General features: G+C 46.2%; 1 long non-coding RNA gene across 1 annotated transcript; it reads left to right on the forward strand.

The window, feature by feature from the left end:
• The first annotated feature begins 33,683 nt into the window (after positions 1 to 33,683).
• Positions 33,684 to 54,833, forward strand: LOC129543850 (uncharacterized). Its single transcript, XR_008683345.2, has 3 exons — positions 33,684 to 33,779; positions 52,931 to 53,025; positions 54,300 to 54,833. It is a non-coding gene; the product is annotated as an uncharacterized LOC129543850 (long non-coding RNA).
• The last annotated feature ends 5,267 nt before the right edge of the window (positions 54,834 to 60,100 follow it).

The following is a 60,100-nucleotide window of genomic DNA, read 5'->3' on the forward strand; positions in this document are numbered from 1 at the left end:
GGCCAGTGCACACTGAATTTGGATGAGCCCCATACCCTCTTCTGCTGACACACCCATCAAAGCTCTCACCCTTTTCTCTGGCTGCTTCTCTAAGGATGTATCTTATACTCAACATTTTTTCTAGGTCTCAGGTGCAATGCTGTGTTTCCTATCTCTGCAACTCAATCAGGTCCTGCAGTGTTTCAAATTCCGATAGGACTATTGAAACAGTCAATCAAAGTAATAAGAAAGGGAGAAAGTGTTAGATGGGAGCCAAAGGTAGAGAGACATGCCTACAGAAGTGAGCTCCCTAGAAGTAGGTGGTTTTGCCTCATGTCGTGTTCCTCAAATATTCTCTTTCAATGGCCTTCCCAAGTTGTTTACACAAAAGACCTTCCCGTCCATCAGAGAGAGGTCCCTGAACCCAGATCCTTGATTTTCTAGCTTCCTGACTTAGTCAAATTATTTTTAACCTCTATGTTTTTTTTTCTTTTGAACTTTTTACTTTGTATTGGGGTATAGCTGATTAACAATGTTGTGATGGTTTCAGGTGAACAGTGAAGGGACTCAGCCATACATATCCATGTGTCCATTCTCCCCTCCCATCCAGGCTGCCGCATAACATTGAGCAGAGTTCCATGTGCTGTACAATAAGTCCTTGTTGATTATCCATTATAAATATAGCAGTGACCTCTCGAGTCTCAGTGTCTTCGTCTTCAATCTTAACTTTCAACTTTAACCTCAACCTTGAAGTGGACAAAACCCATCCACCGCAAAGTGAAAAAATAAACTGGCAGATTCATATAATGGGGTATTCTGAAGCTATGGAAAATCTGAGCAAACTCTGAGAGATAGTGAAGGACAGAGGAGCCTGGCACGCTGCAGTCCATGGGGTAGTAAAGAGTCAGACATGACTTTGCAACTGAACGACAATGTCCATGAGAAATCTACAACCACACACAATGCCCAATACAATTACACAACACAGCTACACAAAACAATAAGGATGAATCTCACAAACATAATGTTGAAGGTAAGAAGTCAGAAAGAAAAGGGTATGACACCACTTAGATAAAGTTCAAAGCTTGATGAAGCTAATTTATGCTATTCAAGGTTGGACTGGTGGTTACACTTGAGGGGGTGTGACCGGACAGGAGTAGGATTCGTATTCCAGGGAATCTTCCTGACCCAGGGATCAAACCCACGTCTCTTATGTCTCTGCATTGGCAGGTGGGTTTTGTACCACTAGCACCACCTGGGAATGTTAGCAATTGGTTAGGGTTGTTATTCTTCTTTTCCTGATGAAGGTGTTGGTGACAAAGTTAGTTCTTTCGTCATATCTGGGTATGCCTGTGACACTCCAGAGTTTTTAAATAGGAAGGCAAATAAAGTGCCCAGTTCTTCATCAGAGGCAAGCCCTTTTACATCGTGTCTCATCCAGAATTGCACATCCCAGTGGAAGAAAAAATAAAAGAGAAAAAGTCAGCCCAAGTACTCTGACTCGGGATATGATTTGCCAACTATTTTTTTTAACGTTGATCAAAAACACAATACACAACAAAAACCTACCCTGTGTCCTCCTGAGTGTGCAAAATAACTTGGCAGAAAGAAGAGGCGGGTTTCTGCTGTTCTTAAACTGGTTACTTCCTCTCATTTCCCCCTGGGATAAAAATAGCAGTTTAATCTATTGACACATAAAAGCGTTTCAAAGTACCAACCCCATTTGGAGCTGTTACCCTTCATTGTTGATTTTCTGTAGTACAGATGTTTTTGGCATAATGTATGTTCCACAATGTCCTCTGTCAGCTCAGTAAAGAAGACAGACTGTGGCCTGATCTTGAAAACAGGGCCTCTCCAGAAGCCAGCTGACATAAGCTCAATTGGGCTTCACCCCACATAAAGATTTTAATAAACAAACCTCGCTGGTCAGCATCTTACTTCGGCATATTGAAACATATCACGTGCTTTCTGCTCCTCTTCATAGTTTGCAGCTTTTGCACAAAACAGGTCCTGAGTTAACAGAAGGCAATGAGTCTGAACGGGGGTGGGGAGGGGAGGAAAATGCCTCTTCTCTACAGGCCATGAGAGAGTCACGGCGTGAGAACATTAAACAGTGGGCCTGCAGTGTGACCCCAAGTTCAAGTCTGACGGCTCAGAACTGCAACTTCTGCAGCCAAGTCAGCACCAAGAACCGTGTGGGCACACATGGATCTCTTCCTGCAAGCTCTCCCCATGTGTGTCTCTCCCTGGATCCCCATCTCCTCCTTCCTATCCATGCTGCCTGGAAGACTCTCCTGCCTTTTTGGCTTTTCCTGCATCCACCAAGCCTGTTCCTCTGGCGGGTGAGTCAGGCTCCTTGTATTCCAGTCCTGGCTCAGCACTTGAGACCTCTGTGACTTCAAACATCTCGCTTAACCTTTCTTAGACTTTGATGTCTCATCTGTAAAATGAGGATCATAGTGGACCTCACTCACAGGGCTCATGTGAGGGTTGAATGTGGTTGTGGAGGCAAAGCTCTTAGAACGGAGCGTGGCCAGCACACAGTGTGTGCTCAGTAAGTGATGGGTGTTATTCAGTTCCGTTCCAACCCCGTCTCCACCCACATTCACACAGTCTCTTCTCACACACAGATTAGAGAGGAAAACCCCTCATCTAGAGAGGTTGCAGGCATAACCTCATTTTATTTCATGCTGCTTTATTATGCTTCATAGGTATTTCGGTTTTTACATACGGAAGATTTGTGGCAACTTCGCATTGTCAGATGATGGTTAATATTTTTTTAGCAATAAATTATTTTAAAGTTAAGGTAGGTACACTGGGTTTTTTTTTTTTTTTTTTTGTAAGATGTAAGGCGATTGTACACTTCGACTCCAGTATAGTGTAAACATAACTTTTATGTGTATCAGGAAACCAAAAAATTTGTGTTTGCTTTACTGTGGTAGTCTGGAACCAAACCCACAATATCTCCCAAGATCTGCCTGTAGTTAATTGGATTCAGGGAGTTTTAAAACAGGAACATTAATTCTCAAAATCAAGAGCAGAGTTGAGAAGCTAGTGATTTTCTCAACTTTGGCCGCACTATTTGAAAGTTTGGGCCAAACGATCAGTGTTGGGGGGAGCTGTCCTGTGCAGGACGCTTAGCGGCATTCCTGAGCTCTGCCCACTACCTGCCCGTAGCACTACATCCCCACCCTCCCCCAAGACAGTCAAAAATATCTCCACGCTCTGTCAGGTGTCTCACTGGGGCAAGAGTCTCGTTCCTGGTCGAGAATCACTGGCTAGATCAGGACTCCAGTTGTGAGCTATGGCAGCAAGGCATAATGAATGAACTGGGCAAAGAAGACGAAGAGTTGAGTTAGCCTAAGACAAATGCCTGCCTTCTATTTCCCATAGAGCTTCTTAGAATTTCCACCAAGAGGAGTGGAAGTCAGATTCAAGGCCCTACTGACCTATGTTGGCCCCCAGGCATTTTTTCCTGTCTTTATCAGCAATGCCTTCCTGAAAACTTCCGTCCTACAGGGATGTGTGAAAGTCAAACAAAAGAAGAGGAAGGGATTCCATTCCCAACAGGCTGTGAAAAGGATCAAGTCTCTAGTCATCCCTCTGCTTCAGATCCACTCTTTGAAGACATGTTTACAGCATTTCATAAAAGCTCCTTCATTTTGTTATTTTTCTTCACCAGTTTAAATCTAGCGAGTGTTTAGTCACATTGGACTGCCCCATTTCCAGCTTTGTCTTGATCGTGTTAAGTTTACGAGAATGACGCTTAAGTGCTTTCATTTTTCCATTTCCCCACTTATTTTTATAAAACCATAGGGGCAAAATGCAATAAAAATTTCAAATAATTGCAGAAACATTGCTGTGCAGATAAAAATGGCAACACTTGCCAAAACTCAACTTTTGGCTGACAGCACTGCTGTGCAGTAAGCTCAAAATGTTCATTTTTCCGCTGATTTATAAAGATCTGAATTTGGCATGCAAAAACTGGTGGAGAGGTGTCAGTGTAAAATGTGTGAATGGATGGGGTAGAGCATTTCGATTTATAATAGTTGAAAACTACTCGTAGTAATGACAAGGTGATATACGGGCACTGGGTCACAGTGTATATTTTATATTCTTAATTAGATCATAAGTGCTTCAAGGGGAAGAAAGGACTTTCAAAAAATCTCTGCAGAATCCTCTTTGGTATGCATTGAATAAACACTTATTAAATTCTAATTTAATGAGTAATGGGAGGAATGGAATTAATAGTTTCTTTAAGATAAGGGTGCAATGCTTAAGGACTTCTTACATTTTTAGATCCGAAAGTACTTTGTGCCTGGTTAAGGGATGCTGTATGTGTTGTACATAGATAAACGTATATGGCTTCCCTGTTGGCTCAGACGGTAAAGAATCTGCCTGCAATGCAGGAGACCTGAGTTCCATCCCTGGGTTGGGAAGATATCCTGGAGAAGAGAATGTCAACCCACTCCAGTATTCTTGCCTGGAGAATTCCATGGACAGAGGAACCTGGTGGGCTACAGTCCATGGACTCTCAAAGAGTTGGACATGACTGAGAGACTTTCATTTTTCTCACATATAGATATCTATAAATAGGCCAATCAATTGATCTATCTCTACATGGTTCCATTGTGAAATGTAAATTTTTATTCACTAATTTTATTTGTTGGTGCTCATTTCCATGTTAATCAAGTCTCTCCTGGAAATTAATACCAGAAATCAGCTTGAACTGGTTTAAACAAAAAAGAAATTATAGGGAGGAGGTTGAACATTGCACAGAATCCAGGGGCTGAGAGGTTCCTTGAAAGAATATCATGAGGTCTCAGGAAGCCAGGAGGAACCCAGAGAGGCCCCTCTTTGTATCTCTTATCTATGTTCTCGGGCATCTGTCCCATTTTCCCCTCTTCAGACTGACTTTCTCCATTTGTAAAAACCCAGGAAGATGACTTCCTTGTAGCTGTTGAGTTTATTCCTCCTCTAGCACCCAACCAGCCCAGTTAACCTGGCCACCTTCATCTCAGTTTCAAATTGCCAGGAGAGACAGCGTGATTGGTCACGGCTAAAGTCAAGGTCCATCCCTGGGCCAGTGACTTATGACTAGTCTAAAGGTGGGTGGAAAGGAGTCATATGATTCAAACATGTCTTGGAGCTCAAGTCTGTGGTAGTGGGGTGTGATTTTCAGAGAAAGAAGATTAAATTCCTGAGGACAGACAGCCTCAAAGATGTATCACATGTATGTTTATAAAGTATTGTAGTGAAAATCTTAGGCACATGTCTAACAATGTTTTCTGGTTCACTTGTCTTTTTCTTTCTACAACACATTAGTAAATTTGAAGTGTATTTATTGACTAATTGATCAGTCTGAGAGCTATGACCAACTGTAAAGTGAAAGAAATTTGTGAAATTTCAAATTTGTGAGTTTGGTGATCATATGACCTTGGCTTCCGGATTATAAGAATGTCCTTTGGCCATGAAAATGAAGTAAGGTGTGTGAGTTTCCTTGGGGTGCATTAACAAATCACCACAGTCTTGGGTGGCTTTCAGTCACAGAAATGTGTTCTCTCGCAGCTCTGGGCAGGGGCTAGAGCTCCCTCGGAAGGCCCTGAGGGAGAATCCTTCCTCCTCTCTTCCAGCTTCTGGTGGCCTCAGGCGTTCTTTGGCTGTAGCGACATCATTCCAGTCTCTCCCTCCATCTTCCCGTGGCCTTCTGTTTTTCTCCACGCGTCTCTCCTCTTTGTGTCTCTTAGAAGGACACTCATCCTTGGATTGAGAATCCACTTGGAGTTTGAGTGAATTCCGGGAATTGGTGATGGACAGGGAGGCCTGGCGTGCTGTGATTCATGGGGTCGCAAAGAGTCGGACACGACTGAGCAACTGAACTGAACTGAACTGGACAATCTAGGATGATCTCATCTCCAGATTCCTAACTTAATCACATCTGCAAAAGCCCTTTCTTCAAATAAAATCCCACTCACAGGGCTCATGAGTTTGAACAACCTCTGGGAGACAGAGGTGGACAGGGGAGCCTGGCGTTTTTCAGTCTATGGGATTGCAGAGCATCGGACATGACTGAGCAACTGAACAACACAGGGCTCAGGGCATGGACGGACCTACCATTATGAAGACCTCCATTTAACCTGCTGCATAAAGTGAGAACAGACCAACCGACAGATCCTCTTGCACTTCGGTCTTATTTTGCTCAAGTCTTGCTAAGGGCAATGCTGTCTAAGAGGTGGCAGTCGCACTGGTGAGTCTTGAGATTCAGAACCCTAGTCCTTGGGCAGGATTAAGAGGACACAGTGGACACAGTCTGGGGCAGAAGGAGCCTGTGCAGTGGTCACCCTAGGCTGACAAACAGGAGGTCAAGCTGATTTCCTCAATGGGATCTGTAGACATCATTCACCCCTGCTTTTCTCTCGGTTCTTTGAAGGATAGAATCTCTTGCATTTTCTGGTAGGCTGAATTAGGAAGGAGAAATGGGTTCGGACCAATATTTGTGGCAAACTCACTTGCATAATGGAAACCAGTGTCTGGTTGAGGTCACCCTGATCTCTAAGAGCTGGAGAAGGTCAGCATAAATCACCTTCTTTTAGCTGAAGTATAAACTGGGGAAACTAGGAGTCACCCAGGTCAACCCCCTTCGTAATATTTCTCAGCTGTATGAGCGTGTGTGTGGAGGTATTCTCCTTTGTAGTATTGAGGATATTATAACAATTATTTTTATTTGTCAAAATATTATACTCAGGACTTAACATGAGTCATGTTTTAGAGCAAAGATTGGCATCTGTGAGTGTTTTCTAACTGCCACTTATCTCGGGCAGAAAAAGTTCTTTACTGGGAAGAGTCACCAAAGCATAACTTTCTAGAAAATTTTGCTGTTATGCTTTCAACTTTCTCTGGACAGCTGGTGGATCATGGCCAATTTTCTTAGAAACCCTCTTCCCGGACATAATCCTTTTTTTCAAAGATAATAACAGAGGACCATAGATAAGGGCTGATTTGGGATGATTATCTATGTTTTATTCATTGAGTCTCAACTTTAAAAAAAATCAGAAGAAAAATCATTTTACTATAAGACACTACACGTTTTTTTTTTTTAAGAAATACAGAGCAAAGGAGTCATTCTAACAAAATTGAGTTTTATTTCTAAATTGCAGTATTCCAGTTAATTTGCACATGGCCTACTTGTCTGTCTCCTTTGTATCTGTATGTTTCAGTTTTCAAGGATAGATACTATCCACCATTAGCATCCTAAATTATGGAAGGTTTTGCTACTGAAGAAAATCTCTGCTGTGAAGAAGGAATCTTCTAGAATCATTTAACAAGGTGTGTGTTTGATTTATCTCCAATTGGCTTCCTTATCATCCCAAATCATCTTCTACCTGCCTCCTCCCCTGCGCCCCCACTCCCCCACCACCCCTCAGGAAATTTAGGAGCAGGCTTTAGGATTCTCTGTTCACAAGTGGAGGAAAGCACTTGCTTTGCTTCCCCGTCTCCTATATAGAGTGCTAAATGTAGGGGGCTTCACATGGGAGCTCAGATATGGCCCCGCATAACTAAAATATTAAAATGCTTAAACAACTCAACAGTGAAAGAGTGAGTTGCTTCTTGGCACCCATCCAGGTTGTTGATTTGTGCACAAATATGTAGAAGCCTTTTCAGGGAGCCATCACTTCTGTCCACGGGTGAGCCATTTCTGACTCTGAGATGCTCTCTGCTCAGACTTCAGAAACGTTACGCCTCCAGTGCACTGTTTTACCAGATGTCTGCCCTTATTTTTAATATTCAGACAGACATATTTGTGGCTGAGCGAAATTTCTCCAGGGAAGACATCTCCCTTGTTCCCCTTGACACTCCCCTTCTTCCATCAGTTTTCATTTTTCTGGTTAAGCAGATTCAGTGGCAGATGAGCACAAAGAGAGTGACACTGCTTAGAATATGGGAATTATCAGGCAAACGTGCCATGGAATTCTTGAGCAATGGGGCTTTTCTGATTTTTTTCATGTTGTGTTAGAATGACCTATTTGCTTTTCTACCTGATTTATAAGATTAAGAACATCTAGGGGGCAGGAGCCATTCATCTTGTATATATAGTGACAAACTAGGATCTAGCATCCAGTGCCTGAGCAACACTTAAGACTTCCTGGATGAATCATCCAATAACCCCGAAGCCGTCATCATTGTTGTCTTTCAGTAGCTCAGCTGCGTCTGAGTCTTTGCGACCCCGTGGACTGTGCCCGCTAGCTCCTTTGCCCTTCACTGTCTTCAGGAGTTTGCTCAGACTGATGTCCACTGAGTTGGTGATGTTATCCAGCCATCTCATTCTCTGCCACTCCTCCTTTTGCCTTTAATCTTGCCCAACATCAGGGTCTTTTCCAGTGAATCAGCTCTGGGCATCTGGTGTCCAAAGTATTGAAGCTTCAGCCTCAGCAACTCCGAAGCAGTGTTTCAAGTTTGATTTTGGGTGAACTACATCATTAGAAAAGGGTGTAGTGGGTTGAACGATGGCCTCCAGAAAAATATGTCCATATAGTAAACCTAAGAACCTGGGAATGTGGGCTGACTTGGGAAAAGGATCTTTGCAGAGGTAATTATGTCAAAGGTCTCAGGATGAGATCGCCCTGATCATCCAGGTGACAAGTGTCCACAGATGAAGAATGTTAGGAGCCCTAACATCTGAGTAGCCAGGATAGGCCTGAGACCTTGCTTAGGCCTAAGTTTTGATTTCCTGGAGAGAGGGTGGAGGCTAAGTCCACAGAAACTCCTCCCTAAGAAGATCCCGCCGGCGCCAAAAATTAAGAAACTCCTCCCTAGAAAAGTCCCGCCGGCACCAAAAGTCGAGCCAATCAGAGTAAAAAGGGAAATCCCCCAGAAAAACCCCGCGCGGGTATAAACTGGCCAATGAGCTTCCTTGCATGCATGAACTGGCCAATGAGCTTCTGCCAGCTTGATCTTTTGAACAGAAATAGGTGCTTATGTAACCTGAGATTATAAAAACCGCTGTGACCTGGGCTCCGGGCTCTTGTCCCACTCCACTGCGCTGGAGGAGGCATGAGCCCTAGCTCGAGCTAGAAATAAACCCCATTCTTGCTTTTGCATTGTTGCGAGTGTCTTATTCTACCAGTCTGGGGGGACCGGACTCAGGGCATAACAAGAAGAGGAGACACAGAGAAGAGGAGGTGGCTATGACAGGCGGGAGGCAAAAATTGGGATCATTCAGCCATGGCCATGGAGCGCGTGGGACCACCTGGAGCTGGAAGAGGTGCGGAAGGATCCTATCCTGGAGCCTTCGGCAGGGAGCATGGGTGACATCTTGGTTCTGGATTTCTGGCTTCCGGAACTGTGAGAGAGGACATTTCTGTTGTTTTTTTTTTAAAGCGTCTGGTTTGTGGTCATTTTTTGTTATGGAAGTTCTAGGAAACTAACCTAGAGAGTAACCTGCCTTCAGGAAAAGCCATTAAAACCAGCACATGATGCTGGGCTTATATATTGGAAAGAAGAGGCAGAGAGGAGGACAGCTGAAGAACTCCTAGTGGCAAAATCTTGGCAAAGGGACGAGATTGTCAAGAGAGGCTGGGAGGGAGGATCTTAATTTCTAGAGGACTCGAGGAACTGAAAGAAATCTCAGCCTTGGCTAAAGAGTTGGAACAGCAGGAGCTTATCACATACGTGTGATTGTGTCATTAAGACCCAAAGCGCGCGCTGTAATACAAACTTAAATAGACCAGAAAAATGCTTCTAGGCTTTGCCCGTAAGGAGGGAGAAGGCTCAGTGAGAAGCAGAGTGTAGGTCTGGGAAGGGCTGCTGTTTCTCTAAGCCAGGCTTTTGAGAAAGCATCTTTTGCTTCTACCAGGGGTTGAAAGAAAAGGACGCAGGCAGAGAGGGTTTAGTCATCCCAAGGAAGCAAGGGTAACTGTGTGGCTTGGCCCATCTGTCCCCAGGAGTGGCCTCTGCTGCCCAGCCTGGGTCACTCTGCACACAGGTGGGGGCCCTGCATGGCACTTTGAAGAGCCAAGCATCCTTCTTCAGAGACCAGAGAGGCACACGGCCGGGAAATGTCAAAATGTGCTGGGACCAGGGCCAGATCAGAGAGAGCAGCCTGTGTCTCCTGTTACTGAAGACAAATGCGAGGCATTTGAATTTTATGCAGTTGGGGAGTGGGCGAGGGGGGATGTGTGCGTGACTGACTCTCAGCAGACCTGGGCTGTTGCTCCAGTTCACCTCCCAGTGGCGGCAGATACTCTGCAGAAGGAGCTCAACTTCCTGGAGGCTGGCTCGATTCCCTCCATCATCGATAACCCTAAGAGTCTGTGATTGCTGCCTGGATGTTGAATGAACCACCTTCATCCGTGGAAAGGTTTTTCTTACTGAGATATTCAAACCAATATGAAATGTTTTCTGATATAACCCCCTTCCTACCCAAAATGTAATGTAATAGAATAGAATGAAAATGGAACATTTTTTCCTAAGAAAAGGGCTACACAGTCATAGCTGCTGTTCAGTGGCAAAGTCACGTTTGACTCTTTGCGACCCCATGGGCACTGTAGCATGCCAGGCTCCCCTGTCCTTCACTATCTCCCGGAGTTTACTCACACTCACATCCATTGAGTCAGTGATGCTCTCCAACCATCTCATCCTCTGTCACCACCTCCTCTTCCTGCCTTCAGTCTTTCCCAGCATCAGGGTCTTTTCCAAAGAGTCAGCTCTTCGCATCAGGTGGCCAAAGTCTTGGAGCCTCCGCTTCAGCATCAGTCCCTCCAATGAATATTCAGGGTTGATTTCCTTTAGGATTGACTGGTTTGGCCTCCTCATCAATGAATGGATGTCGAAGAAATGAATGAGTGAGGGTTGTAAAAGGATCTTAAATATTTTTAGTAATACCCCAAATCTCATTTCCATCGTTTATCTGTACAATAGCAAAATTTTATTTTATCTGTCCTCTTTAAGTCAGGAGTTCCTTGTAGATGAGGCTCATGTAACTTCTTTTTTTGTCCCCCAAATCTGCTAAGGCAGTCCCTTGCCCAAGGAAATGGTCAGCTAGCATTGATGACTCACTTACCGAGTATCGAGTTCTATCATCTGTGCTCCATCCTCTCCAGAAAACCAAAGGGGAAGAGCGGCTAGAACCTACTTAGGGGGTCACTGTGCTGTGCCCTTCAGTGTTTTTCACTTTCTTCCTTTCGATTCAGCTACCACCTAACTATTCACGTCTTGTTTCTTTACTTCATGGAAAGAGATGAGAGTGACAAATTGTTTCCAAACTCTCCTTATTTCTGGTGTAAAAGATCTTTATTTCACTTGCAGGAACAGGCAAAAATTATGACCCTATGTATCTTCTAGGGGGAGGTTGCTAGTCTTTTCTTAAAAAGAAACAGATTACAAGACAGAGAAAGCTCAAAATGACAGCAGGAGGCCAGGCCAGGTAGCAGCAAAACCCTCCATCCACCTGGCCTGAAGTGGTGACAATAGCTAATAGAAACTGACTTGAAGCCAGGCCTGCCTTGCTTTGATTGTAGCTAGTGTCATTTCTGTGTAAAATTCTCAACAATCACATTAACGAGCCATTTAGCAGACGCTGTAACCACCCTGACATGCGAGCGTTTGTCAGATTCCTCCTTCTGGGGCAGGCCCTGAACGAGCATTAAGATTTAATGTGATTGGTTTTGGCAGGCGGCGTCTCCCCATCTTCCTGGCACACCCCTCCATGCCCTCCGTCACCACTGAGACCTATGGGAGGGACACCTGTTATTGAGGATGCCACCAGGTTATGTGCAGGACCGACGCACACCCACACTCACCCTTGCTCACACATACTATAGTTATGTGCCTGGAAAAGCCCAAAGAAAACAAAATGGTGCTGCTGGCTAAGAAGAGGCTTTCACTTCTTCAGATTCTGCGGGTTTGTGTAATGAACTGGAAATCAACACACTCTAAATATCAAGGAACCATTAGAAAATTTACTCCTTGTTTGAATCGGTGGACACTCATTTGTGTCAAGGAAATCCAGAGGACAGGAGAGCCTGGCAACGAATTAATTCATTCATCTGTTTACCCATTCATTCATTCATCTGACAAGTCCCAGATATTGTGGTGTTTGGAGATGGTAAAAAACATTTTCTGCCTGCATCCTCCACCCTCCCCCTTTCACACGCAAGCCAAGGAATGAAGTAGATATACATAGAGATAATTTTAACCATATGAGGAATGCTAGTGTCAAGAGACAATCCAAATGATAATATCTGTGCCTGATAACAGGCACATCGCTGCCTGTGGACGACCAGGAGGCCTTTTGAAGAGGGTGGCATCTGATTTGAGTCTTAAGGAGGAAAGAGGCGCTTGTCAATCTGGGTATAAATTAACCTGTCATTTGTACCTTTTTCTCTGATTGTCACACCAGTTGTCAAGAGCAAGAACTGTGTCCAGTTTCTTTATATACCAAGAGTCTGGCCCAGTGCCTGGTTCACAGTATTTTAGCTGAATAAAGGAACAAATCTTTAAATGACTAGTCCTGAGATCCTTTATGTGGCATACATTGGCAAGTCAGGGTCAGGATTTTATTTTGGTTTTAGGTGACGGCAGGCAGGGCAGTGTGGCATATGTATGAGTACACAGTGACTGGGGGCCCAGGATGCTGTCTGCATGGAACCAGATGGAAGGTGACCCCAGATCCAACCACGAGTAGAGTCAACTGCTGATTACCATCTGTGATAATAGAAGACCACCACCAAGTCATCCCTCTGGCTTGGGAGGTGGACTGCCACAGGGCAAGTCTGCCTTGAGGGCATTCCCTCGGGAAGTTCCTTGGTGACCCTGCCTCTCTCTCCCTAGGTCCTGAACAGCGTGTGGAGGACCAGGGGTCAGCCACAGCTACATGGATCAGAATGACGAAAAAGGCAACGATGACCAAGGATTATTTCTTCCTAAGTTTCCCTTTCTTTTGCATCGCCCATTGATCTGCAGAGCGTGATCTGATCTGTAGAGAAGGCTCAGGAGGGTCAGAAATGTGACGTTTGCTCATTCAGCCACATTTCTTAGCCTACTTGCCAAGAATTCCCCCAAAGGGAGAGAGAGAGCATTAGGAGGGTCGTCCCCTCAGCATGAAGTCGTCAGGTTTGTCTGGGATTTTATTTCAGTGGGTTGAAAGATGATGTGCTGAAACAAGAAGAGCCGAGGCTAGGACTTAGAAACCTTTTCTTGTTCAAGCCCAACCTTGACCAGTGAATGACCTTGAACAAGTTATTTAACTCTGGGGGGATACAGTTTCCTCACCTGTTTCCAAAATTTAGCACACAAAACATTACTCATTTTCCTTGACCAGACACTCAATATGCATGCTCGACATATAAGTTTGGCAAATATAATTTTCTAAGTAAGAATAAAGAATATATTTTTTCAAAAGCCTGGAGCCTGTGACTGTTTTCCAGACTGCACATTATTTCAACCATTCCCACGTTTATCAGTATCTCTGGAGTGTGTGCTATTTCAAAAGGGATAGAGATATTAAATGGGTGACATTCTATAGCCATAGTGGAAGCATTAATTGCAGTCAGCTCTCTGATTGTTCCCAGCACCTGCCTTTCCCACAGAGGAACCAGGAGCCTATATGTCTGATTTCAGAGATGCAGGGAGGTGCTGAGCTCTCTCATGTATTAGTCAATACCTTTCATGGTACAACTGAATTTAGAATTGAAATGCAAATATGCCCTTATAACATTGTAATGACATCCGTCCGTCCGTCTGTCCGTCCCGTCACTCAGTCGTGTCCGACTCTTTGCGACCCCGTGGACTGTAGCCTACCAGGCTTCTCCGTCCATGGGATTCTCCAGGCAAGAATACTAGAGTGGGTTACCGTTTCCTTCGCCAGGGGATCTTCCCGACCCAGGGATCGAATCCGGGTCTCCCGCATTGGAGGCAGACGCTTTAACCTCTGAGCCACCAGGGAAGCCCTGTAACAACATCAGTGATGGTTATTTTTAATTCATTTATTGTTGTCTCTGACTGTTTTGTAACCCCATGGACCATAGTCCACCAGTCTCCTCTGTCCATGGGGTTCTCCTGGCAAGAATACTGGAGTGGGTTGCCATTTTCTTTGACCCAGGGATCGAACCCGTGTCTCCTGCATTTACCACTGCACCACCAGGGAAGCCCATTTTAATTCATCACCGACTCAATGGACATGGGTTTGAGCGAACTCTGGGAAATAGTGAAGGACAGGGAAGCCTGGCATGCTGCAGTCCACGGGGTCGCAGAGTTGGACACAGCTGAGCGACCGAACAACAACAAATATACAAATGACTGATACTAGACCCTATCCTCATATGACCAACCTTGACAGTATATTTAAAAGCAGAGACATTACTTTGCCAACCAAGGTCCATCTAGTCAAGGCTATGGTTTTTCCCGTGGTCATGTATGGATGTGAGAGTTGGACTGTGAAGAAGGCTGATCGCCGAAGAATCGATGCTTTTGAACTGTGGTGTTGGAGAAGACTCTTGAGAGTCCCTTATACTGCAAGGAGATCCAACCAGTCCATTCTAAAGGAGATCAATCCTGGATGTTCATTGGAGGGACTGATGCTAAAGCTGAAACTGCAATACTTTGGCCACCTCATGCAACGAGTTGACTCACTGGAAAAGACTCTGATGCTGGGAAAGGTTGGGGGCGGGAGGAGAAGGGGACGACGGAGAATGAGATGGCTGGATGGCATCACCGACTCTGTGGACATGAGTTTGAGTGAACTCCGGGAGTTGGTGATGGACAGGGAGGCCTGGCGTGCTGTGATTCATGGGGTCGCGGAGACTCGGACACGACTGAGCGACTGAACTGAACTGAACTGAAAGGAAAAGTCCAAAGGAAAAGAGGGAAAGTGATGGGAACTGCCAGGGTGACAAAGGCAATGGGAAGAGGGATAAGACCATGGAAAAGGGAGAATGAAGTTTCCAAAGATAAATTCTCCATTACTTCTTTCTCACTAAGGTTGGGCAGAAACCAGTGGTGTAAGATCCACTTTCAGAGAATGTCATACTCTCCGTGCTTTATGACCCAGGCTAGTTTTTAAGACCTGAACACTACTTTCACAAAAATCGGATAAAGCTGCCAAAGAAAACCTAAAGATCTTGAGAGATTTTACGAACCTAAAATAATTCTTTTATATCATGCATTTTATTTTCTTGGATATGAAGCATATACCCTCACCATTGATCATTTAAATATCACAACAAAGCATAAAGGAGAAAAAAAACTTTCTTGATTATGTTAGCATCGAGGCACTTTCTCTTTTTTTAAATTTAAAGGACGTTTTCAGGATGGCATCCACGGCAATTTAGACGGAGGAGACTATAAAGCCACCATGGCAAAAACAGACGTGGGGCCTGCACATGCTCCGTCAGCAGAACTGGGGATTTTTCTGGGAGGAAAATATAAACCGTCCACCCCATGTGTATTCAATGAGGTATGCATGTATCAGGCAGAGAGCTTGTTATGTTCAGTCACCACTTCCTTTTTCCCTCCTGTATTCCTAAGAAGTGGGTTAACCTGAAGAGTCCATTTGCTTCATTCAAACTGGAGCTGATTTTTAAGTTAGGTGAAGCGTAGGAGTAATGCACATCAGAGGTACTCTGGGGCTGTGTATGTTTCCAGCTCGAATGTGTGCCTAAGTTTTTGTACTCGCACAGACCTCAAGTAACCAAATTAGTGACACAGTAGGTTGAGAAAAGCTTTTTAATCATCTTGCATTCCCGTTCCCATCCTTACAACTTGCAAACGAAGCCTTTCTTCAAAAACTAAGTCAGAGAATCCGGAAGACTGGCGAGGGGGGAGTTTTTCCAATACCGTGTGCTCAGCCCCCAAGAAGTAGGAGGATGTTTGGCTATGCCCACCTTTCTCCCAGCAAGCCCTCCTTCTCCTGGTGGTTTCAGAAAGCAGCTGACGGCAATAATAAATATCATTTGCTGACACAGAGGCCTGGGGCTGCGTTGACCACAGGAGTCGCGGTCCCCGGGACGCCAGGACTGCTCACAAAGCGGGCATTTATGAAGTGGTTGGCTCTGCATTAATTAATTCCCCAGCCATTCAGCAACAGTAACAATCCCTTCAATTAGAGTCCAGGCTCGGGAAAGCCCTGGTGTTTATTGGAAGTGACATCTGCATAGCAAAGTGTGACTGTGTTAATACGGACTGCACAAAGGGACCCAAAGCCCTGGTCCTGCCTGGCGCCTTCCTTCTTGTGTCACTTGTGAGGAAGAAAGAAAGCTCTTGTAGGAATGTTCAGTTTGTGCTTTTCCTCTTTGGTGCTTAGCTTGTCAGCTGATAATTTTCTCATCTGCTTCTCCTCCAGGGACGGTTAGTCCTGATGCAGTGGGTTCTCTCATGTGTCCACGGAGTATTAAGGGGACCTCAAATCACCCAGGGCCCTGGCAGGCTTCGAGGGGCCCATAGGCCAGGGCTGACATGCACACGGATGTGGAAGCCACAGGGAAGCCCGGCAAAGCTTGGCATGTTTTCTCGTCGTAAAGACAAGAATTTGGGGGCCAACCAGAGAATTGGGGTTCCCTGGGTCTTAGTATTATAAAAGCTTAAGAGGTGGGGGGAAATGTAGAAAGTAGAGCTGATTGTTAATTCCAGACATCTAGTCTTTCAGAAAATGGAAACATCTAGTCTTTCTTTAATCCTGTTTTATCGAAGTATTCATGCCTAGAGAATCCCATAGACAGAGGAGCCTGGTGGGCTATGGTCCATAGAGTTGCAAAGAGTCAGACACAACAGAAACGAAGGAGCACACATACCTCAAAGTATAACTGACATACGGAACTGTGTAAGTTTAAGGTGTACAGCATAATGATTCGACTTAGATACAGCAGGAAATGTGTAGATTTTGACCTTCATCCAGTACCCTCTCTGGTGACTACAGATAGGATTTCCTTTTCTATGAGTCTGTTTATTTGAAAAGATCTATTCTTTAAGGTGGAGAAGGCAATGGCATCCCACTCCAGTACTCTTGCCTGGAAAAATCCCATGGACGGAGGAGCCTGGTGGGCTGCCATCCATGGGGTCGCTACGAGTCAGACACAACTGAAGTGATTTAGTAGCAGCAGCAGCAGCATTCTCTAAGGGTAATTCTATGTTACGTACACCACGTGCAGGCAGCTTCTAAATAAATGTTTGAGGGCAGCTGACTGATGAGTTGATGAGACACGTATCCGCTTTCTCCCCGAGCTTGTTTACCTGCTGAATTTCCCAGTTACTTGGGCTTTTTCAGCTCCAGTTCTCTCGGTACCTTGCCTCGGTATTTGCCTCTGCCAATAGCACCAAGGATGCGCCGGTTCACAGGTGACCATCCCTCGTGGATCTTCCCTGGCTCACTGTAAGGTTTTTGCTGCTTACACATCTCAGCACATATTCAGCAGTTGGTAACGTTCTTTATCACTTTCAAAGTCTTTTTTGTTTCTGCTTGCACTTCTGTAAGTAGAATTTTTAAAAGTTTTACCCCTTCCTAATTATACACCAGGCTAGATACCAAAATGATGAAGGAGTTCCCCTTACTGCTAGGAGAGAGGATTGAACCTAAACACGTGCACGGTAACTAGAAGCCAGGATTAAAGACAGGCTGTGGCTGAAAGGGACACACAAGTAAGGGTGATGGGGCTCCCAGGGAAAGGGTGGTCACTGCTGCCTGATCCGTCAGCAAAGCCTCCCTTAGTCTTGAAAGAAGGTCAGGGTCTTGAGATGTAGAGGAAGGGGCTTCCTTGTCAAAGGCAACGGGGAATTATCTCAGGGGGTGTGTTCTAGGAGGAGCGAGGCATTCACTTTGGGCTAACACAGAGAACTGGACTGGAGAAGCGGGTGGGACCTGAAACGGAGGACGCGGTCAGCCAGCATGAGAAAAGAAGTCTGTAGGTATTTAGGCAGACACGGAACCAACCAGAACCGGAACCAGTGGCTGGGTTTGTGTTCTGGAGGAGGAGAAAACAAGGCTGAGGCTAGGGTGAGGGAAGTGAGGCACCTGAGGTTAGAGGTTTGAGGAGCTGCTCTCACAGATGCAGACCGAGCACTTGGGACTGGAGGACAGGGGCACCTCCCTGTCGTATTTCCAGCCTGGCCAGGAGATGGGGGACCGGGTGGATGACAGATTTACTACTAGGGCTGTATATTTAATAGATTGCTCTGAAAGCTCTATTTAGGACAGACTGGCAAAAATAGGGGTGAGGAGTGAGCTTGCGTACCTGTTATAATTAAGAGTTAAATCAGACAGGAAGACATGGGACAGGAAAGATGAGGAGCAGCGTAAGAGTTCTTTTTAAAAAGTTAATGCATAGAGGCCAACAGTTGGAAGAACTGGCTGATGCTCACCGCTCCCATAATTGCTAGCACTCAGGAAGTGCTCACTGAGGGCCAGGAATGGTTCCAACACTTTACTTGTATTAATTAATTTAATGATGATGGGAGAAGCCCCCAGCCTGGAGGCCAGAGAGCTGAGTTCTAGTCTGCTGCTGCTGCTAAGGTGCTTCAGTCATGTCCGACTCTGTGCGACCCCATAGATGGCAGCCCACCAGGCTCCCCCGTCCCTGGGATTCTCCAGGCAAGAACACTGGAGTGGGTTGCCATTTCCTTCTCCAATGCATGAAAGTGAAAGTGAAGTCGCTCACTTGTGTCTGACTCTTAGCGACCCCACGGACTGCAGCCTACCAGGCTCCTCCGTCCATGGGATTTTCCAGGCAAGAGTACTGGAGTGGGGTGCCATTGCCTTCTCCGGAGTCTAGTTCTGCACTAACTAGCTGTGGGAGTTTCTTTGGCTCAACTCAATGACTTGTAAAATGACTGAGTTCCACTAGACAATCTCAAAGTTCCCCTAGAACTCTGAAATCCCATGTGACTCCTGATACACATCACGGTCTGTTCCCCTAGAGAGAGCACCCAAGCCTTGGGGACTCCAGTCTAGGACTATTCAAAGTCCCTCAGATCAGGGGTTGTGGGAGGTCAATTCCTCCATCCAGACTCTTGTTTTCTATTGATCAACTTCTGGCGTTTGCAGGTTTCCAGGTCTCCCTTGCAGACGGATTCCAACAATCCCACATTCAGATCAGTCTTTCCGTTCCAACCCCTTCCCCACCTTTACCCCTTGCCGGGCCTCGTCCACATTCCCCTCCCCCTCTCTGTCACCACTGTGTTATTAACAAAACTCCCCAGACCCCTGCAAAGCCCCTCTAGCAGAACTATCCCGGGAGAGAAGCCATGGGTTTAATAAGCTTCCCCTTCAATGGCCCCAAATCCCTTCCAGTGATTAAGGGGGAAAAACAGCTACCACAGAAGACAGTCTCCCTAGTGCAGGAGGTGAGGGAGGGAAACAATAAAGAAAGTTCCTGAGACCTGGCCCTTAGGGACCAAATTAAAAAAAAACAGCACGGTTATTCAAAATCAGATGAATGTCAGTGGGATGTTTGTCAAACAAACTTGTCAGTATTTGTCACAGTTTGAGGAAGTGTAGGCCAGGGGCCACACTTGAGCCTGGAACAGATTTATTTATAGCTGCCCAGTTACAATTTTAACTAATGCAGGGCCAGGGTCCGAGGGTATAAACAGCTTTATTTATAATGATTGTGTGGCTATAAATAGTTTGGTTCCATGGGTGGGGCAAGGCAGCTTCCTGCACTACAGCCAGAGCCCTGTGCCTGGAGGAATGTAACAGCAGGGGATGAATCCTGTTTTTTTCCCCCTCTTCCTGAAGTACACTGTGTGTGAGTCCTTGGTCAGGGTATTTCAGCTTTGTCCTTAGTGTCCCTCATGGAATGAGGTGCTGTGATCAACCCTGTTCCCAGGAGATGGGGGAAGTTAATTAATTAACATCTGCCCCGATCTCCCTGGAAAGGTTGAAAGGGAGCGTGTCTTCGGCCCCGCCCCCTTTGTGAGGATTCCGGACAATGAGCTAATTACAGTCTCTTTCTAGGCTGGGCTGGAGGGTGGAGGGTGATATCCTGTTATTCTCCAGATCAGGCAAAGCTCTAAAGGTTTGTTTATAGCTTAAGATTTAATTTGACCGACAGCAGTAGTCTTTTCTAAAAATAAGCAGTTGTCAGAAATTTAGAAATTCGCTAGTTTCTTGTGTCAGCAGAACCCCATCTTGGGAGTGGGGAGGTGGGTTGGGGGGAGAAAAAGAGAGGAAGGGGAATATGTATACATAAATTTTACATGTAAAATACATAGGTGCGTCAACTCAAAGACTGATCATTATGCCGTTTGGCACATGGTCCAGACAACCTCCACTCAGACCCTCCCAAATGCCAATCTGTTTGTCATATTGAAATGTCTGGTTCTATACGCATTCTTATCCCACCCCAACCCCGATACAGTCGGTTTTCATACTGTTAGGCTCAATCTTGTTTTGCTAATTTTTTTTGTTGTAAAGAAAAGGTGTGGCTGTGAAAAAAAATTTATTGGATCTTAATTTGCAAAATTAGTTCTGGCTCATTTTATTGCTGTAATTTAATACTCATAATGATTTTCTGACACGTATATTTCAGCAGCAAGATCTCCTTCCTGTTCATTTTTCATGCCGATATAGCTGAAGTACGTTAGTCAGGATGTACAGGTCAGAGAGCAGTGCCCCGCGAGAAACGGACATCATATGGGCGTTTTGACGTCCTGTCAAACTCCCCAGAAGTGAGCAAGTCGGCACATCCAGGGATTTGGGGCAGAAGGAGGTAGGGAAGCAGTCCTTCTCCTTTTCTAGAAAAGGGGATTGCATTTTTTTTTATTATGTCATCAATGTCTTCATTATCGCCATCATCGTTATTCCAATTCTTTGTCCAAAGATGTGGTGAGATGTGTCCTCTTTAAAACTTTCCCACTGGATCGGCAGCAAGGAGAGCTTGCCTTGCCTTCCAGGGGTTGCTGGTCATGGACATGAGGGACCCACTGACCCGGGACCCTTAGGAAGTGCTTCTGCTACACAGGCACTGTTGAAGGGGTCCTGGAGTGGGTGGTCCCCGGGTTGACTCGGGCAAAGTGGTTCCTTAAGGCAGCAACCGTGTCTTTTTTTGTCTCTGTACAGACACCTCCTGACATAGGAGGCGCATGGTAAATGTTTGTAGAGTGAACAAATGGTTTATTCTCTTTTGGAATTTGACTGCCCCTGTGGGAACACTTTCTGTTGTGTGTTGGTGATACATAAATAAATACATGAATGAATTAAAGATGGCAGAAGATGAAAAACGGAAGAGAAATTTCTGGAGTGAGGGCACCAGAGGGGATGTGGCAGACTTCTGATGGATACTCTTGGCATTCCTAATCAAAATGATAAACTCCTTATTGAGTTAGGGCAAAGGGCAGAGTTCCGGGTGTAGGGAATAAAATGGAATAATGCATGTGTTGAGGTATATTGGTCTCAGTGGCCTGGCAGGCATCCCCAACATTTCCTCCCTGGTAATATCGGGAAGTCTTAGCCTTTACCCAGCCATGACGGCTGAGACTTCGTCTGCCCTGGGTTCCAATTCTGTGCTGTAGGAGGTGGCATTACACCAAAAGGAACAGGGTAAGTACAGGAGACAATGTCACAGCGAGTGTTTCTCCCATTCTTCTATTTCTTTTCCAAGACTTTTTTGGTTATACTTACCTCCGTGATTGTTTTCTCCATTTTAAAAAGAGAGAGTCTCAATGTTTATTGTGAAATAAAAAAGACAAATGTTTTTCCATACTGCTTACTGGGTGAAGGGGGGAATCTTCATGTTGACATTATCAAGCTTGTAATTTCAGAGAAGGTTCTTAGAACTGAGAATGTGTTTGGCCAGTCAGTCTGAGCTCAGCAACATTATGACTGTGTATCCTAGACCTCGATGTTCCCATTCAAAGGAAAAATAGAGCACAGTAAATTTTGCAACATAATTTGTAAATCTAATAGATGGCTTATACTTAATATTTTTGTTTATTTCTGTTTCTAAGAATTTTCCCTAATGCTGAGTACCAGTTGAGGACAGCATGGTATAAATGTATTAGTTTAGGCTCTCTGGCCATTAATTCTTAGAACTGTAAATTCTAGATTGTAAATTCGGAGAAGGCAATGGCAACCCACTCCAGTACTCTTGCCTGGAAAATCCCATGGACGGAGGAGCCTGGTGGGCTGCAGTCCATGGGGTCGCTGAGGGTTGGACACGACTGAACGACTTCACTTTCACCTTTCACTTTCAGGCATTGGAGAAGGAAATGGCAACCCACTCCAGTGTTCTTGCCTGGAGAATCTCAGGGATGGGGGAGCCTGGTGGGCTGCCGTCTATGGGGTCACATAGAGTTGGACACGACTGAAGTGACTTAGCAGCAGCAGCAGATTGTAAATTTAGAACTTCAAGAGACCATTTGCTTCTGCTGTTCCATTTCTCTCCATTTATTGATGAGGAAACAACCTGAAGGACCGAGTGACTTGTTCAAGTCACTTGACTTCTACGAGACAGAGCTGGGATTGAAGTGGTGTCTCTTGCCTCCCAAAAAGTTACTAATATTTGTTGGAGGTAGACAGATAGACATAACCATTATGAAGGTGCTGCATAGTGTTAAAGATGAGGGTTCTGGAGCCAGACAAGCCTAGGATCGGACCCTATCTGTGAGGCAGAGGTGTGTTCATTCTCTCCTTTGAGCCTCAGCTTTCTCATCTGTAAAATGGGAACAATAATGGCACAACAGAGGTGTCAGGAGGATATGAGAAAATGCAGATGAATAATTTTGCCGTGGAATGTCTCTGAACACATAAGGAAGCAAAAAAGGAAACAAAACAAAAGCAAACAAGCACAGCAAAACATCTACCCCCAACCTGCACCCTCCCCCCCACCACCCGCCTCAGACTTGGCTCCTCACTCTTTTTGGCAGGACTGGATCTGTCCCAGAGATGTCAGGGGCAAAGTTCCCTCTACCTATAGCTTCTTCTGAATATGCGTGTCTGCCCTGAGAGGGGAACGCACAAGCTCTGTTCACTGTTAGGCTCCAGGCTTGCAGAGACAGACAGGATAGACTGGTGGGTAGGGATGGGGACCAGGAGGGAAGGTGAGCGGTGCCCACAAGCAGGACGAGTCTGATATGTACAGCAGGCCCAGGAGGAAGGTGAGTGAGAAGCTAGGACCGTTGACTCCACTTTGGAACTCAGCCTGGGCCTGCGGTCGGTGAAGCTGTGCTCCCAATTGCAGATGCTTAGATCAGAGCTAGTAACTCAAGGTGGGGTGACCTCCACTGGTGGGAACCCTGCCCTGAGATGGACACACGGCAGGGCCCTCGACGAACTGAAACACTTGAGAGAGAGAGAGTTAATTAAAGAAGACTGCATCTCCCATAAGTCAGCAAGGGCGGGCTTAGAACACTTGAGTCTGGAGCCACTGTCTAATCATACAATCTATGTGCTTTCACTCATATGGTAGAAATATTGTTTATTATCCCATTTAATCCCTCAATAACCTTGAGAAGTTTTCATGGCACTTTGTAGATCAGGAAAATGGATGCCTTGAGAGATTTCCATCCCATGCTCAAAGTCGCAGACATCAAAATCCTGGAGAAGTTTTCATGGCAATTTGCAGATCAGGAAAATGGATGCCTTGAGAGATTTCCATCCCACGCTCAAAGCCACAGACATCAAAATGAAGCCTAGATTGAAGACAAATCTCACTGATTTCAAAATCTGTCCTGGCCATGTCCACTGACCCAGCTACGTTGTACTTGAATGCATTTCCCACTACATTTCCGTCCCCATGTTAGTTTGCTGACGGAGATGTGGCTGTCACTTCCTGTCGCTGAGAGAAGCAGCAGTCTGGGGGCAAGTGAACAGATTCTGGAGCCAAGCCAGATGCATTCCTGTCCTGGCTGCTCCATGGGTCTCCATGAGACCTTGGGCAAGGGGACTAACTTCCATGTCCGAGTTTCCACATCTGTAAAGTGGAGTGTGTTAGTCAGTGGTCTCCAGTAAAACAGAACCAATAGGATGTGTGTATGTATATGTGTGTATGAGAGAGAGAGGGAAGGAAGAATTAATTAAGGAATTGGCTCAAGTGTTTGTGGTGGCTGACACATCTGAAATCTGCAGAGCAGCCTAGCAGACTGGAGACCCAGGGAAGACCTGATACTGCAGTTTGAGTCCTAAGGCCGTCTGGAGGCAGAATTCTCTTTTTCTGTGGGGACCTCAAGGCTTTTTCCTCTTAAGACCTTCAACTGATTGAACGAGGCCCACCCACATGATGGAGAGTAATCTGCTTTACGCAAAGTTTTACTGACTTCAACGTTCAGTTCAGTCCAGTTCAGTCGCTTAGTCGTGTCCCACTCTCCGTGACCCCATGAATCACAGCACGCCAGGCCTCCCTGTCCATCACCAACTCCCGGAGTTCACTCAAACTCATGTCCACAGAGTCGGTGATGCCATCCAGCCATCTCATTCTCTGTCATCCCCTTCTCCTCCAGCCCCCAACCTTTCCTAGCATCAGAGTCTTTTCCAGTGAGTCAACTCGTCATATGAGGTGGCCAAAGTATTGCAGTTTCAGCTTTAGCATCAGTCCTTCCAATGAACACCCAGGATTGATCTTTAGAATGGACTGGTTGGATCTCCTTGCAGTACAAGGGACTCTCAAGAGTCTTCTCCAACACCACAGTTCAAAAGCATCAATTCTTCGGCGACGTTAACCTTATCTAAAAAGTACCTTCCCAGCAATATCTAGTCTGGCGTCTGACCAGATACCCCGCGACCCTGCTCTAGCTGAATTAACTCCTGGAATTAACCATCACATGAGGCTAGTGAGATCTGACCTATAAAGTGGATTCTGAGGAGTGGATGAGCTGATGCAGAGCTTAGAACTTGCTCGGCACACATATGCTCTGGCAAAGTGTTACCTAGCCCTCCTCCCCAGAAGTGGACATACTGTCTTTCATTTTGGCTGGGACATGTCACTTCTGTTGCTGGGCCAAGGCTCCTGAAGCCGCAGCTTTTGCTTCTCTTCCATTTACTTCTCCTGGGGCCGCAATAAAGTCCGTGGGCCTTCTCTGTGGCTGTGGAGTCTGGGAGGAAGTTGATCCTTCCTGGCCCCCAGGATCAAGGAGGATACGAGGTGTAGACACCCTCGGCAGAGGCCCAAGAGGAGAAACAACTGTGGGAGGGGGCGGCTGAGGACAGCTCACTGAAATCGCAAGGCACAAATTCCACTGAGAGATCTTTGTTGTTGTTTATCCTTGTGGCAAGAAGCAAACACACTGCTCTTTAATTTTCCTTGGCAGGGTCCACGGTGCCGGGTGGCTGCCAGCCCGTCTGCTGGGCCTGAGCTGTGCCCCCACCTGCGCCAGCCTCAGGTGGGTGCCCCCCACCAATCCACATACACACACACTCACCAGCCTATGCCTTTCCTGTAAAAAGGAAACAGCCGCAGCCCCCACCACCCGGCTCAGATCAGCTCAAAGCCCTGCTCTATCTCGGCTGCCCAGCCGCACCTTCCGTGGCCCTGCCCCACCTGACAAAGGGAGATACCTTTTATAGTGCAGCAGCACACGCTCCCATTTGGAAGCAGGAGAATTCTTCCTTTCGCTTTGGCTTCTGCAGGGAGGTGGGATTAAAACTGCGATCAATGCAGAAGATCCTGGAGGACAGTGAGCACTCCAGGAGGAAGAAGTGGAGAGAGAGGGGGGATATGGTGGGAAAGGGGAGGGGGCCCACAGGACCAGGGAAGGAATAAACTCAGCTTTCATCTTGGAGTCTGATCCGTTTCTGAACCCTGGTGGGAAAGGTCATGAATTTTAAAACGTGTCTCTCTGGCCGACAGCTCCAGTCATAAAACCAACACCCTGGAAGCTCTCCACGGCTGCGGGGGAGCCCAGGCCGGGGAGCAGCCAGGGACTGGGGGAGGTGGCGCTGTCAGGAAGCGGTGATCAGGAGGGGTCTGAACAGGCTGCCCGGGGCCCGCGCCCCCTCCCTGCCAGCTCTGGGAGGTCCACAGGAGGCCGGGCATCAGTGGGTCACTTTCTGCATGGGCCCCTGAGCCCTGCTGGCTGCTCCTGTCACAGGCCACCTGCTGGGATCCTTGTTGGGGAGGTCGGTGCCTTTCTCCCCAGAACTTTCAGAGTGGTACCAGAGCAGAGGTCCAGTAGCTCTAAATGTCTCTGAGGAAGGTTAGAGCCTGCTGGGTGCAAGTTGGGTTCTAGCTGGGGGCACCATCTGGCAGTGAGAGGGATGTGGAGTTGTGTGTGTGTGTGTTTAATTACTCAGTCATGTCTGACTCTGTGCAACCCCATGGACTGTTGCCCACCAGGCTCCTCTGTCCATGGGACTCTCCAGGCAAGAATACTGAAGTGGGTTGCCATTTCCTTCTCCAGAGGATCTTCCCAGCCCGGGGGTTGAACCTGTGTCTCCTGCATGGGCAGGCAGATTCTTTACTGCTGAGCCACTGGGGAAGCCCCATGTGGAGGTGGCTGCCGCCTTTTCAGGGCTGGGAGAAGTGACAGTGGCTGACATCCTGGAGCTCTGGGAGAGTGGTCGGTGTGTCTTACTTTACGAGAAGCACATGATCTTGAGAATGGCGTCTGGGTGTTCTAAAGAATTTATTGTTGCAGCTTAAATAGAAGATAGGCTCATTTTCAGGGAAAGAACCCTGAAGAATTGCAATCAGGGTTTATCTGTTTGTAAATTGAGGGTTGGGAATATTGAGTTTTCTGAGAGCAGGGATAGTGGTAATGGAAACAAGATGGCAGAGATTTCTGGAGCTGTAAAGTTGCCAAGAACAGGTCCCTGACAATCTCCAAGAACACAGCTCCTTAGCCAGACACTTGAACCAGGGAGCCAGAGGCTCGTGGCCCAGAAAGCGGGGAGTCATGAACTGTCAGTGGTGCAGAGATGCTGGATAGCCCCTCCCAGGGTGTGGAGGCGATGGAGGGGCATCGCCTTTATTGCAGCACTAGGACCCCCAGGCCTCTCAGCGATGGGGAGACGCCTTTAGAGGGTGTGCGGACTAAGCAGCCTCCTCCTTGTTTAAGAAAAACAATTTTGTATCATGATAAAATAGATGTAACACAGAGTTTCCCATTTTCACCATTTGAAACGTACAGTTCAAGGGTATTAAGTCCACGCACAGTGTTGTGCAGCTGTTAGCACCTTTTGTCTCCAAACCTTATCTTCCCCACCTGAAACTCTGTCCCATGAGCAATAGCTCCCCACCTCCCGCTCCTCCCAGCCCCTGGCAACCACTATTCTATTTCTGCCTTTGTGAGTTTTGACCCCTTTAGGTACTTCATGTAAATAGAGTATTTGTTCTCTTGTGTCTGGCTTATTGCACTTCACATAATGTCTACAAGGTTCATCCCTGTTAACCATGTGTTAGAATTTTCTTTCCTTTTTATTGTGGTGAAACATACATAATATTGATCATTTTAACCATTTGCAAGTGTGCAATTCAGTGATATTGAATACATCCCAATATTGTGTAACCATCACCATTATCTGTACTCCAAACCTGTCATCAGCCTCAACCTAAACTCTGTGCCCATTAAACACTAAGTTCCCCCACCCCCGGTGACCACTACTCCATTTTCTGTCTGTGAATTTGCCCATCATGGTACCTCATAGGAGTGGAATCATGCACTATCTCTCCTGTTCTTTGCACAGAACATAGATTTGCAAAGTCTCCTTAGAGAGACAGAAGACTATCAAAAGATAGGATTAAAGCCTGCACATGGCTATGTTGGCAGTCAGTCCCTCAGAAAGTGAAAGTCAAAATTGCTCAGTTGTGTTTCGTGTCTCTCTGACCCCACGGACTATACAGTCCATGGAATTCTCCAGGCCAGAATACTAGAATGGGTAGCCTTTCCCTTCTCCAGGGGATCTTCACAACCCACGGATCAAACCCAGGTCTCCCACATTGCAGGCGGATTCTTTACCAGCTGAGCCACAAGGGAAGCCCAAGAATATTGGAGTGGTAGCCTATCCCTTCTCCACTGGATCTTCCCGACCCAGGAATCGAACCAGGGTCTCCTGCATTGCAGGCGGATGCAGTCCCTCAGAAGCAGGTGGCAACTTTCAGTGGAGAAACAGAAAAGGGAGCCTCATGAGGCAGCGTGGACAGCCCCACCTGAGCCCAAGAGGGTGGTGCTGTGTTGGGGATGGCTTTTCAGGTACCCCCAGTGTGGAAAGGGCTGCAAAAATGGAGGAAGGCTTGCAACTGTCAAATCACAGTGCTTCCCATCTGAATTTCATTGACAGTGAGCAGCCTTCTGAGAATCTGACTCTTCACCAAACCTGCCTGCAGGTGGGAAACACGGAACACAGTGGCCGGCGTATTTCTTGGGACTGGCACTTATACTTATCTTGGCCATAGGGAGGAGTGGACAAAACTTGAATACAGGAGTGATTCTTGAGTTTGAAGACCAATTCTTCCATCTACAGTAGGTGAGGCCTGGAGCAACTTCATGTATTCTGGGGAGTTCAGTATCCACTTGGGAAAGATGGGGGTGAGAAGAGTCCCACATCACAGCGTGAACATGAAGAGTAAAGAGAATGACGCACCGTACAGAAGACAGCTCCGCCGGGTGCCTCCCCCAAGTCAGGGTCCTGGAGTCATAGCGATGGCAACCACAATTCGTGCCGATGCTACGTCTCAGCTTCTTGTAGGTTTTGTTAGTATGACTCACCCTCCTTAAGTCCAGAAAACTTTAAGACATTTGGACTTGAGTTTGGGAGCATGCCTGCCCAAGGGCTGGACATTCCTGTGAAATTACTGGGATGAATAATAACTGCGTGAATCTTGAGAAATCAGCAGTTTCTCTTTCTTGTCACTATTTCAGTCTCAACATTCATCATCCTTTCTAAACATTGGTGGAAATACAGAATTTGAAAGTGTGAGCTCACATGTGGTAAATATGTACCTTAGGCTGATACCTTACTGTATCACAGGGACTGCACAGCGGGAGACCTGATAAAAAGGTGAAGACAGAGCAGTCTAGAATCACCCCCAGATATGCAGATTCCCCCATGGCAGGCTCCACAGCAGAGGGGTGGAGTGGGCCTGGCAGCCCCTGCAGTTCAAACACAGGGCTTCCCAGGTGGCGCTCGTGGTAAAGCACTTGCCTGCCCGTGCAGAAGACACAGAGATGCAGGTTCAATCCCTGGGTCAGGAAGACCCTCTGGAGGAGGGCACGGCAACCCACTCCAATATTCTTGCCTGGAGAATCCCATGAACAGAAGGGCCCGGTGGGCTACAGTCCATGGGGTCCCAAAGAGTCAGACACGACTGAAGCGACTGAGCACGCACGTGTCTGTCTGGGGCATCTTCTGGGTGTCTCCCACAGTTCTGCTCAAGGTGGCGCCGGCTGCTGTTAAGGCTGCTGTTAAGGCTGCTGGTGGGACCCATCAGCGGTCCTTATGGTTTCAGGACTCTGCTTCCTCAGGGAGACGCCAGATGCACTCTCGTGAGGGTAGCCTCTGTGCAGACTCAAGGCGATTACCTCCTTGACTTTTGAAGCCTGTGGAGTGGAAGCCCACCCACTGGTTCTATTTCCCCCAGCCTTAGGGTGAATTCTCTCTCAAAAGCCTCCTGGCGCCTGTTGCTGCCTCATTTGGGTTATCCAGAGATTGTTATTAGCAGCAAATCTGGAACTGAAGCCTTGCGGTCTTGATCTCCTGTGTTAGGTGCATTGCCGGCTCCTGCGTGCGTTTGCTCAGCCCTCAGGCTGTGTTTAGCAATGGGTATGTCAGGGCGATAGGGGATCGGTCCATCTGCCTGCAGATCTCGGTTGGGTGGATTAATGAACGATTATAGAGTACTTTGAAGGTCGGAGGGCTAATTATTTAGCCAGTTCCCTCCCTTCCCCCAGGTCCCCTCAATGGCCTTTTGTCTCTCTGCCTCCTGGGGCATTCTTTGAAGTGAATAGGAGAGGATGAATCAGGGGTCAGTAAATAGAACCGGCCATTCCAGATGGCCAGACCAGAGAGCCCCGTCTGGACGCTGCTCCACAGCAGGAGGAGATCTGAGTACCAGGTAGGGTAGCTTTCTATCAGGGCTGGCCAAGCTTGCAGAAAGACTCTGGGTTCCTGGACTCTCAAAGTGAAAGTGAAAGTCGCTCAGTCGTGTCCGACTCTTTGCGACCCCGTGGACTATACAGTCCATGGAATTCTGCAGGCCAGAATACTGGAGTGGGTAGCCTTTCCCTTCTCCAGGGGATCGTCCCAACCCAGGGATCAAACCCAGGTCTCCCTCATTGCAGGCGGATTCTTTACCAACTAAGCCACAAGGGAAACCCAAGAATACTGGAGTGGGTAGCCATTCCCTTCTCCAGGGGATCTTCCCAACCCAGCAATCAAATAGGGGTCTCATGCATTGCAGGCGAATTCCTTACCAAATGAGCTATCAGGACCCTCAAAGGGGATGAATCTGCTAACCGGATGCCCTGGTGCGTCCAGGGTTCGCTCCCAGTTTTGACATAAAATCCTTTATCTATGAATCCATTCCTTTTTCTCCATCCTGTTGCTTTTTTCCAGAGCAAGACCCCACAGGAAGAATGGATATGGGGCATTCCATTCCTGGGTTAGGTCTGGGGGCAGACAAGTGGTTTGCGCTGTGCTGTGGGGGAGGGTGTTTGTACTCCCTGTAGAGTGAGGACCTCCTTGTTTCTCTGCCTGCCCTCTCTCCCAGTGACCCAGATTTTTAAATAAAATATTTTTCTATTTAAAAAAAAACTTGAAATGTGCACACTTTTAAAGTTGAGGAAACCCAAGGAAAAAATAAATATTATCGGTAGTAGGATTACACTTGTCTATCCCCTACCTGAGCCCAAGAGTGCGTCTCTGGTACATGTCTGTTCATACTAAAGGTAGAGAAGTTCGGGGCGGTAATCCTGAGTTACCTTCACTCCTCTGTTTGTTGAGAGCTACTCTGGTTTCTGAGAAATTAGAGAGACAAAGAGACGACACCCAGTTCCGAAGGTGTGTCCAGTCTAGTAGGGAGAAAAGTACGAAAACATATAAATGTGGCAAAAGAGACTCTGAGTGATTGTTTTATATTTTGCTCTATTTTGACGTTCCCTCAGATCAACAGGTAGACGGGCCCTTTGCCTGTCCTTGCCTCGGGATATTTTGAGGGCAGGAAACAGAAGCCGCTTGAAGTCAAAGGCTTTTGTAAAACTCCCAGGCTCTTTGAAGAAGGGATGCCAGGGATCCCAAGGGGAGAGGGGAGAGAGAGGAGGCCTTTGAGGGCATCAGGAGGAAAGAGAAATGACTCCGCAGGCAAGAGGCTGGCTCTGAGGGTGCTGAAGGAGACGTTGGAAGGAAGAGAGGTAGGGAAATGGGGAAAGATCACACAAGCGCTGGTGTAGCAGACCGAGAGGGGTGGGCGAGGCACAGGGGATCCCAGGCTCACCCCAGACTCCCCAGATGAGACCCTGAGGCAGGGGAGCCTCTGGCCCTGGATGCTGGGTGGGCTGGACAATGGGGACCAGGAAGGACTGAGCAGTGAGGGGAAGGGACTCCCCAGTGCTCTGGATGGATGTTGATGGACCTCAGTGTCCATCAACAGATCTAATGGATAAAGAAGAGGTGATACATATGTATTATGTGTATATCACACATCTATATGAAATTCAGCCTTAAAAGGGGGGAATCTTGACATTTGCAACACGAATGAAGCTGGAGGATGCTGTGATAAGTGAAATAAATCAGACACAGGGAAAAAAACTGCACGATCTTGTACATGAAAGCTAAGAAAGTTAAATTCATAGAGGTTGAAAGTAGAATGGTGGTTACCAGGAGTGAGGAGGTGAGAGAAATGAGGGAGATGGTCAAAGGGTACAAAGTGGGAGTTCTTGTAAGGTGAACTATCAAGCTTGTCAGCCTGGTGTTTGAGGTCCGTTCTAGTTTCCAAACACACACAGAGTATTTTAGCCGCGTACTATGCTATCAGACTGTTTGTAATTCAGCAAACAAAAATGACTGAATTACTTGTCACAGGAAGAAATTATTTGATATTTGTAATTATCCCTCCCGATCCGCCAAGAGCCTAATAATACCGAGAGCTCCTTTCTGTCTGTGGGGTGTCTGTCCCGCAGAATACAGTCGCGGCGAGGCAGTGAGAAGATGCAGGAGAGCCACACAGTGGGTGTCTCTGGTTGTGAAAGGGAGTGTGTGACAGGCCTGGGGAAATTTGCAAGGCAGGGGACTTGGGCCTTGGAGGCTGTGTGATCTGGGGAAAGAACAACCTGGGTTGGTTGTCGAGGGGAGATTTTGGGAGAGAGATGCTGCGTGATATGAACCGTCCCTGCTCTCTCTCCCTATAAAATCCTCCCTAAAACCGCTGCCTGCTCCAAGCTTGTGACATTCAATTCCTACTCCCTCCCTTCTCCTCGCCACCCCTCCCCCACCTGTCCTCCTCTTCATTCAGTGGGTGACAGAGGAGGAGCGGCCTACAGAAGGCCCAAGGTGAAATCAGAGGCTGGGTTATCCAAGCCCTGTTACTCAGAGGCTGAGCAATCCAAGGCCACGCCTGCATTCCACTCTTCACTGGTCCCAACGCCTGCGATGCCCTTTGCCTCTTTTTCCTGCCAGGCAAGTATCAACCCACTCATCTTTCAAGTGTCCTGACTTCTGCGAAGACCTCTGTGATCCCTCCTGTCTTCCTCAGCGAGGATCACCATCAATCACCACCTGTGAACTCCCACAGCTCTTCTCAAGGCCTCCTATTGCCCTGCTTATCTCATCTTCCTTGAGGGGGGAGCCCGGGTTCTAATTTTATCTTTGTTACCTCCTCCCCACCAACCCCTGCCCCCTACTCCATCACAGAACCTAGCCTGTAGCAGGCACTCAAGGACCAGCATGGAATAGGCGAAGGATAAAGGCCTCGGCTGAGGGGTGACAGGATTAGACAGGCAAGAGGCACCAGGAAGAAGATGAGATTAAAGACAGGAGGGATAGGAGCAGAGAGAGAGGAGTTAAATGTTAGCCTTCCTTGAAGCACCCCTCAGAGAAGACTAATCTACGTAATTAAAATCCAGATAACTAGGAGAATGGATGGTGAGCCAAGTGGTAGACAGAACTGCAGCGCCTGAAGGAAGCACAGAGCTTAAGGATGGAGATGAGAGAGCCCCGTTTGTGCTGGAATCGTAAAAAGAGATGGAGCTGGAGTCGGGGTGGGATGCCGCCGGACCAGGACAGAAGGCAGGCGGGCTGGGGCAGAGAGAGGTGGGAACTGAGTCAAGCAGAGGTGCTGGGAGTGGCAGTCTTGGGCCTGGAGAGAAACAAATACAATCCGAGGCCCCAACTCCCACACAGACAAGCAGAGCGGTGCTTTGTAGCGAAGCAAGCCCAAGAGGGGTGTGCAGGCCAGCCGGCACTCAGAGGCGCGTTGCTGCAGAGCATCGTTGCTGAGACTGGAAGACGGAAGTAGGAAACTGGGAGGGTTGGCCCAGAATAGACAAGAAGAAACGCAGCGCACAAGCTTACCGGCTTCGGCGGGGAGGGAGGAAACGGCAGATAATAATACACTGAAGAGATAAATTAATAACACTAAGCTACCTCGCCAGGGTGTTACGAGTGTTAATTAATTAATTATTGTTTGCCAAGCACTTTGAAGGTGGAAAGGCTCTGTAATTATTATGAATAAAATGTCAGAGATAATAATCGGGCAGAAGGCAGTGACCTCCCCGGCACCTCATTTGCATGGCACGAAGGATTCAGGGATGCTCTGCCAAGGCGAGACCTGCCGAGACGACAGATGCCCGTCCCGACACCCAGCCTCCTCCTCCCGCGTCTTTCTGGCGCCCCCCGGGGTCTGCGGCCTCTGTTCCCCTGGCAGCGGATGCCCGAGAAGCCGGGTGAGGTGAGGTGTTTACGAGTCGGCAAGCGGGAGCACGCTGATGGCTGGGGGTGTGGCCCGAGGGACGCCCCTCCCACCCGGCAGCTTTCCACTGAGCCGGCTGTTTTGTTTCCGAGGAGATCACTATTAATAATAGGTGTGGGTTTGGGTCTGTCTCTTCCAGAGTGGGGTGGGAGGGGCCTGTTTGGGGCGGGGGGCGAGGGGGTGAGTGTGTGGCAGAACAAGTGCGCCTGGGAAGATGGGGTGCCAGCTTAGGTTTGGGGGAAATGGCCACCAGCAAGCCAGGTCACTGGCTCATGTAGTGGCTATCATCTTAAGTGATGGAGACTGCAGTAAACCACAGCCTGCACCCCATTTATATATGGAAACGGTCCCGTGGCCCAAAAGGCAAAGAGGAAAATTATAATCCAGCCAGGCAGAGAGTAGCATCGCCAACTCATTGGACATGAGTTTGAGCCAACTCTGGGAGGTGGTGAAGGACAGGGAAGCCTGGTGCCCTGCAGTGCATGGGTTCCCAAAGAGCCACTGCACAGGGACTAAGCAGCAACCACGGCAGGCAGAGAGTGGGAGCGCCCAGTGGAGACCCGTGCTGCGCCAGGCTGCATGACCCCGGGTGTCAGCTCTTCGAGGTTTTGGTCCTGGAGGAAAGATGTCTGAGGACTCTTGTCTTCAGCAGATGCTCCTGCCTCCCTCCCGCCTCCTTGGTTGACGAGGCAAAAGAACTACAGAATATTTACCAACTCTGGCCCATGTGTTTGGGAAACAGTCCTGCCAACGGATTCCTCTTCCTACTGACCAGCGGAGAAGAGAGAGGAACACCTCCCTAAGGCTGGGCGAGTTTGGGGCGGGGGAGGGACAGCAAAGTGGCTATTGGGTCTGGACAGAATTTTGCACAGTTTATACCAGAAAAATAGAAGAATAAACAATCAAAACCTCCTCTATCTCCTAGAGAGAAGAGGACTCCCCTTGTTTGTCTCCTGTGTTCCTGGTGGGAGACCCTGATTAAGCGTCGCCAGTGCAGGGGTCTTAGGACCCATGACCTTGCTTATAAAATCAGAAAAGCAAACATTTTTATTAGGTCTAGGGCTTCCCAGGTGGTCAAGTATTTGCCTGCGATTGCAGGAGATGCAGGAGACACAGGTTTGATCCCCGGGTCTAGAAGATCCCCTGGAGGAGGAAATGGTAACCACTCCAGTATTCTTGCCTGGAAAATCCCATGGACAGAGGAGGCTGGTGGGTCCATGGGGTCCACGGGGTCACAAAAGAGTTGGACATGACTGAGCGACTGAGCACGCAGGCCAGGGCTGGGAGGTGATTCGCTCCTAGGGCGTCACAAGGCACCACCATCTGAGTGGCTTAAACACTCTTCCGTTCTCCCCGTCTGTCTGCAGGCTGGAAGTCCAAATCACAGGGTCAGCAGGGTTGGTTCCTTCTGTGGCTGTGGGGAACAGTCTGCCCAGCCCTTTCTCCCAGTTTCTGGAGGCTGCAGGCGTCTGCAGGTGGCTTTCTTCCTGTGTCTTCACTTCATCTCCCCTCTCTGCCTGTGTGCTTCTGTGTTCCAGTTTCCCTTGGACTAAGAACAGCGGCCCCATTGGACCAGAGCCCACCCTACTGACCTCAGCTTGATCAGGCACAGACCCTACTTCCAAATTAAGCCACATCCCTAGGTCCTGGGGGTTCAACTGCTTGGGCGGGGGGTAGGGGGTGGAAAGCCCTTCCACTGACAACGTGAGGTTTTCCTTTTTCCACTGTGCCCTTAGTGGCCTGATTCCCACCTGGGTGTGGGGAAATTGAGGCAGGGACCCTCTCTCGGTGTCCTTAGGGCCAGCGTAGAAGTCCCGTCTTAAGCAGAGAGGTTGCTGGGAGACAGAACCTGCACTGACCTTTGCTTTCCACCCTGACTTCCTGGTGCTGTTAATGCAGCACAACTGGCCATCAGGGTCCGCGTGGCACCGTAGCCCACATGTAGGGAGGAAAGGCCGGGCTTCCATGGACTGGACGATAGGCCTGGTTTGGAGTCAGCCTGAGAGCTGGGGCCTCGGCTCTCGTTTCGTCACCTCTCAGGTGGGAAGTGGCAGTGTCTACCTCCCAGGGCTGAATGAGATCACCGGCAGAACACGCCTGGTGTCTGGGGGTGGGTGTTATCAATCCTTAGGCACCCAACGGGAAGTCTAACCAAAAACTTGTCCCGGAGCACCAAGTGCAGATTTGTGCCGAAGAGTTTGCTAAGTTCCTCTGACTCCTGTTTTCCCGGCCGCCCCCACGGGGGCCAGGAACCCCGCAAGTCAATGGCTTTGAGGCTTTGAACTGGGACTTCAAAGAGAAGCCAGCTCTGTTCTTCAAACAGGTTTATAAAGAGATTTTGATACAAGACAACAATACTTGTCAGCAGTGCCCAGTTACCATCCTTCCCTTTGTAGTTTTATTAGGAAATAATTTCCCAGCCGGCGAGGCTCCTGCTGGCACGCCTTGTTTCTCTGTTTGCGATCGGAGCTGCCCACCGGAGGGGCTGCCCCTCGCGCTGAAGCGGTCTTGCCAGCTGGACGCCCAGAGAAAGACATCACTGAAGGGTCTCCGGAGCCGATTTACCATCTGCCCTTGCCTCCCTTCCCCCCTCTCTGTAGCAAAAATGCAATTTGTTTGACCTCTGGGGAGGTTTAAAACCTCAGCTCCTTAATTGCCCCCCTGCCCCCATTATTATAATTTTTTTTAAAGAGGGAGAAACGGCCAGAAAAGAACCATTTAAGCCATCCTTGCTAGCCTGCCCTGCATTCTCGGCTGGCAGTAAGGATTCCCAATAGGTGAAAACTAAGGAGCCCAGCTCACTGCAGGTCCCTAGTTTTCATCTGTTGGGGATAAGTGGGTCCTTTTTGCAGGGGCCAGCTTTCCCACGCAGAAGAGAGGCATGGTTTTCCAGAAGTGACTATTGGTTTTTCCTTCCGGGGTACAGTTATTTCCTTATAACTTGAAACATGTGATGAGTCTACTCTATGCCAAGCGGCGGGCTGGTTCTGAGATCCGGAAACGGGGAACACAGGGTTCCCCGCCAAGACATGTTTCTCAGTAGGGCTGGGGTGAGCCGGTTGAGAAGCAGACTTTTCAGGGCCCTTCCTTACAGGGCTCTGTGTGCGTCTGCTTCAGGAGCCCTGGCCAGAACTGATGGTGGGGGTGCTCGACCAACCGGCTCCAGGGGGAGGCTGGTTCATGGGGGGTTTTGTGGTGAGAGCTTGAAAATGGGGCCACTGGGATGCATTTCCACAAGGAAAGGGGACGGAGAGAGAGAGAGTGAGTGGAGATGCACTGGGAGGCGTACGATCCTGAGATGGGTGGGACAGAGGGGAAGCGGGCCGACGGGGACTCTTATCCCCAGAGGAAAAGACGCCTTCCTTCCTTTTTAGGAAACTGGGGAGGAAACATGAGAGAGGATGTCAGTCATTTAGAGGGTGGGAGAGAAAAGGGTATGGGCAGGTTCAGCTTTCTTGATCTTTTTTGTTGGGAAGTAGGAACTTTTTTAGGAAGCAGGAATTAATGGCATTTACTGGGGAGAGGGGAAGCAGTTGGCTTAGTGGGACTTAGAAAGTTAAAGGCAGATGTTTCTTCAGTCAGTTCAGTTCAGTTCAGTCGCTCAGTCGTGTCCGACTCTTTGTGACCCCGTGAATCGCAGCCTGCCAGGCCTCCCTGTCCATCACCAACTCCCGGAGTTCACTCAAACTCATGTCCATCGAGTCGGTGATACCATCAAGCCATCTCATCCTCTGTCGTCCCCTTCTCCTCCTGCCCCCAATCCCTCCCAGCTTCAGGGTCTTTTCCAGTGAGTCAACTATTCGCCTGAGGTGGCCAAAGTATTGGAGTTTCTTAGAGACCATTTAGTTCCAGGCCCTCATTTTATCCAGTGTAAGGCCAGTGCAGTGGACCAAGAGATGCGGATTTGATTCCTGGGTTGGGAAGATCCCCTGGAGGAGGAAATGGCAACCCACTCCAATATTGTTACCTGGAAAATCCCATGGACAGAGGAGCCTGGTGGACTACAAAATACAAAATACTCTTTATGGGGTTGCAAAAAGTCGGATACAGCCAAGCACACACACACGGAGACACACACAGAAGGGTGGAGCTGAGACTCAGATGCAGGTCTGCTGTCTCTTAGGTCAGGGGCCACTGCTCTGCAGGATGCTCCCTGCATCCCCAAGGGTATGTCACTGTTCTGCATCCACCTAGAAGGATGGAGTTGCGATGGCAGACTTGGGTAAGACCTCCTGGGATTCTTGACCAACTGGACGATGAGGTTGGTTCCAGTGTCTTTGGTCCATTTAGAGGTGCGGAATCAGTGCAGAACCTCGTGTGGTTAAAGGTCATCCAGGGTCACCCCCGGTCATTGCACCATGAGCAAAGCTGTTCTGCAATGGGAGTTCCGCAGGCTCTAAAGTATTTTTGCTGACCCCGGATTATTCACCTTCCCATCAACAAGTTCCTACTCTTGCCAAAGGAAACAGTAAATGCTTCCACTGAAAAGCCACAGAGTAGGAACTGACCTAAAAACTTGTAGTTTCTGAGCAAAAATGTGCCAGACCACAGGAACACAAATAACCTGTTGGTTACTGCCCAGGATCTGTGCCAGTGTTATTACACTCATTGTACAGATGGGGAAACCTAAGTGGAAAGATGGATGATTTCCAAAGATTCATCCAAAGGCAATAATAAAACTCACAGTTTAATGTTTGCTATGCTTATTCCTAAATCTTCCTCTCGCTGATTACCTCATATTTCCATGGAATGTGCAAGAAGCATTGACTAGGACGTTAAGAATAGACTATAGACTTTTTCCACGAGGTCTGGCTGGAGTCTGGTGAACCTCAACTCCAGCCACTTACTTATATAATTTTTTGAGGCATCTAGTTAAAAAAAAAAAAGAAGGTATAATAAAATGGTTGTAATATATTTTATATGTTTGAATTTAGGGGATGGCAAACTATGGCTTGCAGACCAGATCTGGCCTGCAGCCTGTTTTTGAACAGCCCATGAGCTAAGAATGGATTTTACATTTTAAAAGGGTCATTAAAAACAAAACAAAAAAAAGCTCAAAACAAAGAATATACTACAGAAACTGTATGTGCCTAGAAAGCCTGACATGTTTACTAACTGGTCCTACAGAATAGATTGGGTGCTCCCTGTAGTAAATGAAGGTTCTATCATTAGCCCCCAAAGCCAATGATATGTGCTTGCATTATAACAAGATAACTATAAATTTATTGCAACTATTCATTTACTGTATACTAGAAGTAGTGTGGCCTTGTAAGGAGAGCTCAGTTCCAAGTTGTTGGACCACTGCTGCTTACTCCAGTCATCCTGGCTAATTTCATTATATTCATTTGGACATAAGGCCAAAGGCGAGCCTTAGGCTTGACCCCACAGTCCTCATGACCCTTGATCCAGGGTAACATGTTCTGGGTTTTCTTTGAGCTGGAGAGGAGAAGCAATCAGTTCTCCTCTTAGCAAGGATTTGGCATCTTAGTTTGCCTGCCTTGCCTTAGGAAGGTCATCCATCCGTGGGGCAAGAGTCCTTCGTTCATCCTGGGGCAGCTGAGCCCTGGATGGCAGGACACGTGCCACCAATGGACACTGGCTCCCTAACCAGCGTGTGCACCCGCAGCTTCACGATGCCCGTTGTAAATTAACCGGAGGGCTGTGCCTGCAAACAGGGAGGGCTGACAGAGAACTGCCAACTCTGCTGGGCAGACGCTGCTTCTGTGTGCTGGAACCTCCCCGTTATCTAACACCTCAGGACTCCCAGCAGCTGGCCACCAGGAGAATTCACGCTTTACTCTCTTGCTCTGGGAGCCAGAAAGGCAGAGCACTGGAGGCAAGAGAACGTAGGTGGTGAGGTCTCACTGAATGGGATTCAAATCCTGCCTCTGCCGTGAACTCATCACGCAACCTTAGACAGATGACTTCACGTCTCTCACCTTCTGTTTCCTCATTTGTAAAATGAAGTAATAGCAGTCCTACCTCATGGGTTATTGGGAGGCTGAAAAGAGGTATCAGATGCAAAAAAAAATCAATGAGAAGGCTAAAAAGAGTACATTAGCTATTGGGGGCTTTATTCTAGTCCATCCTGTGAGCTTATTTGTACATCAGTGTTTTGCCTTAAAGGTCAGAGGGTAGTCTCCAGTCCGGAAAAACAGAGAGGTGGTGGAGCTGGGGAGAGGTTGTGCTTTGCAATATAGAAATGGTACAGAAAAGACATTTTGGAGGGAGAACTTGTTAAATTAGAGGAATCAGAAACATCCAGAGAGGTACTTCAGTGATCCCACAGTCCAGCCACCCTTAGACATTTTCCAGGGAAGGTTGCTCAGGGGTTGTGTCTCCTGAGGCAGAAAGCCCTGGGTGAGCCCCAATTCTGTTATTTACTGTTAAATAACCCAAATTCTGTTATTTACTGACTATATGACTGGACAAGAGATTGGATTCCCTGAGCCTCAACTTGTTAATCTTTTTTTCTGTTTTTGTTTTTGCTTCTTTTTTTTCAGCTTCCTTGTTTATAATTGTCGTTTTTCAGTCCCTCAGTCTTGTCACTTTTTGTGACCCCGTGGATAACAGCACGCCAGGCTTCCCTGTCCTTCACCATCTCCTGGAGTTTGCTCAAACTCATGTCCATCGAGTCAGTGATGCCATCCAACCATCTCATCCTCTGTTGTCACCTTCTCTTTTTACCTTCAGTCTTTCCTGGCATCAGGGTCTTTTCTGATGAGTCAGTTCTTTGTATCAGATGGCCAAAGTATTGGAGTTTCAGCTTCAGCATCAGTCCTTCCAATGTATATTCAGGGTTGATTTCCTTTAGGATTGACTGATTTGATCTCCTTGCAGTCCAAGGGACTCTCAAGAGTCTTCTCCAATACCACAGTTTGAAAGCATCAGTTCTTCAGCACTCAACCTTATTTATGGTCCAATTCTCATATCCATACATGACTACTGGAAAAACTATAATTTTTATAATTAAGAATAATTATAATAGCAATTATATATTACTATTCACAACCCATGAGGTTGTTGTGAACGTTCATTGTTGGTTCAAGGCCACCATCTGTGTCCCCATATTACCATTCCACAAGAGATCATGGCTGTGAAAGGGGGACCAGGTGATGGGTCTCCACTGATGTTCCTCATAATCTGGGGGCCCACTTACTGGTGTCCTAGGGAGTCTGAGCAACGTCTTTCTTTGTGCATAGCCAACAGACCTCCAGAGATGGAGTTCCAATGGTGTGTACACCAGCTCAGAGCCTTTGAGCCTACGTCACTAAAGTCAAATCCGTGCAGTCAATTTTCTGTCTCTCTCATGGGGTTAATTTCCCTTGCTTTTGGTTGGGCAAAAGTTGGTTTTGAAAACACCCCTTATAATAGGTGTTTCAAAACACTTGAGTGTCGGTATGAGCCTATTAAATTCTAACAGCTCTGCTGGCAGGTAAAGCACATTTATAGACTTAAAAAAAAATAACCATGTTGTTTGCCTTTCAGACTGCTAGGGCCATTCTGGAGTGATTTTGTACTTAAGGTCAAGGAATTTTGAGGGATGGATTTTTGTTTCTCAATTCGCTCTCCTCACACTGTCGTTCTATGTAGCAGTATAAACTGCAGGATTATTTATCAGCCTCTAGCTGAAGCTGATCTTGCCAGAAATCCATTGCTTCTTTTCAACCAAATAGATCTACGTTTTAGTTGTCAGTACCTCAAAGGGATTTTGCTACCTCTGGGCTTTTCCTATTCTAACTTTCTCCAAATGTTTGAATGTCCAAAGGTGGCTGTTAAAAAAAAAAAAAAATCAACTCTGCAATTCTACAGGGTGGAATTCTGGCACATGTAAGGCTATTTGATTGAGTAAATAAATATCCTGGGCCTTGAAGTTTTTGCTGAGGGACAAAGATGTGGAATAGAAGAGAGGTTGAAGCGGTCTAGCTTCTGAGAGAGAAGAAGGAGAGAATATATCGAGACTAAAAAAGTGCCTGCAGGGGAGTCTAGGTCCAACAGAGGAGGGAAGAAAGGGGTCACATTGGCCGTCCGTGCTCAGCTGCAGTATTTAGCAGGAAGATGCAGTCCTCTGGGGTAAAGTATTTGGATGCATTTCAGAGCCAGAGGGAGTGGCAGCAACAGAGAGAAATGGGAAAGGTTGGGATTTAGGGAACTTCATCCTCTAAGACTTGGATGATTTCAACTGGCACATTGACCTGTGGTTTTGAGACCACAAGGCAGTGAGAAATGGACCGCCTAAACACCAGCTGAAGTTTTCAACATGGTGCAGAGTCATAAAATGATGTCAGGACATCAGAAAATGTGTTTAGACTAGATTCTGTTTTACTTTGTGGGAATTCAGTTCAAAGAATCGGTCATTTTTTCATATGGCCAATGTCACTGATTTACAAAGAATTCCTCTCACAGGCAAACATAAAAAGACCTAAAACCCCGTAATTAAATGCCTGCTCCAGCCACAAAGTCAGACTGTCTTAAACCATCCCTTTCAAACATAGAATACACATCTCTCCGCATCCATTAAAAACTTGTAAAGTAGATTTTCCCCCTCCCTTTATCCCTTCTTGGAACTCCTGTCAAACCAGGCTCCATGTGAGAAGACTATCAGCAATGGAAGGAATTTCGAGTCAATTCTTGTTGCTTTGCAAGTGTTTTCTACTGATTTGTAAAGTAGGCTTGTAACCCTTCTTTCATTCTTGTCAAGGGTGTCCAACAAAAAGCTAAAAGTGTAACATGGCCAATATGAGTGAATGATGACGTGGAGATGGGGAATTCCTTCCTGACTCCACTTCTTGGAGTCAAGCTGCAACCACTGTCACCTTCGTGTATGCAACTCTAAGGGTTGTAAATGTTCCAACTCTGTGAGATGAGATGGAGCCAGTGTAGCTGCTTGAATGTGCTCTTCTAGATAATAAGGGACAAGATCTTCGATTTCTGGCTGCTTCTCAGCAAGTGATGACACTGTATTTTCCCCAGCCCCAACAAGCCCACTCTTCAGGTATCAAATCTGGTTATGATAGACTGAATAATGGTCCCTAAAGATATCTACATTCTAATCCCGAGAACCTGTGACTGTTATCTTACATGGAAAAATAAATTTTGAAGCTGTAATTACATTAAAGACCTTGAGATAGGAAGGTTATTCTGGATTGTCTGAGTCAGCCCTGAAATTAGAACTGTCTTTTGGTATCCATGGGGTATTGGTTCTAGGACTGGCCTTCAATATCAAAATCCTCAGCTGCTCAAGTGCCATATCGACCTACTGTATCTGTGGTTACACATCGTGGATTCAACCAACCTCATATCGTGTAGTATGGTAGTACTTATGGGAGAAAAACATCTGTGTATAAGTGGACCCACACAGTTCAAATCTGTGTTGTTCAAGGGTCAACTGAAATCACAAGTGTCATTGTAAGAAGGAGGCAGAGAGACATTTGACTACAGGGGAGGAGAAGTTAGTGTGAAGATGGTGTCAGATTGGAAAGATGTGGCCACAAGCAAAGGGATGCTGGCCGCCAGTGGAAGCTGGAAGGGACAAGGGACAGATTCTCCCCTGGAGTCTCCAGAAGGATCTAGCCCTCCCCTTGATTTTAGCCCACCAGATTCCTTGCAGACTCTGGCTCCCAGAACGCTAAGAGAATGAATTCTGTTGTTAAGTCATTGCATGTGTGTGTGTGTGTGTGTGCTCAGTGATGTCTGATTCTTTGTGACCCCAGCAGGGGTCCTCTAGTCTGCCAGGCTCCTCTGTCCATGGGATTTTCCAGGCAAGAATACTGGCGTGGGTTGCCATTTCCTTCTCCATTTAAGTCATTAAGTTTATGGTAATTTGTTATAGCAGTAATAGGAAACCAATACACGGCTCTCTGGTTCTCATTTGACTGCTCTTGGAGCTGCCTGCCTCATGTAGAACGCTGGCAGCATGATCTCAGGGAGGTAAGTGCGTATATTCCCACTCGGGCTAATTCTCAGAGCAGAGCTGTTTGAAAGGAATAACATTCGGCAAATGGTGGCTCTTCCCATAGAATAAATGAGTGAGTGTTTGTGCTCTGATCTATGTCTCCTGGCCCAGGTAAAAAGGTTAAGTTGTTTAAGCACATCTCAGGAAAAGTTCTAATTTTAAAACTAATATCATCTGGAAATTCTTCCAAAGTACAAGATAAAATGCCCCCAAATGTCTGTCAATAGGTTTTAGAGTCACTTGCATTTGAAGATGCTTCAGAAGTGCTCCTAACTTGTGCAGGGAGGTACTTGACTTTTCTGGGGATGTCTGAGCGCTGGTGAGGTAAGAAGTTGCCATGGGAGTTGCGTGGAGCCTTTGTTCCAGTCCCTTTTTGCTTCTTCTACACTTCCACACTCACACCTCGATATCCCCTAACACTGCCTGGTTCTGTGTTTCATTCACTACAAGGCTGCATGATTAGCTGACTGAATCGGCTAATCTGTGTAACAGACTCAAGACTACTTTTCCCTCTTCCCTCCCTGGCAAGCATCTTTCTCACTGGGTTAACCATGCGCTTTTAACACCAGCCTCTCAGAGACAGGGGTTATCCTCTGTCTTGACAGGGTCATTGAATTTCAGAGTCAGAAAGGAGCTTTATTAAGCACATCAATTCCAACTCCAATGAAATAATTAACTCAGGGCTCGGACAGTCTGGAGGAGGAACCGTGAGGCCCAGGGGGCCTGAGCTGTAGCACATACCCCAGGAGATGTTGGGACACGTGGCACATGGGCTACTCCATGAGAAGTGTTGGCAGGACTGGGAAGCCGATGGAGTGGGTAGAGGCAAGCAGTTGAGACCTTCATTTTTCGGGGACAAATTTTCTGTGATAAACACTCTAGAGTCCCTTTTTCTTTGTTCCTGCAGTAGTCCTTGGCCTGCTCTGCCTCCTCTGGTTTACGCCGGGCACATCTGTGGTTGGGTTTCGCTAAACCTGGGACCCGTGGATAACCTGTATGCCCAAAGTACTTGGGCAGAGGCACCTACATTGCAGCAATACTTCACTGAGATGCTGGGCTATCTGGGAAAAGAGCAAGCAGTCAGGTGAACCAGAAAGATCCATTTAACCAACTTAGAAGATGGGCGGTTTTGATGAGAGCATTAACCTTCTCCAGGCTGGCTGTCATTTCCAAATGACAGCTGCGTGCCTGGCATTTCCAAGGAGTCTTTCATCTCTAAGAGAAGAAGGGGAAGCAGGGGTCGCATCTAATATATTAAGAGCAGAAAGGAAACGCTGAAGCAATTTGGTACCCTTTGGCCTGTGGGTCTTTTCTCCCCACTGAAGTGGTATGTATTTTAAAGGCCTAACCTAGGAGCTGTTTTGAAAGACCAGGTTGAAGAACAACTAAACTTAGACTTGCCTTTAAAATGTCAGAAACTGTCTACCCTGGTGGATGGGCAGAAGATACATTCTTTTGGGAGTTGGGCCCTGAATCATTTAGGATTCTTTTGGTTGCAAGTGACAGAAAGCCAAGTTTGAACTTAATTTATTACAAAAAAAGATGTGTGTCTTGGGTATCCGAACTGTCTTGTTAAAGACATGGCCTTTGGCACAGGTGAAGACAGGCTCCATCATGTCATCGAGGTTGGTCACTCTCTCTTCCTTTGGGTGGGCTTGATTTTCGTGCATTCTCTCCCTCACTGCTTGTGAGAGCGCTGCCAGCCACTGGCAAATACACATGTCTAGGTTCAAGTCTGGTCATCATGAGAAGCAGCTTTCCTACTAACACAAAGGTTTGGAAATTGGAGCCCCTTGGTCCTAATTGGCTGAACGGGTCAGCCCTGAGACAATTAGTGTGAAAGAGGCATTGACCACGGGCTCTCAAACTTGAACGTGCACACGAATCATCTGGGAATTTTGTTAAAAGGCAGATGCTGACTCAGAAGGTCTCAGCTGAGAACCTGGGTTTCTGCATTTCTAATGAACTCCCAGATGATGCTGAGGCTGCTGATCTAAGGACTGTACCCGAGACTAGGCTTGTTGGCTTCACTTAAACGGCATTTTCCATCCATATAGCCTGAGGGTAGACTTGGGTTCAGCTGAGGACAGGATGAGAGTCTCGTGGGGAAGACGGAAGACGGGGACCTCAGGACAAGTTGTGACATTGTTGCCACATTAAGGACAGAGCAGATCTGCTGGCCAAAGAACACATTTCTGCGCTGGGCTCTGGGTTTTTTGTTAACTGCGACATGAAATGCAGTCAGTGACGTCTGGGGATGTCTGAGTTACGACTGAGCGACTGAACTGACTGACCTGAACTGCCTAAGTTGTGCCTGCTACTGCTGCTACTGCTAAGTCACTTCAGTCGTGTCCGACTCTGTGTGACCCCATAGACGGAAGCCCACCAGGCTTCCCCGTCCCTGGGATTCTCCAGGCAAGAACACTGGAGTGGGTTGCCATTTCCTTCTCCAATGTGTGAAAGTGAAAAGGGAAAGTGAAGTCGCTCAGTCGTGTCTGACTCGTAGCGACCACATGGACTGCAGCCTACCAGGCTCCTCCGTCCATGGGATTTTCTAAGCAAGAGTACTGGAGTGGCTTGCCATTGCCTGCCTAGCCTCAGTAATACCCCTTGAAGAGAGGAAAGAAGTGATCCTTAGATGCAAGACAGAAGATAAACCAATCTCAAAAACTGCGCTCCTGATTATCATCATTGCTATTAATTATTAATTGAGGAAGGACGAGCACGTGCCTGGTGTGGGTAGAGATTTTTGTTTAAGCACCAGCCCAGAGAGACCTGGAAAGGAAACCAAAGAAGAGGCATGAATTATAAATACGGATCCTGCCATAGGAAGCTGCTGGAAGCTCGGGCGCCTGCAATGGAGAAGGGGGTCTCGAGGCTGAAGCTCCGGAACCGCAAAGTGGGGTTAATGTGCCACACAGCAACCTGCACTCTGCAGCATGGGACTGCTCGTTAGGGGACCAGTGTCCATGCTGCTTGTGACAGAGGATGGATGCAAAGGCAGGAACCGCAACTCGGAGAATCTTTGAAGGATCTTACATTTCTGTTACATGGGAAGACATACTGCCTAAAGTTTTTTTTTTTTTAATGTAATTGCTTTGAATATTATATTATGATAAAGAGGTAGGTGGACCTAGGGTAATTAGTTGATAAACTATGATAACGAGAGATGGTATTCTGGAAAGCATTTGTTTAGAATGTGGCATTTAAGGGGGATTAGTTGCATAATTTAGGTATTTGAATATCACCATGTAATAAATAATAATAATAACCACAATAATCCCAGCTTGATGGAGGCCCTGCTGGTTAGAGAATGTTCTAGCTAGGTTACCAGATGGAGAGCTGTAATTAGGCTCATTCCCTGGTAATTTAAGAAATGAAGGCAGCATCACTTTTCGCCTCTCATCACCTTTCCCTTCCCTTTATTTCTCAGCATCCTGATGCCTTCTGGCTGTGGCAAGCAATCTCTCTCTCCCAGCCCCCTCCGTTCCCTCTCCCCGCTGCCTCCCACACCCCCATTTTTATCTCTCCTGGAGCCTAAGCTGTTAGTGTTTTGCTGCTGGGAATCCTGGCGTCGTGCAAGGCCTTTACACGTATCTTATCAGGTGAGCCCTGTGCCGTCTCTTAAATCCCAGTGGTAGGAAGATGTCATGACGTTAGCTACAGCCAATGAGGTGTCAGAGGGTTTCTAATGCCATACAGACACGTGTTGGATTGATCCTCTTCTCTCCCCAAACGTATCCTGGTTTCATTCGCAGAAAAGTTGAGTCAGAACATTTTTCTTATTTGAATTTAGGCAGGCAGGTGGTTCCAGAACCTTCCTTCTCCAGGTCCTGAGCACCTACACACCTGAGCTCTGGGAGACCACCGTCGCCACCATCCACGGGCTGCAACAAAGACGCTTCCTGCTTCTGTTTGCATCTCAGCAAGGTCCTCTGTCTTTTCTGCTGAAAATTCTCTTTCTTTATGGATGTTCCTTCCTCCCCTCGTCAGGTACTTTAAAGGCTCTGATTCTTGCGCAGGATTAAAGCTAACGGAAGATACCCAATCAGGCCGATTCTCCATGCTTAATTCGAGGCGACAGGTTACCAACAGGAGACAGAGAGCAATCGTGAGTCATCACCCTCAGGGTGTTAGTGTAAGAACAACTGGCCTCCAAAGTAGGGGAGAGAAATGTGGTCCCAGAGACCGGAGGGAGTAGAGGCATCCACCCTGCTGTGCGACCCGCTGGCGCCTGACCTTCACTCACCTCGGCATTTAACACGCTCCGCTCTCTGACAACTGATTTTAACTGCAGGTTTTCCCCATTAACACAGCAACCCACCCTCCTGCCCACCACCACCATGCCAGGATTGAGTCCACCCCATTCACCCATGCATTTCCAGAGTCAAGCTCAGTGCCTGGCTCAGGTAGGTGCTCAAGACACATGCACTGAATTCATTTAGTAACTCATCTCTTCAGGGCAGGTGTCCCAGGAGGAGGAGAGGAAGCTCTTCTGCTTATAGAGTAGTGGTGGTGATTTAGAGTAGCAATCCGTTAAAATAGACCTGGCTGAAACATAGTGAACAAATTTTAAATTGGCCCAGGATCTAGGGGAAAAAAAAACAGAAATACGTGTGGGGGTGGGGAGGTGGGTGGGAAAGTACACAGAATGATTGGGATAGTAAAGGATCCTAAAATTCTACATAATTGAAAATTGCATTTCTTGGTTTTCTTTTTCTCAAGTAAATTTCTTACTGAAATACAATAAGTTGAGTACACAAATGACAAAGCTGTCGGGAGCCTGTACATCTTGATGTATGCTCACAAAGGGAACAAACTCGGGTGACTGACCTCAGATGAAGAAACCATCCTGCCAGTACACCAGAAACCACCCCAGACCTTTCCCTACAAAGATAACTCTTATCCTGATGTCCGTTCCTGCAGCTGTGCCTGTTTTTGAGCATTATGTAAATGGAATCATACAACATGTTCTCTTTTATGCTTAGCTTCTTTTCTTCACTGCTATTTTAATCTGGCGGTAATTCATCCTTTTCATGGATGTACAGTTTTCCACTTTATGAGTCTGCCACTATATTTAACTGTCTGCCTTATTGTTGACAGCGATTGTTTCTTTCCTATTTTTTAGGAAAAAAATAGTTTTTGCCTATTAACAATGCTATGATGTATGCTCTTGAATGTCTTCTCATGCCCATAAATTGGGTATATACATGTACAAAGACTCATGCAGGATTGCCAGGCATGTGCCTTCTCAGCTTCGGTAGATACCGCTGCTTCCTGGCTTCTTGTTGTTCAGTGACTAAGTTGTGTCCAGCTCTTTGCCATCCCATGGACTGCAGCACGCCAGGCTTCCCTGTGCTTCACCATCTCCCAAAGTTTGCTCACACTCATGTCCATCGAGTCAGTGATGCCATCCAGCCTTCTCATCCTCTGTCACCCCCTTTTCCTCCCGCCCTCGATCTTTCCCAGAATCTGGATATTTGCTCACCCACCAGCGTTCAGTGAAAGTTCCCATCTTCCCCTTCTCTTGCCAACAGTTTAGTATTGCTGTCTTATCAACATTCATCTAGCCGGTGGGTGTGCAATGGCATCGTTTTTGTGGTTGTGATTTACCTTTTCCTGGTGACTGATGGAGTTGAACAGTTTTTATATGTCATTGGTTATCTGAGTGTCCTCTTTGTGACATGCCTGTTCTTGTCTCTGTATGTTATTTTGCAGATATTTTTGGTATGTAGTGTTTGTTCATTTTAAAGGGACTTGAGACATCGTGACTTTGGCTTTCTTACTTAAAATGTGTCTGTTATAGTACCAGAGCCCTTTCTTGAGATGAAATTTTAGGGAGAAGACCAAGATGCAAACTAGGTCAAAGCAGAGATGTTCTCAGAGGAGGGCAGAGAAGCTCAGAGCGCTTCCCATCCACCACCCCTATTACATTCCAGTGAACCTGAAAACACTGCCTTATAGCAAAGACAGTTTTTAAGAGCCAAGATAACAAGTGAGCCAATAAAAATCCTCGTAAATACTGTATGAAATATCTGCTAACAATAAAGATAACAGGAGAAATAAGACCCTGAAAGGCATTTTCACAACTTGAATGGGTTATAATGGACATTATACTATTAATTTCCATTTATGCTCTCTTGCTCAATGGCGACTTTGCGTGGTCTCTCTCATCTTGTGAGCAAATTACAAGATGCTTTCAATATTATTTGGATTCACTACCGAACACGTGCACACGAAGAGATAATGTGTGTGTGTGTTTGTACACACATGGTTACCTACCCTCTCCTTTCTTCCAAATGCTCAATGGTCTTCTGATTTTATAACTTAGATTTGGTTATTCCCATGTCCTAAATCCAGCCTTGGTCTCATAGACACAAAAGTACTGGATTTTTCAAATGGAAAAAATTGGGGGCAAGCTTTATTTAACACATCTGGGGAGGCATTTTTGGTTTCTAGCACCAGGGCCCAGCACTGGTCACAAGGAAAAACACTGTAGCAGTCCCTTTTCCATTTACCTCCTCTCCCCGCCTCACCAGACCCGAGAGGGCAGAGTGGGGGCTCCGTCCTCATGCTCCGTCTCCTCCCCATTTATCTCTCCCAGAGCTTCAGGCTCAAACTTCTATTTCTTTACTGCCATCTGTTTTACCTCCCTTTTCTTTTTCCCAATCTCCAGCTTCCTTTCCTTAAATTATCCCCAACCGGAGGGACTTGCAATCTGTAGATGTAAAAATCTAAGGGAAATATGGAAATAAATTTGCATACAATGGAATTTGGCAAAGTGAAGGAGCTCAAAGATACAAAGAGTTTATTGCCATCTTTCCAAACATGAGCTATCACTGCTGGTACCTGGAATGACCTTAAGTAATACACTGGATTAAAGTTTCTTCAAAAATTGGAGTTTTTATATATCATGGGTATTAATATAGTTCTTAGATTTGTGTCAAGATAGTATACTTGTTTTCAGCTGGATAAAAGCGCCTTTAAATATTTAAGTTTTTAAAAAATGATTTTTCTGGCAAAACTTGTGAATTAGTGATATTTGGGAGCTAATGGATGAGTCATGCTCAGTAAATCAGAAGAGTAATTTTATTATAGGACTCCCTTCTCCCGTCAGATCTAGCTAAGCAGAAATGAGCACATAGTATGTCGAACCCTGCTCCTTCAGTGTAGTAATGAGTGATAGGATCAAAAAACAATATAAAATAGTCTATTACAATGGTTTTCAGTATAGTCTACACATCCGTGGGGGTTCCCATGACACTTTGAATGTGTCCGTGATGTCAAAAACTATTTTCATAATAATACTGAGATGTTATTTCCTTTTTTCAATATATTGACATCTGCACTGTTCATGCAAAAGCAATGGCATGTAAAGTGCTGGCATCTTTGGATGATTCCAGGCAGCAACACCAGCCTGCACTGCTGGTGGTTGTATTCTTTTCCACACTGGCTGGAGAAAGAAAAGTCCATGTTGCTCAACAGTGACCTTGATAAAGCAGTAAGACAGGTTAAATCTCAACACACTACATCTTTGTCCTGTTCTGTGTGACAAAATGGCATGTATGAATCAAGCGTTCTGCTATGTACTATGTATGATGGTTGTCTCAAAGAAAGGCACTTTTGAGAAGGAAATGGAAACCCACTCCACTGTTCTTGCCTGGAGAATCCCAGGGACGGGGGAGCCTGGTGGGCTTCCGTCTGTGGGGTCGCACAGAGTCGGACACGACTGAAGTGACTTAGCAGCAGCAGCAGCCCCATTTTCGCATGGGACATGATTTTCATCTGAAAGAACAACTGATCAGACAAATTATGATTACTTAGACTTGGTTATTAGGCAGATATTTCCCCCAAAATGAATGAAGTGGGCCTGTTACTTCAAGGGAAATAACTGACAGTGTGTATATAGCCCATGATAAAATTTGGAGAAATTTAGAATTCCAGAAAACTTGTTTTCTTTACCATGAAGCAAGCTGACTGCTTTCCAGTACCTAAAGACTCTTGATGAGATTGGTCGTCATATTTACAAACGTGATTTTTGTGCCAGTATTCTTGCCAGGAAAATTTCCATGGACAGAGGAGCCTGGCGGGCTACAGTCCATGGGGTTGCAAAGAGTTAGACGTGACTAAGCAACTAAGCACACACAAAATAAACAAAAGCCCTTTAGAGGTCTCAATAATTTTTAACCATAATTTTAAGGGTGTAAAGGAGTCTAAGAGTGTAAGGACCAGTGTTCTACAAAATTGAGTTCTTGTCCTATGTTCTTATGTGATCAAAACAGTCCACTACTAATTGAGTGACCTTGGAATAAAGTGTGTGTGTGTGTGTGTGTGTGTGTGTGCACGAGCGTGTGTATGTGTGAGAGAGAGATGGGAATGGGTGACAACATAAGATTTTTGCATCATAAAAATTTAAGAGAAGGGAGGGGGGCGAAGTCCAGCATGTTTTGGAGAGATGATTTCTAGTGATTTTGTGAAAATGGAGAAGACTTTGATTGAAACTGATGGTTGAGACAGAAACAGAGAATATGAATGTTGATTCAGAAATAAAAAATTGATGAAAGATATGACTCATCTTCCTCTTCACAGTATTTTATGGCAGGAAGCTTTAAGATGGCCTTCAGTGATCCCACCTCCTAATTTTGGCACCATTGTGTAACCTGATTCACTTGAGAATAAGCTGGACCTAGCAACTTGCCTCTAATCACAGGAACGGTACAGGGTGTGGGATGTCACTAGTGAGATTAGATCACAAGAGACATCTGCCCTGCTCACCCTCTCTTACTTTCTTTGGCTGGTTCTGAGGGAAGCCAGATGCCATTCTGTGAGCCACTTTATGAGAAACCCACGTGGTTAGGGATTGGTTGGTCCCCAGCTTACAACCCGGAGCTTCCCAAGTGGCTCAGTGGTAAAGAATCCACTTGTGAATATAGGAGACGCTGGTTTGATCCCTAGATTGGGAAGATCCCCGGGAGATGAAAATGGCAACCCATTCCAATATTCTTGCCTGGAAAATCCCATGAACAGAGAAGCCTGGTGGGCTATAGTTCATAGTGTCTCAAAGAATCAGACATGACTGAGCAGTGTAAGCACACATGCACAGCTAACAACTCAGGAGAAACGTGATCCTGTCGATAATCATGAGTGAGCTTAGAAGTGTGTTTTCCTTTTCCAGGGTCTTCAGATCCCAGACTAACACCTTGATTGCTGCATTGCAAGGGACAGAGGGACCCAGTTGAGCTGCATCTGGATTTCTGACCCACCCAAACTGTGAGTTAATAAGTGCTTGTTGTATTAAGCTGCTAAATTATGGGGTGCTTTGTTACACAGTGATTGATGACATATGTATATGTGCAAATTCATGTGAAAGTTGCACATAATTTCAAGAGACTTTGATAAATCCTGAAGCCCATTGATGGTTGAAGTATGGACCTTGTTAAGAACCCCTGCTTTAGGAAGACATTAAAGGAAAAGACAGGAAAGGAAGAAAGAAAATAAGAACAGCAGAGTAAGTAGTGGAAGGAAAAAATCTAGAGAGTATAATTAGAGACAGTTTTACCAGGGAAGTGAAGCAAGAACCCAATGCCTTGATGGGAAGAAAGTTTCACTACAACTTTCTAGGAGGACAGTTCTCCAAAGATAGCAGCTAAATTGGTGAGAAACACTTCCATCATGAAATATAATTGGCTGAATATGTAACCAAAAGAGGAAAAGACCAATGTTCTGTATTTAGGCATGTGGGAAGAAAGTTTTCAACCCAGCCTGGTGGGGAGGAGAAGTGTTGAATAACCACTGAGGATCCTAAAAGTGGCATCTGTGGACTGAAAAAAGTGTACGTGTTGTAGAAAGGATGCTAAGTTACCAAAGGCCTTATGACAGCCAGTGTAATTTGCAAGTTCAGAGGTCAAGCCAGGCTCAGGCATGCCTGGCTCCAAGGATTCTGATGATGTCATGATGTCTCTCTACTTACTTTTTTTGGTTGACCCTCAAAGGGCCAAAGATTGGGTGTGTGGTGGGCGAATCTGCAGAGAGCGCTCCAGGCTTTCTAAGCCACAAGAAGAGGCACTGAGGGAACAAGATTTTCTTCTCTCGGTGTCCACTTGTGAAATCTGGGGAGGGCCTCTGCTGGGTGTGCTGGGGAAGCCATTACCTGCCAGGAGTTGTGGAAGGATAATTACCTCCAGGAAAAGGGGGTGCTCTTGTCAGAGAAAGGAGAAACAGTGTGGGGCGGATAACATGACATTGTCTACCGTAGTGAGTGACAATAACCAGAGGCTGGGGGATTGTTTAATATTTAAAGTTATGCCAACATAATGTGGGACCCTGAGACTCGGTGCAGCTGTGTATGTTTGTGTCTCATTACAGGACATTTGGGTGTGTATTTGAATTGACTTGGAATGATGGAGTCTAATGAATAGAGCTCTGGCAGGGGTGGCGCTGGAGAAGGGATTTGGGGATGAAACCATGTATTCAGAGGCTCAGAATTTTAAGGAAAAATCCAGCCCTTTCTCCTTGTGCGTCAGCATCTGTTGTTTTTCTCCTAGAACACAAAGTGGCTTGCAGAGCCCATATCCATTTGAATACAGACGGAACAACCACTGCAGCAAAAGCTCAGCCGCCAGATGCTCTGCTTGTTGACTCGGTTGAATTTCTATCACCCTCTACAGTCTCTGGGTGAGGGCTTCGCTCATCGGGGGGCTCCCGATAGTTTTGGAATTAAAAATTGGATTCCAAATGGTAGAGGTGTAATTCCTAAACACACCGAAAGAGATGATGCCAACTATTCAATTTAGATATCCTTCGGTTGTAAATAAAGACTTACGATTGACTAAATTAAGGATCATTGTTAAAAAAATAATGGCAGTTCAGCCGAGACCCACAGTAATGTGGAACTTGGCAGGAGAGATTTCTTTGGTGGGCCATCTTTTTCCCCAGTTTTCGTATAAAATGAGTGTCACAGTGAAATTTGGTAGGACATAAGAAAAAGGTGAATAATATGTTAAATAATCAACATATGATGAGGTAACACATTCTTCTATGAAGTTTTTCAAAATTTAATTGCTACCATCACATGTGGATAATATACATGTTACATTTATAATTTATATTTATAATTTTTAATAAATTACATTTTCTTAAAGTGTACATCATATGAATTTGCTTACTTTAAGAAATGAAAATATGACTTTTAATTAGAAAAACATGTTGTTGGTTATAATCTCTGCCCCTGCTCTAAGACCAGTCCCTTCAGTAAGTGACATTTTGCTGCTCACTCTGCTTATGAATACACTGCCTTTTCTGGCACTATTTATTTATTAATTACTTTTGACTGTGTTGGGTTTTAGTTGCGACACTAGTGCTCTTCATTGTGGCTTAATTGCCCTGCCCTCCAGGCAGGTGGAATCTTAGTTCCCAAACCAAGGATCCAACCCATGTCCCCTGCATTGGAAGGCAGATTCTTAGCCTTGGACATCCTGCACTGCCTTTCTTTGATGGCAGAGACACATTGTGGGGACCCAGAGTCTTACTTACCCTCTCACTACTTGAACTCAGTGGAAGCCCATGGTGTATCCCTGATCCAAACTCAAGAAATCAGTTTGTGGTGTTTCCCATTTGACGTGTTTATCTTAAGAATCACATCAGATGTTAATGAGGTCCCTCATTTAACCTTTGCCCTTTCTCCAGTATATATGCACCATACTCTGTTTTTTTTTGTTTTCACCAACAGTCCACCCAGACTCATATTTTGTAGCTCATAAAAACCAATCTTTTGGATACTCATCATATTTGCATTGTATGCCCTGCCTGACATTTTCTATGCATGAATATTCCAAAAATGACAAGAGGAAGAGGTCAGAGAAGTGAAAGAGAGAGATGTTTTTTGTTGTTGCTTTTGTTTTTTTGAAATAATCACACTTTTCAATGCTGGAAGGTATTTGCTTTGCCTTTTCTGGAATGTTTCCTCTAATTTCTGAAAACTACTGCCTTGGAGATTTTGGCCAATATTGACTTTTGGGGAGGAGTGTTAAGAAACAGTCGCATTGTCCCTCAAATATCTTTTAGAGGTTTTTCTGGCAGTTAATTTTGGCTCAAGAATGATTTGAGTCAAAACATTCAATAAGTTGTTGAATCAAATATGTGCCACCATAGTGCCAGGCTCTGAAGGTACAGATGCAATTCCTACTTTCCAGAACATTATGGTCCATAGAACCATAGAACCAGGGGAGAGGCCAAGAGAACCAGATCAAACCAGTCAATCCTAAAGGAAATCAACCCTGAAAATTCACTGGAAGGACTGATCCTAAAACTAAAATTCCAATGCTTTGGCTACCTGATGCAAGGAGCCAACTCATTGGAAAAGACTCTGATGCTGGGAAAAATTGAGGGCAGGATGAGAAGCGGGCAACAGACAATGAGATGGTTGGATGGCATCACCAACTCAATGGATATGAGTTTGAGCAAACTTTAGGAGACAGTGAAAGACAGGGAAACCTGGCATGCTGCAGTCCTTGGGGTTGCAAAGAGTCAGACACGACTTGGCGACTGAAAAGCAGCAACCAAGAGAACTTAAGCACTTACGGGGTCTAACTTGATGAAAACTTTATCTCAAGTCTTCACACGCATCACTTCAGATCACTTTCAGAACGACACTATGACACTGGATATTACTGTCCTCTGGAAGCTCAAGGACATTAAATATTTGTCCAGGCCACACAACTAATGTGTTGTGAATAAGGATTCGAGCAAGATTTGATCCCATGCTTATTTTTACTATTTTATACTGTTTCTTCCTCCAGCACTGTTCAGTTTGCCCTGTAATTAAGTTCTAGGAATTCCATTTTCATCTCACTGCTGCTGCTGCTAAGTCACTTCAGTCGTGTCCGACTCTGTGCAACCCCATAGATGGCAGCCCACCAGATTCCACCGTCCCTGGGATTCTTGAAGCTAGAACACTGGAGTGGGTTGCCATTTCCTTCTCCAATGCATGAAAGTGAAAAGTGAAAGTGAAGTCGCTCAGTTGTGTCCGACTCTTCGCGACCCCATGGACTGCAGCCCACCAGGCTCCTCCGTCCATGGGATTTTCCAGGCAAGAGTACTGGAGTGGCTTACCATTGTCTTCTCCATTTCATCTCACTACTTAAGTCTGAAACTAACAATGTTAAGAATAGTCAGAAAAACAAGCTTTCTTAGAGCCTAAAACCTGATCAATTTATAGGTTGTGAATTTCAAATTTCAAGTAAACCTTTTGGAATTTGAGTTCCTTTAAAGCTGACTATCTGTTTCTGAAAAAAAAAAGTAATGATAGCATGCATACCCGTTGTGGGTTTTTTTTTTTAGCAAAATATCTTTTTAAGGGAGATTGTGATGGGACTGAAAGAGCTTATTGGGCAGTATATAACTTTTTGCAAAGTAACATTAGGAAGCATTTAAGAGTCAGGAATTAAAGACATAGTTGCTGGAAATACTTTCCATATACTTCACAAATCTTAAATCATATCTGGATTTGCCCAGTATTCGCAGTAGAACCTTTACCCAAGCCTGGTTTATCCAGTAAGATTTTGTCAAATGGAAGGGCTCAATCACATGCCTTAAAATTAGCATTATAGGAACTATTTCTAAACTGAGATAGACATGCTGCCATCTAGTACAGTATTTCGAAGAGTTCATATAAGGCACTGTTTGATTTGAATACAGATTAATCAGCAATTTGTGTTACTAAACACAAACCTAACATTCATTATTTAAACATGTAGGAATAATTGTATGAGTACAAGTACGTAGCTTGACGGGCAATTGGGCTATTTCATGAATAATCCATTAGTTAGCGACCATTTAGCTTTGTTTATTGTTCAGGCCTGGGTGTATTGGTCCGCCTCTCTGGGTCCAGCCTACAGCTGGCACATATCCACAATTGCCAGGGAGTCAATGAGAAGTGTGTCCAGGCTGCAGGATGGAGCCTGTGCTTCTTTAAGGAGGATCCTGATGATGTCATGTCAGCCTCACTCTCCAGGAGGCTCAGGAACCGACGATACAGCACCGCCTCCCAGCCTTGTTCTAGCAGACCTTCTGCGAGGCTTTCTGTCTCTGGGTCTGATTTCAAGGTGAACAGGTTGGGAGAATTCAAGGGGAGGTTATAGATTTTTTTTTTTTTTTTTTGCTTCCCACATTGGTTGATTAGTCCCATACATGGTATTTGATTAATGTCTGAGAGCTCTAATTAGCAATGTCTAATCGGGTCCACATACACCAGGATATTGATTGCTGCCTCCAGAAAACCAATCTAATTGTGCTCCTTATTATTAGCAAATGGCTGGTGTACTGAAATGATATTGTACATTTGGAAGGCTACTCCGTTATGACAGCTTTGGAATGGGATAGAGGGAGGCATGGAGGTGTGTCTAGAAACTGCCATATGAGGGTGTTAGGAAAAGCATCATGTTTTATCTCTCTGAGACTGTTTTGATCCCAAGAGGGGAAAAGCCATAAATACTCAGGGCAAAATTTTTCTTTTTAACTTTTCCTAAAGGCAAAAACTGGCATGAGACTCCAATGTGTCACTTGGACCACAGAGGGCTGAAGGAAAAGCAAAGGCTTTGCTGGCATCTCTTGGCTTCTGGAATCATTGTCTGCTGATCTGTGCCCACCTTCCTGCCACTCTCGAAATGACAGTTTTTGTACTATAGTTATTAAGTCACCTCCACTGCTCCCTTTGCTAGGTCTCTGGTTTTCAGGAATTGTAATGAAAAACATATTTCCCCCCAAAGGAAATAATGTTAATAAAATTGGCATGGCACTAAAAATGTTCACAAAAACCATAGCTCAACTTCTACGGTTTTATTCCCTTCTATAAAAATTGCAAACTCCTATTTTTCAGTGGCATTTTAAAATCAAGAGCATCCTCTGATAAAGATGGCCTCCTTCGTTTCTCTAAACATAGCACTGCTCTTTTATTTTTTTCTGAAAATATTGAAATCTAAAATCTGATCATTTGTAAATTTTCTCTGGAAAAGCCCAAAGGGGTCATAACTTGAGCCACAGCAGAATAATCCTCGGATGGCTGTCTGATTAGTGCCACCTTAGAGCGAGTATTACCCGCTGCTACCTTTGTGCCATCGTTCTTACTAGCATCTGTTCTTGTGAGAGCACTTATCACACTGTGTTGGAATTATTTGTTTATCTGTCTGTCTCTCCTACTAGGCTGAAAAGTCCTGGAGGGCAGAGGCTCAATCTGATTCATTGGTGCAAAAACTGAATGTCTTAGGTGCTTGCCACCAAGTGGTGAGGTCATCTTTCTATTAATACTGTAGATTGGGGCGGGGGTCAGCATCCTGTCTCATCGGTGGCAGCCTTGCCCCACCTTCTGATGTCCCCGGCCTCTCCAGTGCTTCTAGGACCTCTCATGGTGTCCCACATTCATGATGCTCAGTTGAAACGAGGCTGTGGTGCTGCCTTTGTCTCCCCTTTATCAAGATTTGCACTGAGTCTGGCTGTCATCTACCCAACAGGTCAGAGCTATTCACTCCCCTTGGAACAGCGTTGTTACCACTATTCTGTCATGGGGGCATGGGTGTGATGGCCAGGCTTCCCGTCCCCTAAATGGAAGATACTATGGCAGAAACTAGAGAGGGAGAGAGTAGTATAAAATGGAAAGGAATTTGGAGAGGCAGGTGGGACTAGACCATGGAGATACTTATAGACTTGGAAAGGAGTCTGCTTTTTAGTAGAAATGCAGCGGGAGATATGACTAAAAGAGGATCATAATTTGAAACATTTTCTTTAAAAGATTACTCTGACTGCTGAAAGACTAGTGGAGTAGTTCAGCAGTGTGTCGAGTGGGGACACTATTGGAGTAGCGTCATAAGATGGGGGTGGAAGCACGGAGGGATGGGGATAGGCGAGTATGGGAGATGAAACCGATGCAACTTGCAGATCCGTTATGGAGGCAGGAGAAAAGGGAAGGACACAATCTGACCCTCAGCTTTTCAGCTGAGCTAATGAGTGGGCAAAGGCATCAGTTCCTTAGAAGGAAGATGCTGGCGAAGGAATAGGTTTGGGGTTTTAGACCTTCAAATTGAGATGCTTCTTGGGTATCCGAGTGGCCATGTTAGGAAGTCAGTGGATATGTAAGTTTTGAGTTTAAGGAAAAGGTAAGGGCTAAAGATATAAATTTAGGAGACATCAAAATACAGATGGTAGTTAGAGCCCCAGCACTGATGAGATTGCGGAGGGAGAGTGTAGCCATGAAAGAAAGAGCTGCCACCAAGTCCCGATGTCACTGAACTTGGTTGGAGGTCAAGAGCCAGAAGAGAAGTTTGAGTGAGACAGTCCAGCGACAGAGGGAGGA

This window comes from Moschus berezovskii, chromosome 23 (assembly GCF_049115385.1).
Source record: "Moschus berezovskii isolate FMDL1 chromosome 23, NW_MosBer_1.0, whole genome shotgun sequence".
Taxonomy (NCBI): Eukaryota; Metazoa; Chordata; class Mammalia; order Artiodactyla; family Moschidae; genus Moschus; species Moschus berezovskii.